The sequence below is a fragment of the Numenius arquata genome, chromosome 23 (genome assembly GCF_964106895.1).
Source record: "Numenius arquata chromosome 23, bNumArq3.hap1.1, whole genome shotgun sequence".
Classification (NCBI taxonomy): domain Eukaryota; kingdom Metazoa; phylum Chordata; class Aves; order Charadriiformes; family Scolopacidae; genus Numenius; species Numenius arquata.
Window position 1 is genome coordinate 126,959 of NC_133598.1, and position 72,089 is coordinate 199,047.

A 72,089-nucleotide genomic window follows, 5' to 3' on the forward strand; every position below is an offset into this window, starting at 1 on the left:
ACCACACACACACAACCCACCACACACAACCCCCACACACACCACCACACCACCCAACACTAATCCGTATCCCTGAGCACCATGTCAACTCCTCTCTTGAATACCTCCAGGGATGGTGCCTCAACCATCTCCCTGGGCAGCCCATTCCAATGCCTGATAACCCTTTCAGTAAAGAAATATTTCCTAATATCTAACCTGAACTTCCCCTGGCGTAACTTGAGGCCATTACCCCTTGTCCTATCATCTGTGACTTGGGAGAAGAGACTGACCCCCGCCTCTCTACAGCCTCCTTTCAGGTAGTTGTAGAGAGCGATAAGGTCTCCCCTCAGTCTCCTCTTCCCCAGACTGAACAACCCCAGCTCCCTCAGCCTCTCCTCGTAAGACTTGTGCTCCAGACCTCTCACCAGCTTCGTTGCCCTTCTCTGGACCTGCTCCAGCACCTTAATGTCTTTCCTGTGGTAGGGGGCCCAAAACTGGACACAGTACTCGAGGTGGGGTCTCACCAGTGCCGAGTACAGGGGGACGATCACCTCTCAGGTCCTACTCACCACACTGTTCTTGATACAGGCCAGGATGCTGTTGGCCTTTTTGGCCACCTGGGCACACTGCTGGCTCATGTTCAGCCCACAGTCGACCAACACCCCCAGGTCCTTTTCTGCCAGGCAGCTCCAGCCACTCTGCCCCAAGCCTGTAGCGCTGCCTGGGGTTGTTGTGACCCAAGTGCAGGACCCGGCACTTGGCCTTATTGAACCTCATCCAGTTGGTCTCAGCCCATCCAGCCAGCCTATCTAGATCCCTCTGCAAAGCCTCTCTACCCTCCAGCAGATCAACACTCCCACCCAACTTGGTGTCATCTGCAAATTTGCTGAGGGTGCATTCGATCCCCTCGTCCAGATCATTGATAAAGATGTTGAAGAGAACTGGCCCCAGTACTGAGCCCTGTGGGACACCACTCGTGACCAGTCGCCAACTGGACTTCACTCCATTCACCACCACTCTCTGGGCCCGGCCCTCCAGCCAGTTTTTAACCCAGCGGAGGATATACCCATCTAAGCCATGAGCATCCAGTTTCTCCAGGAGAATACTGTGGGAGACTGTATCAAAGGCCTTGCTAAAGTCTAGGTAAATAACATTCACAGCCTTTCCTTCATCCACCAAGCGGGTCACTTTGTCATAGAAGGAGATCAGGTTTGTCAAGCAGGACCTGCCCCTCATGAACCCATGCTGGCTGGGCCTGATCACCTGGGCATCCTTCATGTGTTGCATAATGGCACTCAGGATGACCTGTTCCATCACCTTCCCAGGCACCGAGGTCAGACTGACAGGCCTGTAGTTCCCTGGATCATCCTTCCGACCCTTCTTGTGGATGGGCGTCACATTTGCTAGGCGCCAGTCGGCTGGGACCTCCCCAGTTTGCCACGACTGTTGGTAGATGATGGAAAGTGGCTCTGCAAGCACTTCTGCCAGCTCCCTCAGAACCCTCGAGTGAATCCCATCTGGGCCCATAGACTTGTTTATGTCGAGGTTATGGAACAAGTCCCTCACCATCTCCTTTAGAATTACGGGGGCTTCATCCTGCTCCCCGCCCCTAACTGCTAGCTCAGAGGTCTGGGTACTCGTGGGACACCCTACTCCACTGCTAAAGACTGAGGCAAAGAAGGCATTCAGTACCTCAGCCGTCTCCTCATCCTTTGTCACTATGTTACCTCCCATATCCAGGAGAGAGTGGAGGTTCTCCCGAGTCCTCCTCTTGCTATTAATATATTTATAGAAATTCTTTTTATTGTTTTTAACATCCAGGGCCAGGTTAAGTTCTAGCTGAGCTTTGGCCTTTCTAATCTTTTCCCTGCATAACTTTACTACACCTTTGTAATCTTCCCAAGTAGGCTGTCCTTTTTTCCAAAGGACATAAACTTTCCTTTTTTCCCTGAGCTGTGACCTTATCTCTTTGTTCATCCAGGCCGGTCTCTTCCCTCGACAGCTCGCTTTCCTGCGCACAGGGACGGCCTGCTCCTGCGCTTTTAAGACTTCCTCCTTGAAAAATGTCCAGCCTTCCTGGACTCCTTTGCCCTTCAGGGCTGCCTCCCAAGGGACTCTGTCAAGCAGGTTCTTGAAAAGACCAAAGTCTGCCCTCCAGAAGTCCATAATGGCAGTCCTGCTGGCTCCCCTTCTCGCTTCCCTGAGAATCAGAAACTCTATCATTTCATGATCACTGTACCCCAGACAGCCTCCAACCATTACATCCCCCACAAGTTCCTCTCTGTTTACAAACAGCAGATCTAGTAGTGCTCCTTCCCTAGTTGGCTCACTAACCAGCTGTGTCAGGAAGTTATCCCCGACACACTCCAGGAATCTCCTAGACTGTTCCCTCTCAGCTGTATGGAGTGCCCAGCTGATATCTGGTAGGTTGAAGTCACCCACCAGGACAAGTGCAAGTGATCTCGAGACCCCTGCTAGCTGCTTATAGAACATTTCATCAACCTCTGCATCCTGGTTGGGTGGTCTGTAATAGACTCCCACCACAATATCAGCCTTGCTGGTCCTCCCCTTGATTCGTACCCACAGGCACTCAACTCTACTATTGCCTTCATTTATCTCCACACATTCATATTCCTCCTTAACATACAGGGCCACTCCTCCTCCTCTCCTTCCTTGCCTGTCCCTTCCGAAGAGCTTGTAGCAATCCATTGCAGCACTCCAGTCATTCGATTCATCCCACCACATTTCCGTGATGGCAAATACATCATGGCTTTCATGCCGCACAATGGCTTCCAGCTCCTCCTGTTTGTTGCCCATACTACGTGCATTTGTGTAAATGCACTTTAGCTGGGCTAGTTTTCTTGCCACTTTTATGGGGGGGTGAGACCCAACACCTCCCTGACCATGCTCAGACCCTTCTGTGGTTGCCAGCCTATCACTGTCCCTCGTGTCATCACCACATGGGTTACGATCCTCCACCTCTACTGAGGCAACAGGCCACAAGACCTTGCTAGCACTTTTACCCACCGGCACTGGTAATCTGCTCCCAGGCTCCTCTTTAGTAATCCTGCTTTCATCCCCATCCCCCTTCAACCCTAGTTTAAAGCCCTTTCAATGAACCCTGCTAATTCTTGTCCCAGTATTCCTCTTCCCCTTTGGGTAAGGCTTGCCCTACCAGTTGCCACCAGGTCTGATGTCCTATAGATCATCCCATGATGAAAGAAACCAAAGTTCTGACGGTGACACCAGCTTTGGAGCCAGGAGTTAATCTGCTGGCTCTTCCTGTTTATACCCTCATCAATTCCTGCAAGTAGTGGGATGGAGGAGAACACAATTTGTGCTCCTGATCCCTTAACCAGCTGTCCAAGGGCCCTAAAGTCTTTCTTCAGGGCCCTTGGACTACTGTTAGCTACCTGATTGCTGCCTACTTGAAATACCAGTAATGGATAGTAATCCGAGGGGCAGACCAGGGTAGGGAGATTTTTCTTTATATCCTTAATCCTGGCCCCAGGGAGGCAGCAGACTTCTCTGTGGGAAGGATCTGGTCTGCAAATGGGGCCTTCTGTTCCCCGCAAAAGAGAGTCACCCACCACAATTACCTTCTTCTTTTTTTTTATTGCTGAAGTCCTAAGACATGGGGGTGGCTGGCTAGCTCTGGGTAGCTCACTGTCTAGATCTTTGTCTTTATCCTCATATGCCTGGCCCTCGATTTCCAAAGCACCGTACCTATTTTGTAAGTGCAACTGGGAAGGTGAGGAGTGGCAGGAGTTTTGCTTGCCCCTCCGAGGAGGGACCTGCCTCCATTCCTCATTGTCCCTTAGGTTCCTTTCTTCTGCCTGGTGACAAGCAGAAGGGAGATCATCCACATCCTGCAGAGCCTCTGCCCCACTCCTATCCCTCAGTGTACGGCTCCACCAATCTATTTCGCTTTCACTGTCTCTAATACTTCTAAGCCTATCCACCTCTTCCTTCAGTTCAACCACCTGCCTGAGCAGGTGGTTTATTTGATCACACCGCACACATGCGGTGTCTCTGACTCCATTAGGAACACATGCCAGGCTGAGGCATTCACTGCAGCCGGAGACCTGCACAGACACGTGTTTTTGTGGGAGCTCCGTCTGAGTTTCCACATTCTTCCTTGTGGGGCATTTTGCACGTGTTGGGGCCATGTTCTTGTCTAGAGCCAGGAGGGGATCGACAACTGATCGACAACTGATGGCTGCTCCCACCCGCTGTGCACACGTGCGCCTGTGCGCTAATATACCCGCCCTTGCTCTCACGCGCACCCGGCACGCGCTCTGACCCTGCTGCGGCTAGCTGCCGCTGTCGCTGTCCGGGTGGTCTGGGCGAAGCTCGCGCTATGGCCGCTTTTAAATTTGCCGCGGCTCACCCGGCCCGCCCCCAGGCACGTCAGCCTCTTGCTCCCTCTCGTGATTCCCGAGTCCTTTCGGGCCTCTCCGCCTTCCCTCAGCCTCTCCGTCTCCGGGAGGCCCCCTCTAGCTCGAGTTTAAAGCTGCAGCACTCACCGCTGCCGCTGTCGCTGTCCGCGTGGTCTCTGTATATCAGTACATATCTCAGACACAAGCCAAGTGAACAAAATAATTGTTCAGTTCCCATGCTCCCACTTACAGTTTTTCTTTCCCTTCCAATCTTTGCTTGTTTTCTCTTCTGTTGCTCAGCATCTGATTTCTCAACACTGTCAGGTTACTGGATTGTTTCTTTTTGTGCATTGGTTTGCTTGCTTAGTGAAAGGAGCACTTCCACTTAAAGAAATAAACCAAAACAGATAACATAGAAAGAGTGTTTCAAGAAATGTTTCCCAGGGATACTATTTTCAGGAATGCCTTGGAGAAACCTGTCTCTGCTTTTAATTGGAAAGGACTCCCTCAAGTGCCCAGATTTTAAACACCCTACTAATACAGTATAATAATGAAAAATAAAAGTAATTAATAGTAAGCAGAGATAGTTCGCCATTACTCCCACGTACACCAGAGAAAGTTAAAATTGCAGAATCCATGGAAAATGCCTTAAGCAGTTGACTCCAGAGACTTGTCATCCATCCCTTCCCTGGCGTACCTATGTGAGAGGAAGAAAAAGGTAAGATCTTGACACTGGGAGACTCGGGGAAGACAGGATTCTTGCTGAGCAGATGGTGGAAGAAAGAGAGGTTTTGCTTAACAGACCTCTTTCTTTGGAAATATTCTGTCCACAAAATTATCATTGCTGGCCTGCTTGAAACGCTCTAGTGCCTACACCTTTCATCCTATAGCAAGAAGTATTATTTCCACTGCCTCTGCCTGCAACTGAGAGGCAAGAATTCCTTGGAGAAATCAACAAGTCGCCTCTGGGGGAACAAACAGACTTGTTCCTTAAAGATGTTCTTTCAGGGAGGTATCTTCACAGGGACCATGTGATCATGGTGCATGGAAATGCAGCAAACTGAGGATGAGATCAGACTGAAGGACTGAGACCATATCAAAGTTTAAGTCCTTCCTGAAGCAGCATTGGGTCTGCCTAGCACATCTTACCTTGACTGGGGTGGAAGCCATGAGCAGGCTCATGTGACATCCAGAAGGTTATAATGGTTAAATCCTTCACAAGGACATAGTTATATCCTGAGTGCTGCAGCTGCACAGACATCCCAGCTGTGGACTGTGAATTAGGGGTGGGTGGGTTGGGAAAGGGAATTAAATTGACCTAATCAACTTACAGAGACATTTGACAATAAGGCACCTAACAACAAATCTGAGGATGGGACTTACTCCAGTTACCTAGATATAGTTTCTCCATGATCTTTCAAGTACCTTGGACAGTCATTGCAGAATGTTACACAACTCCTATCAGTCCACATCCAGCAATGCCATCTTGGTGTCCCACATTCCCTAAGGCACGCCAAGGTGAACATGGCATCTAAGTGTGGAAACTGTTCTGAGCATCTAACCTGTCAGATCTAGTCCGTACCGTCACTGTAATTCTGCCAGAAATTTACCAGCCTATAAGCTTTTCCTTCAAGGTGAGCTTAATATTTACTTTATTTCATTGAAATAAATTGGTTCTCTATTATTTGAAATGGCTGTCTTGATGTTTATATAGCATGTAGATAACTACATTTCTTTTTCTTAAATTTTACAGCAATTTACTCTCCATCTTTTTAAATGTCAGTTTTCTAGTCCAAGCTTGTAATTGAGCTTCTTTTAATAGGCAAGGAAAAGCGCAATGATCAAAGGGCTGGAGAACCTGTCCCTTGAGGAAAGACTGAAGTCTTTTCTCCCTGGAGGAGAGAAGGCTCAGGGAGGACCTCATCACAGTATCTAAAAGGCAACAAAGAGGACGGAGGCTCTCTCTTTACAAGAAGTCACATGGAGAAGACAGGGGGCAATGGACACAAGTCGCACTGGGAGAGGCTTTAACTTGACATAAGAAAAAAATTTTTTAAAGTAAGAACAATCATTCACTGAAACAACCTCCCCAGGGACAGGATACAGTCCTCATTGTTGGAGGTTTTCAAGATGCAGTTGGGCAGGGTGCTGGATGATCTCATCCTATGAAAGGGTGGACCAGAGGTTTTGAGGTCCCTTCCAACTTGGGCTATTCTGACTCTAAAAGTACCTTTCACAGGAAAATTCAGCCCATCAGAAGGCAAATATTAAGCTATTGGTATAAACTGAACAGTGTTTAACAGTATCTAATCTAATCTAATCTAATCTAATAAAGGATTAGTTTCATTAATAGTTAAAAGAAAAACATATACATGGCCAGTATCTTAGTATTTGGCTGAGGATCAACTAAAAAATGAGATTTCGGAAAATACCAACCTCATACTTTTGACTGAAGCAGCATTTAGAGTTTGTGTGTACAGGCTCTATCTGTATTATTAAACAATGTCAGGAACAATTCTGGTGCCTAAGTCAAATGGCATAAAATGTGCATACCATTTAATGTTTTTTAACTACCAAATATAGTGGCAACTAGAAAGGACCCCTGGCTGAGGCTTGTCTATAGTGGAATGAGCTGAATAGCTTGCTAGAAAATACTAAATTTCAGGTGCAGAGACGTCCATTGTACCTGAACATAAATGTCTGAAAGTGGAGCTGCATTCCATTCAAATGTCTTTAAATACACAGTTTACCGATGTTTTCTACTAGTTTAGATCATTTGGAAGACTAATGAGCACTAAAGTTACAATAGTGGCTGGTAGAAAACAAATGTTTATAGAAATGCCTATGGTACAACATCTACACAGAGAGATATTCCTTCATAGTTCTGCAAGCATGGGAATACAGGCATCTGCATTTGAGTTTATGGTATAGATTCTTACATTATAGATTTCTCTTAAAGAGAGTAAGAAGTAACTATGGATAGTAATTAATTTATTTTAAAGTGATACCAATTCTTTTGAGTAGGAAGTGAACAAATAATTAATTTATAGAATTTATCTGAAAGGTAATTTCTGATTTCTAGCCCTGGCATTTATTTTCTGTTGCAATATAATGAGAACTGAGCAGTCTTCTGGTAGGATAGTGCTTACATGATAACTCAAGAGGTCATGCTTCAGACACTTGATGCAAAGTTTCAAACTGGCATTTTTTGAAATGTGCATTTTTTAACCAGAATTTCAAACCACTGCAAGGAGCTGTATTGAACTTAAACATATTATCTTGATACTATGTCAGATTGTGTTGTTACAAGCTTATCTGTCACAGAAAAGTAGCTCCTGTCCTGTTACAAACACTCATGCAAGCATGCATGCAAAACCAAGGAACCAGAATTCAGCTATATATCACTTTTCCTTTTTCTTTCTTTTTTCTTTTTTTTTCTTTTTTTTTCTTTTTTCTTTTTTCTTTTTTTTTATTAGACTACTTCAGACACAAGATTTCAGTTGCCCATCAATGCTTGACGGTTGGAAGCTGAATTTCAGTGGTTCCCCTATTTTTAAACAATCATAGAATCATAGAATTGTCTAAGTTGGAAGGGACCTTTAAGAACATCTAGTCCAACCATCAACTTTCTAAGAGAAGTGATTAAAAGCAAAATTGAGGGAAAAAATTTTAAAAATAAGAAGTCTCAGACAAATAAATCATTCATTTCACTCTTGATTGACCTAATTTATCTTTGAATGTTTACAGTGAGAATGTCTCCATCTGAACTGGCTGTGTTCCAATGCATAGAAATAAGGTACTGCTGGAATCCAAGTTTTATGTCCTATTTTAGATGTCTAATATACAGTTGAATTAATAATGGCTCTAAAATGCTTGTCACTCTTGAATCATTATAAAAGGACTCTATTACAGCTCAAATGGATTGTAAATGCCTAAATCTGGTTATATGAATCAACACCTTCATCTGATCTAATTCTCCTAGATTTCTTCTATACCTCCTACTCTCATCCATGACACTGATATCTATAATCACAAAAGACTCTTGAAAGCAAGCCCTGATGTCCCTTAATGTCCCTTGTTTTACATTCTAAACAACTGTCATTAGTGAATTGGACACTGTGGTCATTCTCATCCTTAGTGTAGGTACTAATAAAAGCCTTTCCTTTTTAACTGTTTTTTCAGAGAGCCTTTTACCTCCTTGTTTCGGAGTGTATAGATGAAAGGGTTTAGCATGGGAATAACAACAGTATAGAGGATAGAGATGATGTTGCTTTTGTCAGGTGAAGATGTGGCCCCAGGCTGAGCATACATGAAGAAAACAGTTCCAAAGAACAAGCTGACAGCCAACATGTGAGAAGAGCAAGTGGAGAAGGCTTTGTACCTGCTCTCAGCTGAAGGCATTTGGACAATAGTAACGATTATATAACCATAGGAGATAAAAACCACGAAGGCAGTGCCCACAATAATTGATCCACATACAGCCAGCATTACTGTTTCATTGACAAGTGTGTCTGAGCAGGAGGCATGCATCACTGTGGGAACATCACAGAAGAAGTAGTTTATTTCTTTGGGCCCACAAAAGGACAAACTGAATGTAAAGCCTGTCTGGATGGTGCAATTGATGCAGCCTGACAGATAAGAGCCCACTACCATGAAAACACAGAGTCTTTTATTCATAATGATTTGGTACAGCAGTGGATTGCAGATGGCAGCGAAGCGATCGTAAGCCATCACAGCAAGGAAGAAGGCTTCCGTTGTACCAAAGAGAGAGAAGAAGAACATTTGAGATGCACAGCCATTGTAGGAAATGATTCTTTTGCCTAGTGAGAATGTCAGTGCTGCTTTAGGAGTGATGACAGAGGAATAGCAGATGTCCAAGATGGACAAGTTCTCCAGGAAAAAGTACATGGGAGTGTGCAGCCTGGAGTCCATTCTAATGATGAGGATCATGCAGGCATTTCCTACCACAGTGAGAATATACATTGTGGAGAAGAAAACAGAGAGGAGGAGTTGTGATCCTGGATGAGATCTGAACCCAGTCAAAATGAACTCAGTTACTTTGGTCTGGTTTTCCATGTTTCCTGTCAGATAATGTTCAAATAAGAGATTAGAAAGTAGTCGACACTCCCATTTTAGAAGATTGACCGCTTTGTCTGTAGAAGCAATTAGAGGAATAAGATAAACAATGAGGTATATGAAACATAAGAAATATGGAAAATAGAGAGACAGAGGGAAAACAATAGAAAATGGATTAATCATATCTGAAGATTTTTCATAGATATTAATTTACACATGAAGCATTTACCCTGTTATATTCTCTGCAGCATAAAGAAATACTCTGTATGCAGTTCATCCAAACTATTTTAGAGGTCTACTTTACAATCAGTCAAGAAACAGGCATTTCATTCTAAAGTTAGTCTAAGCTATTTCAGATATAACTGGGCAGAAAAATCTTACCCTAGCATTGCAGCTAACCCACAAAAGGCTGCTCTCTCCTCAACAAAAAAACCAAATGAATATGCTTCTTCAGCTGATAGAAAACAGTTTAAAAATATGAGCCAAGAAATGAATGGAAAAAAGTGTGGATAATTGTAAAAAAAACAACCACAACAACAAAACCAAATGAACAAACAAAAACAAAACCCCCAAATGGGCCAAAATGCCTACTATTAAAAAAAAAAACAAACCAGCCCTTCTTTATGTGAGAAACTGAGTTCATTTGGTTTTGGTTTTTTGGTTTTTTTTAAGTACTTGGAACAAAACTCTCAAAACTTTATATTTCTTAAATAAATTTTCTCTATTAAAATACTTCACAGATGATGTTCAAAATAATATTAACTGACAGAATATTTGAAGTTACTCCTTTTCAATTATGTTTAGTCATTTTATTTTCATTAATTAGGTGTCATCTCACCTAGTCTTGAGTATATGCAGTGGGTTGATGCCTACATTAGAACTAATAATTTAGATTACGTTTAAATTCAGTGGATAGAAATAAACACTCCCACTCTAGAGTATTTACCATGGAAGGTATGAATCATTGTCCTGGGCTGAGAGACACAGGACTAACTTTTCTTCTAATGCTGGGGAAAATTGCACTTTTAGAAGACTCTAGTGTCTGAATTTGTGAAAATATTTACTTTATAGCCAGCCAGGCTCTGTGGGATTCAAGGTTTTAGTGTTTTCGAGCCTTGCCAGGTGCAGGGACAAGGAGGAGCAAGGCCTGGGCATTTGACCCAGGCTGGCCAACAGGAGTATTTCATACCACGAACATCACATTCAATATAAATTAGAAAAGTTTGCTGTGTAGCTCTCTCTCTCCCTTGATGGCAGCTGTCCAGACAACTCCTTGCCCCGGTGCCGGAGCCCTGAGGCCTTCCCTTCCTCCTGAAGCCATTGCGCTCGCAGTGTCCAACATTTGCTGTCCACTGCTGCGGGTGCACAGCTTCCTACCGATAGAATTGCCTGAGTATAATTCCTGTATATCTTATATCAGTATTGGGATTACTATTGGTTCTTTAGTATTATTGTTAATTATTTAGTCTTAGTCTATTAAGTCTATTTATATTTCAACTCTTGTGTTTCTTTGTGTTCCCCGATTCCCCTTTCTGGGTGGGGAGGGGTCATCGGGTGATAGAATAATTGTCTAATGACAATAGCTTGTTATGGGTTCTCTCAAACCATATCATGTTCTAGGATTTTCTCTTTCTCTCCTTTGACCTAAAGGGAAGTCCAGCTCAGTCATAGCTAACTATTTTCCACGTATAAAGATGTACATAGATGTATAAAGCTGAGTGATATCAATCCCCATCTGGTTACTGGTATTTTGTTTGCTCTGTTGTCATTTCCATTAGATACACTATCAAAACACTCATGTACCTATTTTTTTTTAAAAAACACTGAATTAATTTTTAACACATTACTTCAGCCATCTCTATAATCCTTGAAAAACACCTTCAGCTCTGAGTACCTTCAGAAGCCCAATTTACTTCTTCTTTGTTCTTTTTTTTTTTTCATTCATGTATCTTAGACAAGGAAATAACTTTGGAGAAAGAACTTCTCTTTGCATATCCCTGTTTATCAAATATTTTGGCTTGTTCCCCTCGGGATTTTTCTGTATAGAGAACTTAAGTTTAGATGGTTAAGCATCCAGTCTAAACGTATTGTCTATAGATTCTTCTATGGTCAAAGCTTCCTCTATTGTCAAAAGAGAGAAATAAACACATCCATGGTGTGATTCTTCTGAAGAAGATCTGAAGAAGTCTCTGGAATTGTCTGTCTTTGTTGATCAAATAAAAAGTCTAGGATAACTAATGTAGACCCATTAAATACTGGCTTCTTGTTAATTGACTTACTTTCCAGAAGAGATAACTGTATTCATAAGCCCTCTAATTCCTATGGAATCAAAATAAAGACACAAAGAATTTTAATCCACTTGTATCACTAAACTTAGCAAAGCAAAGCCTAGACTTCACAAGCCACAAAACACATACCTTGTAATATTGTGATTAAAGCCAGGTGTGGTTTTGGAATTTGGGTTTCAGGAATACATTGCCAAAAACATTGAGCATTTTTTCTACTCAACTGATTTCTCAGTAGTCTCTTGGTAATCAACAGATCACTGACCTTTCATCTCGATGGTTGTGAGAGTACTCTCCTTAGCGTGTTGCTCATATATACTTTAAAAGGTGTGCATGAAACCACTAGGGCTTCAGCTTCTAGATCTTAACAGCAGTCATCTAAACCTCAAATGAGATATTTTTTCCCTTGTGCCATTTGTCTTTGCATGCAAAAGAAGACAACCCAAGAAGAAAACACGAAAAATAAAGTATAATTCTGCTTCTGTGTGTCTTTTACCCCTACTTTTTTCACCATTACTTAAGTGCCCCTTAAAGATTTTTTTTCCGATAAGCAAAACAGTGTGGATCTAATCAAAATCCTATTGGCCATTAGAATCTTCTTCCCTCCAGAATACCAAAATAGAGCAGACACCATTGCCTTTTTCCCAATCAATGTGGTTCCTTTCCTAAAGGAACTCAAATTTTCACTAAAAGTGCTCTCTTCTCTGACTGGCAGGGAGAGACTACTCACCTCCTAAATAACATCTGTGATGCAGATGGCTAAAAAAGGCCTTTTCTATAGAAAAACTGGCCTGGATTCCAGCAGCCACTCCAGAAAGAAAAAAGCATCTCACAACTCTTGTGTGGGTATCTTGGGCACTCTAGGACATCCTGTTATTTTTCAAAAAGCAAACTGACATTCTTTTCAGCATCACATTTAGGTACAGTAAACTATATTAAATTATCTTTGGTTCAGATGGCATTTTTAAGTAGATTTACATGAAATAGTTGTTTCTCTTCTTGATATAAAAGCTTCCCAAATTTTGTGACTCATGATAGATCAAAACCTTCTACAACTAGACTATTTTACTTTTGCCTACACCCTCACCAGCTCCCTGAGGCAGACGATAAGATTAAGAGAGATGGTAAGGTTCTAAAGAGATAAGATTGGACTGCTAGTCTTATCTATGTTACTTGTGGGAGGGGATTTATTTACAATACTCTAAAGGCACCTAACCTTGAATTTACAAAAGTGTTTATTAGGAAATCTTCCAAAAATAAACTGTTAGATATAAGAGAGAACTTGCATTCTCAGAAGGTTTGTGTTTGTATAATACTTGTCTGTGTTCTCTCCTTCCAAGAACACTTAGGAATCCCTGTTGGATAGGTAATTGATTATTTGTTTCAGGTTATCTAACTACATCACTACTACAGTCAATGTGTGAAGTCAAATCACTATGTTAGAGGAGCTACACATCTTGCAATATCTAATATTTCAGTGGAAAGCTCATTAAGGGGTACTGAAATGCTATGGGTTTCACTTTATATATGAGAAACTGAAATAAAGGGAGAAATAGATTAGGTGATCATTGGTGTATAAATGCTTTCCTTTTATATATTGTAATAAGAATAAAGTAGGCTTGACAATGTACTGATTTTGTCTGGGATAGAGTATTTTCTTCATAGTATCTTGTATGGGGATGTTTTGGATTTGTGATCAAAACAATGTTGATAACACAGCAATGTTTTAGTTATTGCTGAGCAGTGCTTACACAGTGTCTACGCCTTTTCTGCTTCTCATGCTGTACCCACCACCAGCGAGTAGGCTGGGGTGGGCCAAAAGTTGGGAGGAGACAGAGCTGGTACAGTTGACCTCAGCTGACCAAAGGGATATTCCATGCCATATTTCATATTCAGCAATAAAAGCTGGGAGAAAGAAGGAGGAAGGGGAGGATGTTTGGAGTGGAATTTTGTCTTCCCAAGTAACTGTTATGCATGATGGAGCCCAGCTTTCCTGGAGATGGCTGAACACCTGCCTGCCCATGGGAAGTAGTGAATTAATTCCTTGTTTTGCTTTGCTTGTGCACACAACTTTTGCTTTACCTATTAAACTGTCTTTAATCCTTCTGATTCTCTCTTCCATTCCACTGAGGAAAGAGTGAGCAAGTGGGTGTTTGGGGCTTAGCTGGAGTTAATCCACAAGTAACACAAGCCTGATCTAGGCATTACAGGCTATGTTTAAAATCTACGAAACAAACAGGCATTTTTGGAGACTGACTCATAATATCTGTTTGTTAAAAATAAATAAAATAAATATCCTCTGGGTGTGATAATCCGTGTTCATGTAGTATAAATAGTAAAGGACCTTGGGGTAGTTTGCTTTGACCTCTAATTAGACATCAGACTTAGATATCTAGTTTTTAGGTATTTTTTGAGGAATCCATGCTTATATATCTATCTCTGTGGCTCTTGATCGCATATGCAAAACCAAAAAACTACTGGGTATTTTTTTTTGTCTTCTTTCCCATGCTATGGTTCATATTGTATTGTATATTCATATTGTGCCAATTACTTATTTTCTCATAGCCTATTTTCTGCTAATACCTGGAATACAGCCAGCATCTTACATTTCTGGCAATAGATTCCCAGTATGATTAACTTCAAGTTGTTCTTGACACCTCTCCTTAAAATCGTGCTCAAGTCCTCAGAAAGTCTTGTTTGGATCAGTTGTATCCATAGCAACCATATGGACAGAACAACTTCTTTCAGCAAGTGTCTTAAGGTTTCCTCACTGGAAAACTAAATGTTTCATTAACTACAAAAAAGTAAAAAAGCAGTCTGCTATTACAGAGTATAGAATATCAGAAAATATGGTCTCAATTATAAACTCAAACCCACATTTAACGTGGCCATATAGATATACAGTCATCTGACAGATTTTTATCTTTTTTTAAAATTATTTAATTATTACAGACATTAAACATTTTGAATCACTGTGATATTCTGAGCATGGAGTAGATTTCTTAGAGGCAACTTTTTACCTAGTGTCATGGTATCAGCCAAATTTAACAAAACCAGACTGACAGATGGCCCTTCCCACACCCCTCCCACTCCCCAAAAGAGAGCAGAGGGAGAGATAAGGAGATATGCGAGTTTAGAATGAACTAAATTACTTTAATGAAGAATTAATATTAAAATCAAAAAGAAGAAAATAATGAAATAGATAAAATACATACAAAACCGTATCAAACTCCCGGGATGACAATCACGTCACCAGCACGCACTGGCGCAGTCCCAGACTGGACTCAGTGACGGATGGGAACTGGATTCCAGCCCTGGAGTCAGCAATGCACAGATTGGGATCAAAGGCAGATGAACAAACAGAGACCTCTTCGGACGTTGGCCATTGAAGAAAGAGCGATGACCATTTGATCCCTCAGCTTTTATACTGAGCATGGGGCAGATGAGATGGAAACGGTTGGTCAGGTTTGGGTCACCTGTCTTGTCCACTCCTCCCACAGATGTGACCCCTCTATGTTTTTCTGTTTCTGACCCTCTAATCGGGCAAATAATGAAATTGTCTGACCTTGGTTGTTATAGCAATAAGTATAAGCAAGAGCCTCTTTGCATACCATGCCTTGGCATGTAGCACAAACATTGGTCTTATCACTCTGAGAACGAGCAGTTTTCTCCACAATATGCCGTTAATTTCAGAGAGTTAGAAGAGGCCTAGCTAAGAGGTAAAATTACAGAACAGAAAATTGGTTCTGTTTTACTTCAAACCGGGACACCCAGAGAGACTTCTAACTGATAATCAGATTTTCTCACAGATAGTCAGTATTTAACTCAGACACATTAGCTGTGTCTCTAGACTCCTTCTTGGGAAGGAATGGGAAGACTTGGACTGTAGGCTATGAGTCAAAGTTTAAGGTCATAACTCTTGCTGTAATATGGCTGGATCCAAGGTTCAGCCTGAAGCGATTGAAGCATTGAAGTGATCTATATCACTTGACAGTGATCTGTCAGTTGTGTCTGAGTTTCATCTTGAAATGAATTGTTTGGTGTGCCCTGGTTATGATATCATTACTCAGGGCCCTGGTGTGAGCCAGAGACTGAGTCCAAGTGACACTGTAGTTATACCACAGCATGAACTACTCACTTTATACTCTACCTATTGCTATATTAGAAAAGTTGTTTCCTTCAGAGGATGTTTCATTTTATCCTAAATCAGGTATCTAAAAAAATTAAGATTACTCATCCATTCGCACTGCCTATTTCTTTCCAGGGACAATAACGGAATCAGAAAGTAAATAAATCAGATGTAGATATATGCATTTTATCTGTGTTTTACAATCCCACCTAATGTTTTCTGGACCTAGTAATCTACTTAGGACAAACAAAATCCAGGCTTCAGTTTCATGCATTTTTAAACTTTCTCTTTAAAACTGGAGCACTCATTCAGATGAAAACTTTTAAGAAACGTAGGCAGCGTAGAAATGTAGGGGGAAAACAAATAAGCCAAAAACCCCTCCCAACCAAAACCCCAGTATATACATAGATCAAACTTTGATTTCTCAATGTGTAGTACAATAAATACGGTTACTGGTTCCATGAATAGGAGAGTTTCACTTTGGTGTGGATTAGGGTCTGGACCTCCTGACTGCCAATTGATCTTCGTGACCAAAGCCCCTTTTGCAGAAGTCTTTAGTTGATTTCTTAGGTGTGGCTTGTGCAACTAAACGTCTTCCTCAGGGCAAACCTGACTTCTTTGTTTCTAAGACAATATATGAGAGGATTCAAGAGTGGCACAATGTCCGTGTACAAGACTGATACCAACTTGTTAGCACTGTAGGTATACATGACCTTGGGGTGGGCATAAGTGAAAAGAGTGGTGGAGTAGAACAATATCACTACAGTCAAGTGGGAGCTGCAAGTGGAAAAGGCTTTTTTGCCTCCCCTGAGAAGAAGGGATTTCAACATGGTGAACAAGATGCAAATATAGGAGGTGACTACAGCACACAGAGGCACCATGATGACCATCAGTGCCAAGATGAAGTCCACTAGCTCAGCCAAAGAGGAATCGCCGCAGGAGATATTCCGTAGGGGTGAAATATCACAGAAATAGTGATTGATTTTGTCTACATCACAGAACGAGAGCTGGGCTATAAAGCTCAACTTGATGGAAGAAGTGATCAAGCCACATATCCAAGAGCCAGCTGTCAGCTGAGCACAGAACTGATGATTCATGATGAGTGAATATCGGAGAGGTTCGCATATGGCCAAGAAGCGGTCATAGGCCATAACAGCTAACAAAATATACTCAGTACAAACAAAAGTCACGAAGAAATACAACTGTGTCATGCACCCCTGGAATGAGATATGTTTGTCTTGAGAAAGCCAAACTATGAGCATCCGTGGCTCAATGACAGAAACATACCAGATCTCTAAGAAAGACAGATTTCCTAGGAAGAAATACATGGGTTTTTGCAGACTGTGGTTAGTTCAAAAGATGAAAATGATAAGGAAATTTTCCAACACGGTGAATAAATAAGCCAGAAGTAAAGCAGAGAACAGGAGCAGCTGCAGTTCAGCAGTAGTGGGAAAAACCAGGAGGATGAAATACATGACACTGGTTCCATTCCTCCCACCCATTCTGTAGAGGAAAGGTGAACCTTATCCACCTGCAATAAATGAATACAATGAAACCTGACCAGACAGGCTTAAATTCATAGTAATATATTACACCACCACCTAAGACACTAAAAGTTCAGATGTTTTGTTGCTGTGTTTCTAGAAATTAATTGTTTGAAATTCATCTACTTAATTCAGAATTTTTAATTGTAAAAATGCAAGCATGCTTTTTACTTTATAATTAATGGAGATAAATAGGCACTACTACTCCTAACTCATCTAAGACACAGCTCTAAAACAAGCCAGATGAATCATGCTGTCCTATTGTACACCCACCTTAAAGAAGTGTTAGGTTATGAGCTTATGGACAGACATTTACGTTGCCAATGTTTTAGTTTCTACATCTATACATTTCTAAAGTTATACCATGTATATGCTATGAAGCATGAGGGAAATGTGAAGTACTATAAGGATATATACAATTTGATATAAAAAAACCTCCAAACACAGCTGAAGGACCCCATTAGAGATTTCTATGGTTAGCTCTGAAGAGGCTTATATCTACATAAATCTTATTGAGATACGAAGGTACACATAGCATCCCAGATACAGCGTAATTGCAAGCTAATTATAGCTCTGGGTCTGGTTTTTTGTAGCTAACTCAGATTCTTCCTTCAAAAATAAGAATGCCTCAACTCGTACTATTGAAAAAAAACCTGTTATCAACCTTCTGTAGTGGAAATTCAGAGTGGAATCCACTGCCTTAGTTGATCCTGGAGAATATGATCAATAGGGAACAGGAGAAGTGTAGACTGTTGTGTCAGTTGAATGATTTATACGAACACAGATAAATTGACTACTTTATTTATCTTCAGTGTCTCATGAGATTTGACCTAGAAATTATAGATAGCCTCCCAATGGAAGCAATCACAGAAAAAAGAAGGATGCTATTGTTTCCTCTGTGATTCCATACCGAGTAGAAGGAATAAACTCTGAAAATGTCTAAGATTTTGTCTGAGGCACTGAACAATGAAATAACACCAACTAATGTCTACTGATTTTTATAGGGCAGAGGAAAAAAAAAGCAACCGAAAAAACTCACCAAAAAACCCAAACCAAAAAGGCCTGAAGCAGAGGTAATGACAGTCATTTACCAATGGCTAAATTAGGAAAAAGTTTCAGTGCCCTAAATCTAAATCCAGAGCCTTAACTGGTAGTCAGTTTTGGAGTAAGTCGTTTATCCTATACTGGAGTTACTTGTACAACCTTCAGGTCTATGGATAGACATGCTATGTATTTTCTGAATAGCACAGTGCAAATATTATGTTGAAATGATTCCTCCAACAGTCTGAAATACCTTATCAGATAGACTGAATCAGTTTCTCAAGTTGTCTGATCTGTCTCATTTGATGACACTGACATATGGAAATTCTGTTTAGTACCCGCATGCCTGATTTAAGTACTCACAGTCATGCACAATAATTAATAACTAAAACCTCAGCTTCAAAGTGGAGTTTTATACATATATTTATACTTAGGTTTATGTTAGAAATGGGATTACTTTCTCCCAATTTAAACATCTAATATGTAAATATTTAAGACTCAGTTCAGCTGCCTAAATGCAGCAGACTAGTGCCACTTGTGATGTTCTCAGTTCTTACTGACTTCCACTTAAAGGATTCCCAAACAGTAGAAACAAAGGAATCCAGAAAGCAGCTTTGGTAGGCACTTCATTTATTTGCTCAGCTGGATAACTACTCGGACTCCATTCATTGTACTGACTTGGACTGTACTCGCACAACCACAACCCTCAGCACACATGTAAATACGCACATTACATGTATTTGCATCTACTGTAGGTACCTCAAATTAGGTTAGGCTAATCCTGCTCCTATCATCTAAGGTACAGTGAAAGTCCTGGAAAGTATATGTTGCTATTCAGTAGCATTCTGGATGCCCTATTATATTCAAATCATCTCTAATGGGCCAGCAAATACTCTGCAAGACTTACAGAAGACTGATACATTTTTGGAGCAGCAACTGGACACTGAAAAGGATGCTATAAGGCATATAGTGTATATGCAGGACTGTGGCAAAGGAAACCTTATATAGAAATATAGAATATTCAGAATGGAAAAGATCTGGAAGTTCTGTACCTAAGCCGAAATAACCACATACTTCAGTTAGGCTGAGAATCCATTGTGGTAGCCTTGATAAAAAAGACCTGAGAGTTATGATGGATGCCAAACCAAATAACAAGCATCAGTCACTCTACACTCTACCCACAATACTGGGTCCAGTCTTGTTCAGCATATTCATCAACGACATGGATGAGGGGCCAGAGTGTACCCTCAGCAAGTTTGTAGTTAAACTGTGTAGGTTACCATATGTCTCCTGCTGAATGCATCTAGGATACTAAAAATAAAGAAGAGAGATGCATACAGCAAATTAAAGCAATAATCACAGTACACAGGAAGAGCAGACAATAACTATCTTTACATGACAAACTTCCAGTAGTATAACAGGATTTCTTCTTTCTACCTATCTCTTCATGTAAGATTAATCTCCCCGGAGCCTTCTCTTCTCCAGGCTGAACAACCTCAACTCTCTCAGCCTGTCCTTATAGCAGAGGTGCTCCACCCCTCTGATAGCTTTGTGACCCTCCTCTAGACACGCTCCAACAGGTCCATGTCTTTCCTGTGCTGAGGACTCCAAAGCTTGACACCATACTCCAGGTGAGGCCTCACCAGAGTGTAGAGAGGCAAAATCACCATGCTTTTTGATGTAGCCCAGGATACAGTTGGCTTTCTGGGCTGCAAGTGCACGTTGTTGGCTCATGTCCAGCTTTTCACCTACCAGTACCCTCAAGCCCTTCTCAGCAGGGCTGCTGTCAGTCCCTTCACACCCTGGCCTGCATTGATACTGGGATTTGCCACATCCCAGGTGCAGGATCTTAAATTTGGCCTCATTGAACCTCATGAGATTCACACAGGCCCATTTCTTGAGCCTGTCCAGGTCCCTCTGAATGACATCCTGTCCTTCAGGTGTGTCAACCACACCACACAAGAAAGATGAAATAACCTAACATTAGCACCATGACTTGTCTGGTGACTTCAGTATTCTGATGTAATAAATGACATTTATTTATATTTTCTTTGCTTACTTTTTACTAGTTATGTTATGTTTATTTAAGTAAGAAATGTCTTATTTAGGAGAAGCTCTCTGACAGCCAGTACGTTGGGGAGGATTCCTCTTGATATGGAACTCAGGTGAGGGCAGTAAAGAAAAAGTTTCCACACAACTAAATGACCCATAGAAAAGACAGGAAAATAAGAGGACATGAAACAAAAACCAAAGGGTTGCAGTATAAGAAAGATTGTGAAAATGCAGAGAAGAGCAGGAATAAACACATACTCTGGTGCTGGGGACAGAAGGACTTTCTATGAACAAAGACAGGACAGTGGCCTGAAACGAACACCAGAAGAAAGATCCTCCTGCAAAGGTACTGTCTGCTACCATGAAAGAACCTGTTTAGAAATACATTGAACTTCTATTCTATTGAATGCAAATTATTTCGAGACTTTTTCTATTAAGAAAAGCTCATAGATGTTACATATTTTACAAAAAGATCTGTTATTTAAGTTTAAAAAGCCTGTTGTTCTTTTGGAGTGTTTAGTATGTCCAGACAACAAAACAATGATGGGGGAAGGTACCTGATTCTAAAGCAATGAAAGGGGTATGTTGGGAACTTCCCTAGGATAAAAGATATTAAAAGATACTGAGAGAGGGCTGCTGGCTTACAAGGTGTCACGTACTAAAGATGTAGTTACCATATAAGGTTGCAAAATGAGCAAAACCAAAGCAAATGTGAAAAAAAATACAATAAGAATGAGCTGTTTATTTGGAGGAAGGAAAGGGAGGAAAGGGGATTATGAGAAGTAGAAAATATCATTAGGGCTATTCTTGGAGGTATGCTGAGCAGCCCTGTACAGTACAGCTTGGTGCAGGTCGATAAACCCGTTATTCTAATCTTAACGTCTGTTTGACTTGCTTTCACTGTCAGCGATCTGGGGTGATTTCTCTAGTGCTGGTGAGGGAACTCCCAAAAGGAACAGACAACAAACTAAGCTTTCTAACAGATTGTCTCCACCTCAGGTGGGCCATGTGAGGTTACAATTAGAGGCACAAGCCTTGTACATATCGTGTTCTATGACCTTCTGTCATAGAAGGTCATAGAACACATAGCCCCAGGATAGGGAGAAGATGAGGATTTTAAGAACAGGAACCTCTGTACGGAGCAGCTTCATCCTCTGTGGCTGGAGTACACTATGAAGATGCCACCTGGCTTTTAAAAAGCAGAATATGTTCACAGTGAACACTTATATGGTCAAATTACAAGTGTGGAGCAGACAAGTGATATGCATGCATACAGCTGTCTTCTTGGGACATATATTGGTGAGTAGTTAAAAGTTTATGGAATTAATTATCCTGAGTCTGTAACTCCTGTAATGCAACACAGACAGAGCCTGACCATTCTAAAAAGGATGAGTGATGAACAGTATGAAATCCAGGCATTTCCTAGCAAGGAGAACAGAATTACCATATACAATATTTAAGAGTCAAATGTTGTCAAGTAGGCAAAAAAAAAAAAAAGAACTTTTTATTAAAAGAATTTTAAAATAAATTTTGACTTAACTTAAAGAGAGGAGCATATCTGAGGATGCAGAACCATAGCATCACAGCATTGTTGAGGTTGGAAGGCCTGGGCAAGCTTGGCAATTTTATGTGGTCTACATGGCAAGGTTTACGTAGCAGGGGCCCTGCAAGGAGGCCTCTGTGAGAAGAGACCAGAGAATGCTCTCATGTCAAACAGAGCCAGTTTCAGCCAGGTGCCAGACCCTTCACTGCCCAGAACTGAGCCGATCAGTGAAGCTGGTGGTACCTCTGAGATAACACATTTAAGAAAGAGTAAAAACACTGTGTGGCAGATTTGAGAGAAAGGAGTGAGTAAAATCTGAGAGAAAGAGCCCTGCAGACACCAAGGTCAGTGAAGAAGGAAGGGGAAGAGGTGCTTCAGGCACTGGAGCAGAGATTCCCCTGATACTTCTGGAGAAGACCATATTGAAGCGTGTTGTCTCCCTGCAGCCCACAGACAACCACACGTGAGCAGATATCCACCTGCAGCCTGTGGAGGACCTTAGGCTGCAGCAGGTGGAGGTGCCCTGAAGGAAGCTGCAGCCCATGGAGAGCCCATGCTGAAGCCAACTCCTGGCAGGAATTGCAGCCAGAGGGGGATCCATGTTGGAGCAGTCTGTTCCTGATGGACTATACACTGTGCAGAAGACCCATGCTGGAGCAGTTTGTGAACAACAGTATCCAGTGGGAGGGACTCTATGCCAGAGACGGGGAAAAGTATGAGGAAGGATTTGCAGTCAGTATTATGGAATGACTGTAACCCCATTCTCTAGCCTGATGCACCATTTAGAAGACAGCAGGTAGAAGAGTCAGAAGTTAAGAAGTGACGTTGAGCCTGGGAAGAAGGGTAGAGAGAAGGTGGGCTTAGTTGTGTCTTTGTTTCTCACTATCCAATTCTATTTTTAATTGGTAATAAATTAAATTAATTTTTCCTAAGTTGAGTCTGATTTGCTCATGAGGGTAATTGATAAATGATCTCCTTGTTCTTTACCTCAACCCATGAGCATTTTCATCTTATTTTCTCTCCCTGTCTTGCTGATGAGGGGAGTGAGAGAGTGGTTGGGTGGGTGTTTGGTAGCCAGCCAAGATTAAGCCACCACAGCAGTCTCTCCAAATCATTCTCTGAACTGAGTCACTGGCAAGAAGCAAATCTTTCTAGATAGCCATGCAGGTTGAGAGGTGAGGCCTCTATGCCTCACAGAGGGGCCTCCCACTATTACCATGACTTGCCATATCCTTCTGATACTGTTGTGTGGTTCAGGCTCAGATGGCACTGATTCTTCTTTGGATAGAGCATTCATCCACCTATCTACTTTGAGGGCATTAAAACCATTCTGTAGTTGTAAATCTGCAGGGAGAAGAAGAGCCTTCTTCCTCTTGCCAAAAGTCACAGGCTTCCAGCCTTTACTGTCACGCTGTTTCCATTACCCTAGCTTCCATTACCCAACCTGATATGGACTCACTATGGCTCTCCCTCCTTCTGTACAGTTGGAGGTTCATGCTCTTGGATCTGCAGGGTCTCACAAGATCCTATCAGTCAATTTTATCATCATCCCTGATGTAAAGTCTGCTGACCTCCTCCCATAGATCCTTAATTTATTGACAAAGATCCTCAACCAACATACACCTCTGACAGGCACAAACATAATCTTCCAGCTTCAGCAAGAGACACTAGGAATTCCCTGAGACCTGAAGGGTTGTATCCTGCCTTTGAATCTCAAATCTGCATGGAGACCACTTTCTCCAGAGGTAGTTGCTTCAGTTTGGGCTAGAGAGATATCATTTCAACAGCAAATTCACATAATTTATAGCTATCTGGCCTTGCTCCTTTTGTCTTCACATAGATAGCTCTATTCTTAAAGTTAGGATAGCTCTCATCCTAGGCTAGGCAAAATGGGAATGGTCTCCTCATGTATTCAGTGAAGGAATGGAAGATCATCCAGAGAAAAATTCAGATAAATTTTCGTAACTTTGTCTTTCTGTACAAACTTATCTATTGATTTTATAGGATGTCTGACTGCTAAAGCAAAGCTAAGGACATCTCCCCTGCCCTTAAAACAACATTTAACTTTGTCTTTCCATAAAACAAGTCACTCTTGGGGCTTAAAATGCCAGGAGATCAGACATAAGGCTGTTTCACTCATGTCAATCCGTTCCCTCTAGTTTCCAGATTTCGAGAAAAAATATGTTTGGACCATCTTGCTTCAATTTCTGAAGTATAAACCAAACCTTTTCATGAAGTGATTTAATCATAAAATCTGATTATTTCTATATGGTTTTCTTACCTATACAATCTTACAGTCTCTTTTTTTTTCTTTTCTTTTTTTTTTTTTTTTTTTTTTTTTTTTTGCCATTAGACCTCCTAATTTTTCTACAAGGAAACATCTTTTCTGAACAAGATCTTTTGGACAGCATCTTTGATTTCCTGGTTCCTCAGGCAGTAAATGATGGGATTGAAGAGAGGAACAACAACAGCGTAGATAGCAGATACGATTTTGTTTGTGTCATGAACTGGAAGTGTTTTGGGCCTCACATAGATGAAAATGCTTGTCACATAGAAGACAACGACCACTATAAGGTGGGAGGCACAGGTGTAGAAGGCTTTTTGGCAACTTTGTACAGATGAAATGTGAAGGACAGTGAAGATAATATAGGTATAGGATAGTACTACTACAGAGAGAGGCATCAGGAGAATAAATAAGGCAGCCACAAAATCCATAAGAGCAGCTCTTTCCATATCTGTGCAGGCTAAGTTCAAGAGGGGAGAAACATCACAGAAGAAATGGTTGATTATATTGGGTCCACAGTATGTTAGCTGAGAGATAAAAAATACTTTGCATCCAGAAATTAAGAAACCAGTCAACCAAGATCCCACAGACAGGTAGATGCAGACAGCATGTCTCATGATAGTAGAGTAATGGAAAGGCTTGCAAATGGCAACATAGCGATCATATGCCATGACAGCCAGGAGGAGGCACTCAGTGTTGCCCAGGCTGAGGAAGAAGTACAGCTGTGTCATGCATCCCATGAAGGAGATTTGCTTTGTCTCTGACACAAAGCTCAGCATTGTCTTGGGGAGTGTGACTGTCACATACCAGATCTCCAGGAAGGACAAATTACTCAGAAAGAAATACATGGGGGAGTGGAGGTTATAGTTTGTCCAGACAGTCAGGATGATAATAGTATTTTCTGCTAAAACTAAGAGATATGCAATAAGAAATATTGCAAAACAGAGAATCTGCAAATGAGGAGCAATGGGAAATCCAAGAAGAACAAATTCTTTGACCATGCTGTGATTGCTCACCTCCATGTCTCCCATCTACATCTGTAAAGACATCAATGACTTATTATTAGTGATTATAATACATTAGAATATCTATCACATTTTACAGTTGTTTTACATTTTTTTCACACTGCAGTCAAATTGATATTAGTATGGATACGCTATAAAATACTAGTTTTATTAATTGTTAAAGTATTCAAAGACATGGTATTTAGAATGAAACAACAATAATTCTCAATTCTCTCAGTGACATAATGTCTAACTTCTTGAACTTCTAGAGGGAATTATCTGTTATTATGTCTAGTAATTTTCAAAATTGTACAGTGAACTTATTTGTGAATTTGTGAACAGATGCCTGAAAACCAGCCACCAGAGATACATTAAAGATAGCAAAATATTATTAACTTTAATAGGAGTATTTACATAATCATCACCAATGCATTGTTATTTTGTAGAGTTTGAACTTTAATATTGGTCAGAATTCAAGCTGTAACTTTAACATAATTAAAGTAATAAGCATAAAATAAATAAGCATAATAAATAAATAAAGCTTTTCTGCTCTGTAGCCCATGTGTCTTAATGTGGTTTTAAGCCAAAATCCAATTTGAAAACTCTCTACATTGCCCCACATTTTCAAAAAATTTTGAGAAATTTGCCAGCTTGTTCCCATTTTGTATAACACATTCCAGTTCTTGTATAAGCAGGGTTCAAGCCCTAATAACTAATGAGTGTTGGAGTCCTCTTTCTTACTATAAGGGCAAGATTCAGTTGGATACACGTAGATATGTAGTACCACTTAAGGAACCCCAGGATACCTGAGCTGTCCAAATGGGTATGAGGGATATGACACAAGCCCTCTGCACTTTTAGAATATCAGCTGGAAGGGAGGTGAGATAGCTAAGATCTAAGTCTTGTTTCAGGTAGTTGAATTGTGTGTTGAGGAGTTGACTCACCTATAGATGCCTACTACAAGTTGAGATACCATGTGGTACTGGAATTATCAATTGATTTCAGATAAAGACATAAAAACATAAAACATAACACATAACATAACACATAGACAAGACATAACACAGGATTTATAGCAGACCTCTGCCCTTCTTGAATGGCATCTGGAGGCTGGGAAGGATATTTCTGGGCATCTCAAAAGTAGACAACTTATTCAAGTCTCTTCAAATCACATCACTGCTATTTAGTCACAGTGGGAAAAAGAGACACCAGCGAAGTGACATTCAGATGACATATTATGTATCTAGCTGAACAATCCTGAGGTTCGTTTGTGTTTTTCTCTTTAACTATAAGACAGCCAGAATTGGATTTCCCAGACTTTGATGTTTAATTTCTAAAGCTTTGAAGCACAATTTTTTGGTAAATGAAATTAAAGCATACAAGTAATACCAAGAATAATTTCTTGAAAAAGGTTTCAACACTCCCTATTCTTGTAGTCTACTATATTAACATTAACAATGCATTTAGTTCTTAAGTGCTTAACTCTAGGGGCCTGCAATAGTGTCTTTTCTAACTGTAGGTCCTTTTACTCAAAGTTATTTTAGTGAATCGGGAAGGGAAGGGAAGGGAAGGGAAGGGAAGGGAAGGGAAGGGAAGGGAAGGGAACTGACACTGGCAGAAAGTATCTTTAGTTGAAAAATACTGCTTCAATTTTTTTTTTCTTTGTACAAAAATTCACAGACGTTCTATGAGAAATAAAATCTACTGTGTGGCTTCTCCCTAAAATGATTTAATTCAAACCCCATCTTTTCTGTCATATTTTTTTACTAGTTTCAGTAGCCAATATACTACTCAGCAAACTTAAAGAAAGTATTATTAATATTTATGATAAGAAATACTAGATTAGTAAACACATCTGTTTCACTTACAATTTTGAGTCCTTCTATCAGTGTTGAAGGGACTGGTCGAATTTCAGAGAGACTGTGCTGCGACATCCGTTTATTGTTTCTTCACTTTTCTGAAGACCATCGGTGCATTTGGTTTGTTACTCCAACGGGACCAATCAAAAAATGAAATTATTTCTTCCCTCTTCGATAGGCTGGAAATAATATTTGTCATTAAACTTCATGGAAAAAAAAAACAAAAACAAAAACAAAAAAACAAAACCACAAAAACCCAAAACCTCAACCATGAAAACAGAAGGTCTGATAATCTTCCAGTAGCCAGAAGCAGATTAAGGAAATAAGCAGCATTCCTGACTTTGCTGAACTATTTTTTCAAAGGTTTGTGACTAAAACTGTTCATGATATTGCTGAACAAAGTGTACAGTTGCTTATCAAACAGATCTTCCCAAAGGCTTCTCTTCTAATCAATGTGAGGCATATAACAGAAAGGTCTATCTTACACAGCAGAGAAAACAGGATTTGGGTCTTCACATTATTGGTAGGATTTGTCTTTCTTGACACTGCAGATGTGACAAGGGAAATATTCTTTATCCCTCATTTAAAGACCTGTCATGATATTGTACCTGTATAAGCTAGTTGTCTTAACTTAAACAGTGGAGATAAATAAGTACTGGGTGGGATTTATCTTATCCCAAAGAAACCATTTAATACACAAATTGCTCGAATTGTGCTCTAGAAAGGATTGACCAATTACAAACCAATCTTGAACAATTAGCTCAAATGCAGATGTTATGTACTGCTAGTGCTGGATGAGATGAATCACCACCCTGATTACAGATGTTACTAAATTCAGAAGCTTAGCTGAGCTGCCTAGTTACGAATTTAGTCACTGATCTTCTTATGTGTCAGCAATGAGATATTGACGTGTACAGGTCATTCATTCTACTAATTATTTGCTTCTTCTCCACTGCTGAAGGGCTAGATTCCAAAAAACAGGCCAAGGGGTGCAGAGGGATTTACAGTAATTTTGCTCAAGACTAAAGCCCCTAAGAATGAAAGGTCCAAAACAATTCTGCCTAGAGTAGCTATGCATAGCTTCAAAGGTGAATTAATCTAGATAATCTTAAATACCTGTTGAAGTATGGTTTAAATAACACAAGGGAGCTCTCTATATTATTTCATTAATGTTTTAGTGTCTAGATGATTACCATAGACTTGGGTAATTTTTAGATGTCTGAAGCAAGATAAGATAAATCCCATCTCTAGGCTGATTTATCATAACTGAAACTGTACAGTACAGGTGTCTATTTGAAATCAAGTAGTCTAGCCTCCTTTAACATTCAATAGAGAGAAAATAACATTTCCACAACAGGTTCTGTCTGGTATTATTTTCAAATCTGTAGCCCTGGAGGGGTGGGGTGGTGGTGGTGGTGTCTCATTTGCTGTCAATAACTTCAAAGACAGTCTAGACCCGTATATTAGCTATAGACATTTCAATTCTGGATGCATAAATTTGGCAAAAATAAACTGCCCTCTTCTAGTCCAAAAGAGAGTGGCTCCAGGTTATTCCATTTCATATAAGCTCATAACTGGGGAAGGAATTAGGAGTGTAAGCATCCTAGCATCCCAATATAGGCAATGAACAGACATAAACAGCTCCAGGGAATGACTGTGTAAAATAGCTAAAACAGTGTCTCATAGAGGAAGTGGGGAGAAGATTTTCATCCAGTGACTCATTTTATCTGAGGTGATAAACATTAGGGGAGGTATTCAGCTAGCTAACCACTGATATTCTCTTCCATTTCAGATACTTCAAGTTATCTAAAATACCTGCACAGGGCTTAGCAAGGATCTACCAGAGACCCACATTCTTTTAAAGTGGCAGACAGAAGCCAGGCAGTATACTTTATAGTACCTAAAAATAGCACCAATGTTTATGATTAGGTACCTAAGTTATTCTAAGTCCTCTGTATCGGTAAATGTGGTGAAAAATATATTTCTGAGGAGAATTTACCCCATCTACTCTATACATTTGTCTTTCAAGACCATGAAATAACCATGAAGATTTGATTAGAGAAGGAGCCTCAATAATTACCTTAAACTTTATCTGCTAGGCATCCAATATTATGGTAACCTAAAAGCCTGTTATGAAGGCTACTGAGAGTGTCATTAACATTCTGTTTATGTTATCCTTTCTTTTAAGGACACAGAATTCCTATATGTTAAGTGCGTTTCTGCCATTTATTATTTTTCCTACTACTTCTTTGACATCTTGGTTCCTTGGGCAGTAAATGACAGGGTTGCAGAAAAGTACTACAACTGTGTATAGAACTGACACTTGTTGAAGTCAAAGGCACCCATGGCCTTCGGCCAGGCATACGTAAAAAGAACACTAGAGCAGAAGATGACAACTACCAGGTGAGAAGAACAGGTTGAAAGAGCTTTCCACCTCCCCAGAGCAGTGGGGATCCATATTATAGTAGCTGCTATGCAGAAGTAAGAGGCCACCAGCCCTAGCAACGCTACGAGAATTATAATCAATGCCAAAATGAAATCCACTGTTTCTGCCATTGGCATATCCTTGAGTGCATGGTTAAGCAGGGGTGATATCTCACAGAAGAAATGATTGGTGACTGAGTCACAGAAATCCAAGCATGAGACAAAGGCTACCTTGAGCATGGATTTGGTAAAACCTCCCATCCAAGAGCTATCAACGAAGATAAAGCAGAGCTCATAGGTCATGATGGTTGGATAGAGCAAGAGGCTGCAAATAGCTGCAAGGCAGTCATAAGCCATGACAACCAGAAGCAGGCACTCAGTACAGACCAATGCAATGAAAATGTAGATCCAGGACATGCACTTTGCAAAAGAGCTGATCTTGCATCCTGTCTATAAGCTGCTAAGCATTTTAGGCACATAAGCTGTAATTATACCATACCTCCAGAAAGAGAGATTGCTCAGGAAGAAATTCATAAGAGTATGGAGGCAATAGCTAATACGGATCATATAATGATGACCATATTCTCTGCTTGTGTCAATATGTAGACAGTGATGAAAGTGATGGCAAGTAGGACTTACAGTTTTCTGAGAATAATGGACAATCCTGGAGGACATATTCTTGAGCACTTGCAATTTATTTTTTCATTTCTATTGTTGAAAATAATTATTATAAGTATATTATCATATTAAAATTACATTATCACAGAATCAGAGAATGATTTGGGTTGGAAGGGACCTTAGAGATCATCAAGTTCCAACCCCCTGCCATGGGCAGGGACACCTCCACGAGGGCAGGTTGCTCAAAGACCCATCCAGCCTGGCCTTAAACACTTCCGGGGTGGGGCAGCCACAACTTCTCTGGGCAACCTGTTCCAGTGCCTCACCACACTCACAGTAAAGAATTTCTTCTTATTAGAAGAATCTAAATCTCCCCTCTTCCAATTTGAAACCATTACCCCTTGTCCTGTCACTACACTTCCTGACAAAGAGTCCCTCTCTGGCTTTCCTATAGGCTCCTTTCAGATATTGGAAGGCTGCTATGAGGTCTCCCCGGAGCCTTCTCCTCTCCAGGCTGAACAACCCCAGCTCTCTCAACCTGTCTTCATAGGGGAGGTGCTCCATCCCTCTGATCATCTTCGTGGCACTCCGCTGGACCCGTTCCAACAGGTCCATGTCCTTCCTGTGTTGAGGATTCCAGAGCTGGACACAGGATTCCAGGTGGGGTCTCACGAGTGCAGAGTAGAGGGGTAGAATCACCTCCCTTGCCCTGCTGGCCACACTTTTGATGCAGCCCAGGATGCGGTTGGCTTTTTGGGCTGCCAGTGCACATTGCCGGCTCATGTCCAGCTTCTCATCCATCAACACCCCCAAGTCCCTTTCCTCAGGGCTCCTTTCTAATACATCATCCCCCAGTCTGTATTTACACTGAGGATTGTTCCGGCCCAGGTGCAGAATCCTGCACTTGCTCTTGTTGAACCTCATGAGGTTTACCTGGGCCTACCTCTCCAGCCTGTCCAGGTCCCTCTGGATGAAGTCCCGTCCCCCTCGTGTATCGACAAGACCACACAACTTGGTGTCATCGGCAAACTTACTGATGGTGGACTCAATCCCTCTGTCTATATCGTTGATGAAAATGTTAAACAGTACCAGTACCGGCACAGACCCTTGAGGGACACCACTTGTCACTGCTCTCCATCTGGACTTCAAGCCATTGAGTACCATCCTCTGGATGTGACCGTCCAGCCAAATCCTTATCCACTGAACAGTCCACCCATCAAATCCGTACCCCTCCAATTTGGCGAGCAGGATGTTGCGGGGGACCATGTCAAAGGCCTTGCAGAAGTCCAAATAGATCACATCCATAAGTCGTCCCTTATCTACTGACACAGTCACTCTATCATAGAAGGCCACTAGGTTAGTCAGGCTGAACCTGCCCCTAGTAAAGCCATGTTGGCTATCTTGAATCATCTCCGTGTTCTCCATGTGCCCAAGCATGGCATCTAGAAGGATCTGTTCCATGATCTTCCCAGGCACAGAGGTGAGGCTGACAGGTCGGTAGTTCCCAGGGTTCTCCTTTCTATCCTTTTTAAAAATGGGTGTGATGTTTCCAGTCCGCAGGGACTTCACCTGACCACCACGACTTTTCAAATATCATGGAAAGTGGCTTGGCAACTACATCAGCTAGTTCCCTCAGGACTCTGGGATGTATTTCATCAGGTCCCATGGACTTGTATATCTTCAGATTCCTCAGATGATCACGTACCTTGTCCTCACAGTGGGAGGGACTTTTTCACCTTGGTCTCCAACTTGTGGGCCATCAACATGAGAGCTAGGAGGAAAGGGGTTGCCAGTGAAGACTGAGGCAAAAAAGTTGTTGAGAACTTCCGCCTTCTCCTTGTCCGTTGATACAAGTTCCCCACTGTTGCTCATCAGGGTGGGTATGTTTTCTTTAACCTTCCTTTTCTGGTTAATGTACCTGTAGAAACCTTTCTTGTTTTTCTTTACATCTGTCCCGGTTTGAAGTAAAACCGAACCAATCTTCCGTTCTGTACTTTTACATGTTAGCTAGGCCTCTTCTAACTGTCTGAAATTAATGACATATTGTGGAGAAAACTGCTCGTTCTCAGAATGATAAGACCAATGTTTGTGCTACGTGCCAAGGAATGGTATGCAGAGAGACCCTTGCTTATACTTATTGCTATAACAACCAAGGTCAGACCATTTTCATTATTTGCCCCTTAGAGGGTTAGAAACGGAAAAATGTAGAGGGGTCACATCAGTGGGGAGGAATGGACAGGACAGGTGACCCAAACCTGATCAACTGGGGTATTCCATCCCATCTGCCCCATGCTCAGTATAAAAGCTGAGGGATCAAAGGGTCAACTCTTCTTCCTGCGATGGCTGACGTCCAGAGAGGACTCTGTCTGTTCATCTGCCTTTGATGCCGATCCGTGTGTTCCTGACTCCAGAGCTGGAATTCAGTTCCCATTCGTCGCTGAGTCCAGTCTACGACTTCCCCAGTGCTTGCCAGTGACGTGACTGTCATCCTGGGGGCTTGATACAGTTTTGTATGTATTTTATCTATTTCATTATTTTCTTCTTTATTTTTATTTTAATATTAAACTTCATTGAAGTTTAGTTCATTCTAAACTTCTAAATCTCCTTATCTCTTTCTCTCCTCTCTCCTCTTTTGGGTGGGAGGGGGGGGGAGAGAGAGGGGGAAGGGCCATCTGTCAGTCTGGTTTTGGTAAATTCGGCTGAAACCATGACAACATCCCTTGCCAAGTTCAGTTCTAGCCGTGCCTTGGCCTTTCTGACCTCATCCCTACACAGCTGGGCAACGTCCCTATACTCTTCCCAGGATGCCTGTCCCTTCTTCCATTTCCTGTGTAGCCCAATCTTGCCCCTTAGTCTGACCAGCAGGACACGGCTCAACCATGGTGGTCTCTTGTCCTATTTCCTACATGTGGGGATTGAGATCTTTTGTGCTCTATAGAGAACATCCTTAAAGATCTGCCAGCTTTGTTCCGCTCCCTTGTCCCTGAGGGCCATTTCCCACGGGGTCCTATTTACTAACTCCTTGAAGAACTGGAAGTTTGCTTTCTTAAAATTTAGAGCCCTAACTGTGCTTCTTGTGGGTTTCAAATTTCTTAAAACAGTCAATTGCACTAGGACATGATCACTGCAGCCCAGGCTGCCTTCGACTTTGATATCCCTGATGATTTCGCTTGCATTTGTGACCAACAGATCCAGCAATGCATGTCCTCGAGTAGGGCTTTTAATTTCTTGTCTCAAGAAGTTGTCATCTAGGCACTCAAGGAGCTTTCTGGAGTGCCTGCAGCCAGCCATGTTGCTTTTCCAACAGATGTCAGGGTGGTTGAAATCCCCCAGCAGGATGAGAGCCTGTGATCGCGATGCCTCCTCAAGCTGAAGTAAGAAGGCATCATTGACAGGCTCCACCTGGTCAGGTGGCCTGTAGTAGACTCCTACCACGAGGCTCCCTTTGTTGTCCCGATCCCTAATTCATAGAATCATAGAATCATAGAATCATCCAGGTTGGAAGAGAGCTTTGGGATCATCGAGTCCAACCATCTACCCTACACTACAAAGTTCTTCCCTATATCATATCCCCCAACACCATTAAACACATCCAGGGATGGTGACTCAACCACCTCCCCGGGCAGCCTATTCCAGTGCCCTACCATTCTTTCTGTGAAAAATTCTTTCCTAATGTTCAGTCTAAATTCCTACCCATAAGCTTTCTACCTGCTCATGGCTATTCTTTAGCAACAACTCTTCACACTCTAGCCACTTCTTTACAAAGAGGGCAACACCTCCACCCCTTCTTTCTCTCCTGTCCCTTCTGAACAGCTTGTAGCCATTGATGGCCACACTCCAGTCGTAGGACTCGTCCCACCAAGTTTCCGTAATTGCTACTATGTTGTAGCTTTCCTGTAGCAGGATAGCTTCCAGCTCCTCCTGTTTGTTTCCCATGCTGCGTGCATTGGTGTAGAGACACATCAGCCGGTCTGCCGGCCATGTCTCCTTCTTAGAGGGGCACTCCACTGATTCCCCCAAGGTGCTTTGTGGCAGCTGCCCTCCTGTCTCCTATTACCTCAGGGGCTCTTGGTCCAGCTCTTGCCTTTGTTGCAGTGTTCACAGCATGCGTCAGTGCAACAGGTTGGAGGCCATTGCTATCGCCCCCATCCTTTCAACCCTGATGTGTCATCCTGCCACTTGCCACAGACCCTTCTGATACTATCGTCATCTCCGCCTCAAGTGAAATGGCAGGCTGAAGGCTGTCCTTAGGCTCATCTCTAGTGCACCTGTGTTTAACCCCATCCCCCTTTGAGCCTAGTTTAAAGCCCTTTCAACAAGCCCTGCCAACTCATGTGCCAGGATCTTTCTCCCCCTCTGAGACAGGTGTACTCCATCTGTTGCTAGCAGACCTGGTGCCATATAAAGTTCCCCGAGATAAAAAAACCCAAAATTCTGTTGGTGGCACCAGCCTCTGAGCCACTTGTTAATCATGCCTGACCTCCTATTCCTTTCAGTATTCCCACCTGCAACTAAGGGTATTGATGAAAGAATTACATGTGCCCCTGATCCCTCAACCAGTTTCCCCAGTGCCTTGAAGTCCCTTTTGATTGCTTTTAAACTTCTGGTATCGACCTCGTTGCTTCCCACCTGCATAACTAGTAAGGGATAATAATCAGAGGGCTGTACCAGACTCAGCAGCCTTCTGGTAACATCTCTGACCCAGGCCCTAGGGAGGCAGCAGACTTCCCTGTGGGAAGGATCCGGCCGACATATGCGGCCCTCTGTTCCCTTCAGAAGGGAATCACCAATAACAATTACCCTCCTCTTTTTTTTTTAGGGTACAAGTTCTGATGCGAGGGGGGGACTGATTTGCTCTAGGCGACCCCCCAGAGGGTGTTTCTTCTACCTTCTCATTCGCCTCATCCTCAAGCTTCAGCGCCCCATACTTGTTGTGCAAGGGCAACTGGAAAGGTGAGGGGGGTTGTGAGGGGTTTCCCTTGCCTCTTCTAACAGGTACCTGTATCCATTCCCCCCTGTTCCTTGGGACATCTCCCTCTGCTAAGGGGGTCTGAAGAGCCTGGTACCACAAATCTAACTCCCTTTCACATTCCCCTATAGACCTTAGTCTTTTCACCTCTTCCTTCAGTTCAGCCACCAGGTTAAGCAGATCATTGATCTGCTCACACCTAACACAGGCGTTGTCTCTGCCATCCTCCATTGCAAGTGCCAGGCTCCAGCACTCACTGCAGCCTGTTGCCTGTATGCCTGCGTGTTTGTGTGTGGCCTCTGTTTGGGTACCCACAGTTTTTTAACAGCCTTCGGCCAAATTGTAACCATGGTTTGATCTCTTCGGGCAACCGACTCGCTAGTGAGAAGGCCTCTCCAAGCTGCTGCCTCCTGCCAGTTTGTTTCTCTCTAGTCATATCATCGTGCCTGATTGGCTGCTGCGGACTTCCTGGTTCCAGCTGGAGCTCGGGCTGTGAGTGGGGGGTCACAGAGCTCAGAAACCCCTCTGTGCAGTGCAGTCCAACTCTCACCTCGAGCTTACCTCAGTTCTCATCGCCGCTTCTGCCATCGCCTCGCCGACCCAAATAATTATATCCTTATTTATTATCAGTAATGGTATTAGAGTAGATATGCAAAACTGACACAAGAATTTTAAACTTGTTCTCACAAAAGGAATCAAGCAAATGTTAGAGCACTTTGCATGATGTACCAAAAGGATAATTTTATTTTTAACAATATCCTGAATATTGAGGGCACCTGGCTTTGGATTCAGTTCTTCTAACTTTAGGCATCCACAATGTAGATGTCTACATCTCAGAAAATCATTCAGATTCCCTTTGCAATCAAGTAGACAGGGAGAGGCACTGAAAAAATGTAATTCATCTATTCTGTTCTGTGTTGTCTACAATATATAACTACTTTAGGATGAGGTGGAATGTGTCCCGGAAATAACTATGTCTCTTCACCAGCCACAACGTGAACCTAGAATCAGTAGTTCAGACTGACAGTGAGAATTTTTCATGTTTAGTTTGAGTAGTTAAATATTTAAAATTAAATGCCGGAGCCCAAGGCACACAAGTTTATATGAGACATCTATGTGAGGCTCCTGTATAATACTAGACCTTTAGAAGACACCTATCTTCCAACTTGACAGCTGTAGGCCAATAAGTTACCCAAGATCATGCAATGCTGCACTAGTCACTTGAGTCCCATTCTAGGTATCTACAGTACAGGTGGATATGGTCTCAGTGCCTGTTATAGTCAGCTGAAGCCTGGTCAGTGCCATCAACGGAGTCTATAGAGCCATTCATCTCATCAAAAATAGATGTCTATCTTAGACTTATTTCAGTTTCCCAAACTGATACTGTTTGGGATTCCTGACAATATCTGGGACTTCCATATGAATCTGGAAGATTTGATACACAACCTAGAGGATGCCTATACCCTTGTGGAGTGCATCTGGATGATCTACAGCATTTCAAATGACACAAAATTCCTATTTGCAAGTGTGTGAGCTGATGCAGGCAGGACGCAGGAACAACCACAAAAGCACGGATTAAGGGCAAAGAACAAATTTAATCTCAATACCTCATGGATCAGGGATCCTCTGAAGCAGCACCTGGGCAGAGGCAGGCAAGCAGGAGACACAGGCACCACGGAGCTAGAGTCCTTATTAGCAAGAGAGTCCTTGTTAGCAAGGGAGTGAGAGAGTGAGAGAGCTCCCACTTGCTGTTTGGGCCTGTGTTTCAAGGATTCTGGCAGGCAGAGTTCTCCACTGTGCGTTGATCTCTTCAACAGCAGGGCAGGAATCTCAGGCGTGTTCGATAAGGTGCCCCCGAGTCCATCCCAGGCCTGTGTTATCTAAGTGCAGATGTCCTACTTGTTGAGCACACAAAACTAAGCAACAATTAGTGTGATATATGTTTTCCAGTACCCCACATGCGAGTCACTTCAGCGTATTTACAGTCCTCCTCTCCAATCTTCCGCTACTTTCCCACTGCATCCCTTCCCTGCAGCATGTCGACCGGGCCACACAGCTTGGTGTTGTCAGCAAACTTGCTGAGGGTGCACTCTATCTCACTATCCATGTCTCCAACAAAGATGTTGAACAGCACTGGTCCCAGTAACAGCCCCTGAGGAACACCACTCATCACTGGCCGCCACTTGGAGTTTGAGCCGTTGACCACAACCCTTTGACTGTGGCCATTCAGCCAGGTCCTTATCCACTGAGTGGTCCATCCATCAAACCCATGACTTTCCGATTTTGAGACCAGGATGTTGTGCGGGATGGTGTCAAATGCTTTGCATAAGTCCAGGTAGATGATGTCTGTTACTCTGCCCTTGTTTACGAAAGCTGTAGCAATATTGTAAAAGGCCACCAAATTTGTCAATCATGATTTGCCCTTGGTGAAGCCATGTTGGCTGCCACCAATCATCTCCTTATTTTCCATGTCCCTTAACAGAGATTCCAGGAGGATCTGCTCCATCGTGTTGCTGGGCACAGAGGTGAGACTGACTGGCCTATAGTTCCCTGGGTCTTCCTGTTTTCCCTTTTTGAATATCGGGGTTATGTTTCCCCTTTTCCAGTCAGGAAAATATTTGTGGTGTAAATAACTTGCATGCGAATTAGTAAAAGCAGGATATCCTTATAAAAGTGAGAATCAAGCACTTATAAAACATGATTAATCTTATATATTTTATTTATGTTATGTTATTTATTATGTTATGTTGTATGTTAAGATGAATCATATGAAACATATGAATGTTAAGATTCTGGAAGTGTCATGGTTTGGGCTGAACTGTCCACTCTCCATTGAGTGTGATGGAAACTTTCAGTGACATATAGATGTCTGAAGATAGAAGAAATCCCCCTCCTAGACTCATGTGCTCTACAGCAGATTTCGGTGGAATAAATATATATTAGAGAAACAATATGATACAAGATATCTATTATTCTGTACTATATATGAAATGTATTACACATATGTATATATATAATAAATCTATAACCAATATTGATTATATATCCCTCAAGTAATCTTGATCAGTGTACACAACTAAAGAAATGAGGTAAGGCACAAGATTTTTCATGCAGCTGGAAAACTACCCTAGCATTGGCAGTTAGCATAGACATTTCTGTTATTTAAGGCTGAGATAGCCACCCTGCGTTCCTATACTGAACAGAGAGACATTCACTAACAGACATTTATAAAAGAAAAAATTCATACTGGATCTCAACATGATCAGCTCAGATTTATATATACTTCACATGTCTGAGACAGATGAAACCTGTATAAAGGGACAGGAATCCAAGATCTAAGGTAACTTCCCTTTTAGTGACCAAATTCCTAACTCATACTGGCTCAGAAAAAATGCACCGTTTATATTTCCAACAACCTGAGACAGCATGACCCCAGTGAAAAGCTAGGGGTAGTCTAACTCTCATCACTTCCTTCTGAGGATAGCAAGCAAACGTCTGTTCTTTTAAGGTGATATTTTGTTCTCATAATGGGGATTTAGAAATCTTGTAGCTTCTTTGTCATTCTCTTTCTCATATTATTTCTTTGCAGTGGAAACATCTGAGTGTGATTCTTCCAAGGAAGTTACGGAAATGAAATACCCAATGTCTGTTGATTTCAAACACAATTTAGTGCCTTAGAGTTCTCTTGAAAATCCCTGTCCAGTATACACATTAAGAAGGCATCCTGGAACTTGAACAACTTGATGTTACCTTCAGACTCTTTGATTCCATCTGGTGAAAAGTAAAGACACTAGGTAAAAAGTTTCATTAATAAACAATAATGGTAGTACTGAGAAGATAGTGCTTTTTGAAAAACTCATGAGAGTTTTGTATAAATGTGCTGCATGTGACTCCACAACAATCTTCCGGAAGGAATGAGACCAGATCACAGTGTTTGCATTTTTAATTTAAAATCTCACCAGGAAGTATCTGCAGTTTTAAAGATTTCAATCAGAAATTTGACATATGTTCCAGAGACTAAAAGAAGACATGAAGCAGACAATCTCAAATTCTAATCACCACTCCATTGTGGGTTCCACTGACAGATTTCTGTGTACATTACAGCCTTCATATATTCTCACCTCAGACAGACTGATCTGGTGGCTAGTGTATAGAGTTTTTTGATCTTAAAAAATAGGATGAATTATAATTAAGAAATTACTTCCATGTGAAGAACTAATAAAAATCTGTGTTTTGCAGTTGGGTCTTGGGGTGAGCGATTCTAACACTTATAGAATCATAGACTCATAGAATGGTCTAGGTTGGAAGGGACCTTTCAGATCATTGAGTCCAACCATTAACATAACACTGCCAAAACCGCCACTAAACCATGTTCCTCAGCACCACATCTACCAGTCTTTTAAATACCTCCACAGATGGTGACTCCACCACTTCCCTGGGAAGCCTGTTCTAGTGCTTGAAAACCCTTTTGGTGAAGAAATTTTTCCTAATATCCATTCTAAACCTCCTCTGGCACAACTTGAGGCCATTTCTTCTTGTCCTGTCTCTTGTTACTTGGGACAAGAGACTGACCCTCACCTCTCTACAACCTCCTTTCAGGTAGTTGTAGACAGCAATAAGGTCGCTCCTCAGCCTCCCTTTCTCTAGGCTGAATAACGATCATCTCCTGCATCCTACTCACCACGCTGTTCCAAATACAGGCCAGGATGCTGTTGACCTTCTTGGCCACATGGGCACACTGCTGGCTCATGTTCAGCCAACAGTTGACCAACACCTCCAGATCCTGTTCTGCCAGGCAGCTCTCCAGCCACTCTTCCTGCGGCCTGTAGCACTGCATGGGGTTGGTGTGACCCAAGTGCAGGACCCGGCACTTGGCCTTATTGAACCTCATCCCATTGGCCTTGGCCCATCGATCCAGCCTGTCCAGATCCCTCTGCAAAGCCTTTCTACACTCCAGCAGGTCAACACTCCCACCCAACTCGGTGTTTTCTGCAAACTTACTGAGGGTGCACTCGACCCCCATGTCCAGATCATTGATGAAGATGTTAAAGAGAACCGGCCCCAGTACCGAGCCCTGGAGGACACCACTCATGACTAGATGCCAACTGGATTTAACTCCATTCACCACCACTCTCTGCGCCCGGCCCTCCAGCCAGTTTTTAACCCAATGGAGAGTACTCCCATCCAAGCCATGGGCAGCCAGTTTCTCCAGGAGGATACTGTGGAAGACTGTATCAAAGGTGTTACTGAAGTCCAGGTAAACAACATCCACAGCCTTTCCCTCATCCACCAAGTGGGTCACTTTGTCATAGAAGGAAACCAGGATCAAAGGGTCAACTCTCTTTCTTCAGTGGCCGGCGTCTGAGGAGAACCCTGTCTGTTTGTCTGCCTTTGATCCTGATCCGAGCATTCCTGACTCCAGATCCAGAATCCAGCTCCTGTCCATCACTGAGTCCAGTCTGGGACTTTTCCCTATGCCTGCTGGTGATGTGATCATCATCCTGGGAGCTGCATAAGGTTTTGTATATACTGTATACTTTTTTTTTTACTACTTCTTATTATTTATTATTTCATTATTTATTAATATTTTCATTAAAGTAGTTTATTTTTTTTCCTAAACTCATGAATCTCTTACAAATGCCTGCAAATGAATTTACATTCTTAAGGTATATGAGATACAGGAACAAGCCCAAGTTATTTGATGCAATAAGCTTTATAAGCATTATAAAACATTCATATATGAGCATTATAGTGCTTATAATGCTTTTCAAGCACTTTGCGACCTGTCTTGGGGATTAATCTCTATTCCCCTAAACAAATGGACTAGAATGGTATATATCTACATGGCTTGTAGTGGATCTCTCCTTTAGAGTAAATTCCCATCCTGAGTACCCAAGAGGTGATTATAGTCAATGAAGGTCTGGGCAATACAGGCTCTGTAAACTGTGGCCAAGGTGAGGCACACCAATTCTACTGAAATCGCTTCAGATGGCTATATTTAGGAAACTGAATCCTGCCTTTATACTTAATCATCTCAACAGATCTTTAGACACTGTTTATATATTTCTAGAGACCTAGCCAGTGTCCAGGATAGATGTCTATTATTATTTTGAGCAGCCCAGAGTATCCAGGGTACATTATAGCACTGGTAGATATGACACAGGTTCTGTGTAAGGCCAATGTCCTTCTGGAATAACAACTAGAGGACAGCCAGGGTATATATAAGGTCATTTCAAGAGGCATTAAGCACCCATGACTATGTAACTAATTCAAGTCTTAGAACTTCCTTGATAATGCTGAAAGCTGAGGCATCTTCTGCTCCCACTTACATGTTTAAAACTGGAGTTAAATCCCATTCTTAAAGTTAGGTAAGATGAATATCGGCCAACTGTGCAGCCTTATAATTTATCTGCATATTTAAATGTAAGCATGAAGTTGAACTTGTCCTCCAAGGTCCTTAAACACAGCTTGTCAATCAGGAATAAGATAATGGTTCTACTGAACTGAGCCTGTACTGGGTTGAGTCTATGTTTCTATGATTATCTATTTTACTCTGAGGGTGGTGAGACCCTGGCCCAGGTTGCCCAGAAAAGCTGTGGCTGCTGCATCCCTGAAGGGGTTCAAGGCCAGGTTGGATGGGACTTCGAGCAACCTGGTCTGGTGGATGGTGTCCCTGCCCAGGGCAGGGGGGGGGTTGGAACCAGATGATCTTTAAGGTCCCTTTCAACTCTAACCATTCTGTGTTTCTATGATTCTATATTGTTATTATAGACCTCTCTATGTTTCACTGTGAAGTGCTATTTGTCTAGCTGTTTCTGTATAAAGTCCATATTGACTATTTAGTAAATGCAGGTTAGGACTCCTCTGCAATGGAAAATTGGTTCTTTCCTCAAACAAAACATAGGAGTGGTACTATGGTTCCAATCAGTTTAGAGCCCATTTGACTTGGATGCAAAGATGAAACATCTCCTCCCTTTTGCTCTGTCCACATGGCCCTACACTTCAAAACTATTGCACCAGTCTTGGCATCTTTACTCACCTTATTTTGTCTGCTCTCCATCACTTTACATGTAGCATAGATACTCAGTACCATATAGAAGCATAAACATCACAGGCTGTAAGATATTTCTTGGCTGTGAACTTTTAGATTAACTTTTGAAACTATTACAGTATTTCCAAACTAGAGAAGGGCCACAGGAAGGCAATAGCATCCCAGGACCTTGTGTTTGGAAGTGCAGGAATCTTGCTTATAACTGAAGGGGACACCGACGTAGTTGCATCTGAAGTGTTTTATCCACAGTGACATTCTAAAATAACAGCAGCGGAAACTGGAAAGATGACATTGCTGTTGTGGAACAGAGAAGTGACAGTGAACAGCACACACAACACACTGGCAGAAGGCCTGGGTGAACAGTTGCAAAAGCCTATGGAGTAGGTCACAATCAAGGGATTGCTCACTGGCTTGGTCAGCCTGGTCAAAAGAGGCCTAGCCATGTACGTTATCAACATCTGACACTGTGATGTGTTTAGCAAAATGGCTACAGATCACTCCCTAGAGTAAATTAAATTAGTGGTACAAAGGCAGCAGAGAGCAGCAACTGACTCCTAAAACACACAAAATCCCCCAAGACCTGTATGTTCATTCATACACAAACTAATACACAGTGACTTCAGAAGTTATATGAACAGAAATTAATGAAAATATCCTACAAACCAGACGAAAAGTTATTTTATTTACAGTGACCAGGATTTTAAGTCTTCAGTTTATTTAGAGTATTTATTTCAAACTTCCTTAAGAGGTTGGGCTTCCCCCATTCCACTGTGAACATTTTCTTTCCTTCTGCTGTTACTCTCTTCCAGGAGGATTGATTCAGGTTCTTAAGTACATACTTCATGTAGAAGATGAAATACTGTGGAGTGCCTGAGACCTCCCATTTTGGATAGGCAGTTATGATACAGGAACTGCAGAAGAGACTCTTCCTTTGAGCATTACATTTGTAGATCAAGCAGAATACCCACGGTCTTTAAAATATTAGGCATGTGCCTGTAGTTAGGAACATGCATCTCACCTCAGCTGTTACAACGAATATTGTCTGGAATTAGATCATATGCTATTAAGAGAATTATTCAGTTCTGTTCTCAAACCCATTGATGTATGATATCCTTATCCAAAAAGACATATCTTTTTGTTCCCTAAGGTGCCTGTGAGTCAAATCAATGACTTAATTGTGCATAATCCTTCATCAGAGGAGAAAGAAGTTAATAGGTAGAAAGGTGACTTCCTGTTGAGGATATGTGGCCATATGTATGCCTCAGTCTCTTGAGTTACCAGCAATATGATGATTGCAGTTCTAAGTACAATCCAAATCTTAAAACCTTTCCTTCTAACACACTTACACTCTGTCTGTAAGGAGCTACCTTAAAGGTGGACAGCAATGGATTGAGAGACCTTGGGGGCAGTCTGTCTAACGCTGAAGATTTTTTTCAAAGCCCCTTTAACCTCCTGGTTCCTCAGACAGTAAATGAAGGGATTGATCATAGGAGTTACAGTAGTGTACACAACTGACACCAGCTTGTTTAAGTCAAAAGGGTGGATTCTCTTGGGCCGAGCATACATGAACAGAGTGGCTGAAAAGAAAATAATGACTACAGTGAGGTGAGAAACACAGGTGGAGAAGGCTTTCTTCCTGCCTTGGGTTGTGGGGATATGCAGGATAGTGCTGATGATGCATATATAGGAGATAATCGTGACAGAGAGGGGAACCAGCAAGATAAGCAAGGCCAGGATAAAATCCACTATTTCAGCCATTGTCATGTCAGCACACGACATGTTCAGCAAGGGGCTGATGTCACAGAAGAAGTGGTTGATGACATTGGAGCCACAAAAAGACAGCTGAGAAATGAAAAATACTTTCAGCATGGAGGCCAAGAAGCCAATGAGCCAGGAACATGTGGCTAGTTGAATGCAGAGCCAATGGTTCATGATGACTGGATAGCGCAGGGGATTGCAGATGGCTACATAACGATCATAAGCCATGACTGCAAGGAGGACACACTCAGTAGAAATAAGGGAACTGAAGAAGTAAAGCTGGGTCATACAGCCTCCAAAAGATATATTCTTGCTTTCAACAAGAAAATTCACTAGCAGTCTGGGGACAGTGACTGAGATATACCAAGCCTCCAGGAAGGAGAGGTTGCTGAGAAAGAAATACATGGGCTTGTGAAGCTGATGGTTGATCTTTATCAAGATAATTATGAGTGTATTTTCCAAGATGGTCAGCATGTAGGCCACCAGGAATACCACAAAGAGCAACATCTGAAGTTCCATGACAGTTGGAAATCCCAAGAGGATAAATTCCTGGAATTTTGTGCTGTTTTTCTGCTTCATGGCAAAGGGCATAGTATCAAGCTTCAGAGAAAAAGGTAAGACAATAACAAAAAAAGGATTATTTTTAAAATCAAAGGAATAGTGGTGAGAACTGCAGAGAAAGAAATGAAAAAATGGCAAGTTGATAAGAAGAAAGGATAATAATGATTAAAAAAAGAAAAAACATAAGGAGAGGGAGAAAAGGAACAATATTATTCATTCAGATCATATACCATTTTAAAAGATATAAGAGCAAATTCAATATATATTTTGTTATCCGGTTCATAATTAGTGGCCTAGGTTATTACTGAAATCCATGGGTGTTGAATGTCCAGATGGATGTTCAGTTCTCTCTAACTTGCAGGGGATACTGGTTATCCGGGATGCACCTTCATGACTTAGGCAATTGGGCTTAGTTCTGCAAAACCAAATCATTCCTGCGCTGTCTGTGGAGTAGAGCTTTTTCTTGGCTACATTTTCCTAGCATAGAAAGCCTCAAGATACTCACTAAATGAAACAGGTTCTTCCAGAGAGCAATATGTGTTATTCTAAATAAATCTCTCAAGGAAGATGAATTACATTTTGGAGGAATGTATTTCTTTGTCTGTGTTTTTTCCCCTTCCATCCACTGCTTTTCCATTTCTCTATCTGTCTACCTTTTTTAAAAAGTTGACAAGCTTATTTTCATATATAATTCTCAATTTCCATGGGTCAAAATTGAAAAGAAAAAACCCTCAAACAGGAAAATGCACATTTCTCTCCTTTAACCTTATCATACTCTAATCTAAGATAAGAAATGCTTTTTCCATCTTGTTTTAAAGTTCTACTAGTCTAGTATATCATTTCATATTAAAAGCAAAGAAACAACCCACCTCTTCCCCCCTCCCCAGAATTATTAGTGAAAAGCATATAATAAACTAGGTTTTCAGTGATGGAAGAACATTCATCTTCATGAAATAATTCGTGGACACTGAAACACCAGTCCAGATACAGTTAATTTAAAACCTTTTATAGTTTCAGAAGTGGTAATATAAACTATGATTGAAGATTAGTAATATGAAAACTCATTTAACCTTGTAACGATATTACTGTTAGCTTTTACTACCATGAGAAATTCCACAGGTCTAAAGAGAAGCTGCAAAATTTTGTCTTTTTTTCTTAGCACAAAATACATTATTAACCAATTTGTCTCCATAGTACATGCATTCAGTACTTTCTTACCTGGCCACTATTAGTTCTATAAAACTGGGGATATCTGAGGGTTTCAAATTTAAATTGTTCATCTCACACATCAGTCAAAACTCTAAATAAGCAATTACAAGAGAGTGATAGTGATTCTCCTCAGTAAAATACAATTCTTACATTTCTCTGTCACTTGAACTGAAGTAAATACATGAGCTGTCTTAGCATCAGAAGACTATACTGGGAAGCTGGGATTCATCTACTGAAATTTAGATAGCTACCAGCTTAGTTATCTAATGTACAATATACTCAGCTTGTCTTCTTTCTAGGAAATATAGATATACAGGCATTTCCAGGTAACACTGCTCTGAGAGGAAGAGGTCTAAAATAGGTCAGAAAGATCATTCCATACCCATGTCTAATTCTCTCTTCCTTGTCTCTAAGTGCATGTCAACAAGCAGCTCAAATGCCTAGATGTGTTGCTCAGTGTAGTTCCTACATATGCTGTAGATGTTGAAATGCCAGTGGATTAATTTCTACTTAGAAGAACATGATTACACTGCAAAAATTCCCGAAGAAGACTAACAGAAGGAAAAATCTTTCTTCTCTTACCTTCATACCACTTCAGCAGTGCTTGTGGTCCCATTCATGAATTAATTAGGGAAGACAACGCTTCTCCATGATTTCATTGAAAAAAAAAACTATCCCAAGTGCTGGGAGTTCTGCAAAACATACTGACGTGATTGCTTCTTACCTGTTCTTAAGAAAACAGTTCAGTGTAAGATTGTGTAAGTAATCACTCATGGGATTTCACTGTTTACTTTGCCTCTGTATAACTGAGGTACCCAAGAAGGAAAACCATGAATACTAATTATAGCTTTCTGAGGCTCTCTCTGCAGCACTTGCAGTTCATGAAACAAAACAATAATATAACTTAGCTGCTGTGAAACATTTTCTGGAGGTCAGTATTCCTCAGTCATCTACTAGTGATTCTTCTTATGAGCAAGCTACTGACAGAGGTTCTTCAAGAAACTACCCAAAACTATATATAGTATGAATCTATACCTGAGGAATTATCTGTTGTTGTGCCTACGTGATCAACTAACCATATTTACAAAGCATATCACTCTGCAAGTGGAACTAATTTGTCTACATCTCCATGTTTTGTGGCCATTTCAGAAACATGTATGCATGTGGCAGACCTCACTCAAGACTTAAACCATTCTGGAGAGAAGGAAGGCTACCCTACCACGCCCAAAACATGAATAGGCATCTCTACCCATATAAGGGAATGTCTTTGTGCAAGAGTCTCCTTCTTTGTTAGTTCATAACCTCTTTGTCTTTTAGCTGTAGCAGAGCCAACTAACATTCCTTTAGACCAGGTCAAAACTTACCTCCATGGTTAATTTCCGCTAGTTACTGTTTGCTATAGATAGCACAGGCAAGATTTCTCTGGGCTGCAAATTGCTCATGCACTGTATCATCAGTCTTTTTTCCTTCATACCACTTCACAGGATACACATCTAACATCACGCTGAAAAACATAACTAAGTTCAGTACAAGTGTGTCATTATATGGGTTTTTCAAACTGAACACCAAGGAAAATAAATGCCTCAGAATCATAAGGAGTCCATGTAGCCTGAGGTACCATGTAATGGGAATGTAACCTGTCATCAGGCTAAAACCATGCAGGACAGATGGATCCCAGGAAACAACAGACTTAGAGCAGTCTGGATAAAATATAATAATCAGTGGAGACAGCTGGAGGCATCCAGTAGTTGATATTTTACCTATACTAGAGTCAGTAGACAGCCCAGAACTCTCTCAGAACTAAAATCTCAATTCCTGAGCTTCACTTACACTCCATAATTTTTTATGTTTAAGCATAATGTGTTATGTTTAACACATTTAAGTGTTTCTTAAATTCCATAAACATTTATCAGATATACTATTTGTATTTCAGATGAAGATCTATTTTGCTTACGGAGCGAATAAGATTCATACAGTTCTTATAAAAATATGGGGGTTTGTGTGTTGTGTGTATTTCTGACTGCAAATATCACCAGAATTAATCTAGACCATTACCTCTTATTAGTTACACACTTCCCTGATGCCTACATTAGGTGATTTGACTCCTGTGCTTATCAGAAGTTTAATAAATCTTAGTTTGTTGCTGCTCCAGCTCTGTTGGTTGCAAGGAAATTTGAGTCATATCAAAGATCTGATTCAAAAACTAAATTATGCTACTAAGGTAGGTCAAAGTCACTTGAGAGCTCACCTCGCTCCTATCTGTAAGCCCTATCGCTCACACTGTCCTAATGGAAGACAACACCAAATTTAAACTTTGTGGGTGGGCACTAGAAGTGTCTTTTGCATCCGTGTTCCTCATGGTTAATGAGTGGATTTAGCATTGGAGTGAATACAGTATAAATTATGGAAACCCGTTTGTTGAGATCCTGAGTCAGACATACATGAAGAGCGTTCTTAAAAAGATGATGACCACAATCAGGTGAGAAACACAGGTGGAGAAGGCTTTCTGTCTTTACTTAGGAGTTTAGAGAGCTACACATATCACCCTACCACGTATATCTACATTTACTCAGCTTAATAGATCTCTGGAGTCTACTCTCTGCCCTGACTAGTTTCTCATTTCAGCTGTGTACTGTTGTGCTTCCAATGCCATATAACGGCCTCAGATACATGAAACGTTGAAAGAATACTAACAGGTACGACACAAGAATTACAGCAGTTCTGTTCCCATCTGGAGTAGCAGCTGGAACTCATGAGGAACACCACTGAATGACCAGTTTGAATGACATTCTGGATCCAGCTTTTTTACCTGAATCAAAAACTAGAGCTAAGTGTTATGACCCTAATGAAAATGTAGGTACTTAGGAGGGGATTCTGTTATCTAAAGAGAGATGTTTAATTTCTGTGGTATTTTATGTAGTTTTCAGTAGGGTTTCCAGGAGTCATATGTTTCCAGTAAGTTCTGTGTCAAATCTGTGAACTTATGAAGGTATGTTTATTACTTTAGTGACCTCAGATTATTCTTACTGCCAATGCTGAGGTAGCTGATCTCTTGAGTAGATATTTACAGTTTATGTGTAATAGCTAAAGCCAAGCCTAGACCTAAATGAAATTATTCCTTTTCATTATAGAGATTCTAAAATAACTTCCAATTATTTTCCTCATATAAATGCCTGTCAGGCAATTTTTCAGTTCTATATATCCCTCCAAAATATGGGGACTGGACTGCAGGTCATCTCAGTTTATTTTTACCGAATAGCCAGAAAGTTAAATGTTAGATGTTCAGGGGCATGGCAGAATGAGGATCAAAGACCCACTGAGGTACTGCTGTAAGATTTTATAACACAAAGAGTACAAAACCTGATCTGGTATCCTCCATACTGCTAAGTGGAAGGAGTCTCTGGAGTGAGGTATTTCTAAAACCCCTTTGGAGTTGGTCTTCTATCAGTCAGATATCTTACTTAAGCCAAAAGCATAAGATTAAAATTATATTTGTACAGTGAGGTTAAGTGGAAGATTAATAACTAGGAGAGTTGAAATTATGGAAGTTATTTGGCTGGTAGGACATACAGTTTGATTTAATTTGCCAATATATTAGAATTTAGTGACATTTGACATGTGTTAAGGTATATTGGTTGACCTCTAACTGCTGGCCAAAGTCTCATGTGCATGCTTAGGCATCTAAGACCACCTCATGAAGAAGTTATCTTTAGAGTAATGTAAGTGCATGAAGAATGAAGAGTAGTGTTTCCAGGAGAAAAAAAATATTTCTCATCTCTTTTCTGTTGGGCTGGTGAGGCTCCACTTGGATTGCAGTGTCCAGTTTTGGGATTCCCTGAAGAAACTAGAGACGTTCTTACTCAGGCCTTCTAAGATGTTAAAATGTGTCCTAGAGTACATGTACTGTGAAAAAAAAAAAAAAGTTGAGATAGCTAGGTTTGTTTAATGTGGTGAACAGGAGGCTACGGTGTGGTCTAACAGAAACCTACAGTTACAAAGACAACAGGAGAAACAATTCTTGGTCTCAGTCTTCACTGGCAACCTATCTTCTCACACCTGTGGATGGTCTGCAAGGCACGGACTGGGGGAGCAAAGTCCCTCCAACTGTAAGAGAAGATCAGAGTTGTGACCACCTGAGAAACCTGAACATACAAAAGTCTGTGGGACCTGAAAAGATGCATCCCACACTCCTGACAGGATTGCTGATGCAGTTGCCAAGCCACTCTTCATGATCTTTCAAAAGTCATGGCTGTCAGTTGAAGTCCCTGGTAAAAACATTGCACCCATTTTTAAAAAGGGTAGAAAGAAGGACCCTGGGAACTACCAACCTGTCAGCCTCATCTCTGTGCCTGGGAAGATCATGGAACAGATCCTTCTAGAAGCTATGCACATGGAAGATGGGTAGGTGATTCAAGACAGCCAGCATGGTTTCACCAAAGGAAAGTCCTGCCTGACCAGCCTACTGGCCTTCTATGATGGAGTGACTACATCAGAGGATAAGGGAAGAACTACAGATATCATCTATCTGGACTTCTGTAATGCCTTTGACATAGTCCCCCACAACATCCTTCTCTCTAAATTGGAAAGATATGTATTTGATGGGTGGACTGTTCAGTGGGTGTGGAATTGGTTGGATGGTCACATCCAGAGGGTGGTGATGAATGGCTATATGTCCAGATGGAGACTGGTGACAAGTGGCATCCCTCACAGGTCCGTATTGGGACCTGTACTGTTTAATATCTTCATCAATGACAGACAGTGGGATCAAGTGCACCCTCAGCAATTTTGCAGATCACACCAAGCTGGGTAGCACTGAACCCCTGCTAGGTTCTAGAAATTAGTCACAGGCCACTCCAAGCTTTCTTTTGGTCATGAGCTAAGAATGCTTGAAGGTGGGCCTGAATCTTGAAGCCATGAGTAACAGTGAACACTGAGGTCATCTTTATGGACAACACTAAGCTGAGTGGTGTGGTGACACGCCTGAGGGACAGGATGCCATCCAGAGGGACCTGGACAGGCTCGAGAAGTGGGCCCATGTAAACCTCATGAGGATTAACAAGGCCAAATTCAGGGTCCTGCACCTGGGTTGCAGCAACTCCTGGTATCAATACAGGCTAGGACACTGAGAGGCATTGAGAGCAGCCCTGCTGAGAAGAGTTTGGAGTACTGGTGGGTGAAAAGCTGGGCATGAGCTGACAATACGCGCTTGCAGCCCAGAAAGCCAACTGTATCCTGGACTGCATCAAAAGAAGTGTGACCAGCGGGTCAAGGGAGGTGATTCTGCCCCTCGACTCCACTCTGCTGAGATCCCACCTGGAATTATGCATCCAGCTCACCAGTTGGTGATTTCTTCTGATTAAAGTGATGATGGCTGTTTTCAAGGACAGTCAACAAACACACAATGAGGAAAATTACCAGCAATAATGTCTGCAGCTTTGTGATGGCAGGGAATCCCAAGAGGATGAACTCGTGGATGTGGATATCATTTTCCTGTATCAATGTGAGCTTGAATATCTGGAATGTGTAAGGAGGAAGAAGCAAGGAAATGAAGAACTTCTTGTATCACGTGCCCCAAGCATCCTCTTCAAACTGGACTTGCAAATGCCCAATTTAATTAGACTTCCCGCACTGGTCATTTAATTGATATTATTTATTATTTAATCACTCCTGAAAATTTTTGTCTCCAAGAAAATTTTTAGGTTTCACTGGTTTCCTCACAGGCCTTCTTACCCCATCCTCACTTAAAAGACAGTCAAAGGGAAGATAAAATATTATTAAATGTGCTTTTCATCTCAGTTCCATGCTACCCCCTAGATGGCCACTAATGCCGAAAGATATCTAAATAAAAGCACAGTGTTGCTAAATGGCTGAGCTCATGAAAAACAAATTTGTTATTTCTCTCTCCCTTTCTCTTGACTATAGGCAGAAGAAAATAACTTTTTCTCTCAAATATAGCACTTTAATTAAGTTTTCTAGATTTATGACATATATGCATTTATTTTTGTCTTTCAGAATTGGGAAGGACCTGTGCACCTGAAAATTTCTCTCATTTCTAATATATTGATTGATTGACTAAAACAGGTCACTTCTCACAAATAACAATTTTCACATAGTCTTAGATTGCAGTAATTACAGTACCCATCCACCACTTTTCCTCACCATTACCTGATAGAATTAATTTTGATTTATCACAATATACCTGAAGTTTGATGTTTATTGTTCTTCTTTTCTGCTTCTTAGTGAGTTTTCAAACAAGATTTTTTGACCTATTCCTGCATATTGATATCAAATAATCAACTGCTCTTCTAGAATGATGTTCAGGCTTTGTCCTTCACAAAATATTTTTCATATAAAACATTAAGAAAAAAATCCATTAATGTTATGAAATGTTTCAAAACTTCACAGTAAAAGAAATAGGCATTTTTTATTTGTCTTTGAGTTTCAAAATATCTATTTCGATTTAGATTTTTTTTGGTATGAATTCTCTATGTAGAATTAGTCTAATTGCATAACTTATGTTTGATTACAATTATATAACTGCTGCCAAATAATAAATTAACAGAATATGACACAATTTTATCTCTAGGTGTGCTTTTCACATTTCCTAGCTTGTACTGTATGTGGGACTCCTCAACCCTATATTATCAACTTGGTGTAGGCACCTTTCATGAGACTTGGGGCATTTAATTTAAGCTGTGGTAAACGCTGACAGGTAAGGCAGGTAACCTGGTTTCCAGTATAATCGGTGATCTAAACAGTACAAGAAAAAATCTAACTTGTGTGATCTTAGCATGCTATGGAACACAAACCATAATTGAAAAGTCCATGAACGAAAAGCATGTCAAAAAGAGAATGATGTTTACACATTCAAATATAGGCTTTAAAAATCCCCAAGCTACCTTTTAGTACCCTAGAATATTGACTGAAAATAATTTAATAAGAAAGGGTGATTAGACTATTTCAGGTATCTGCCTTCAAATAATGGATCACTATCAGGTGACATATAAAGGTAACTTCCATGCTTAATTCTGGGAATAGCTAATGGCATATGACGGCTCTCAGGGTAAAAATTATGCTGAATGTTTTTTATATTCTAGTCCACTGAAAGTGGAATACAAGTGCCAGTTTTTACCATGTAAATATATTCACTATCTTCAGAAGAACTACTATTTCATATAACACAGAGAAAGGGTGAGACAGGGGTTATATTTAATTCACAGTAGAATACAGCTTAAATTTAAGGGGAAAAACAATGAAAAAATGTAATATTCATATCAAAATATATTGAAATATTGCTGCAGCTATTGTCACCCTTATCTCTCAATGGAGGTCATAGAGCACATTTTGAAAGCACATAAAGTACAACAAGAAAGCTCCATCTTTCTAATCTATTATATATACTTCAAGTTACTGACTGACCCTGAGTTACTAGTCTGAACCTACCTGCAAATACTGAGAAGCAGAAGGTAACTCACAGTTATCTTTCTCAGTCCAAGCTTCCCTGCATTATTTGTGGTTCACTCAAAAAAACCCCAGTTTTTTCCATCCAAATGCTGTAACGCTATTCATGTCAGCAGCATACTTTCTATACAGTCACTGGAACTGAACAGACTGGCACCAACAGAACAGATTCGTCTTATGTAGGACTTGAATCATTCTTTGTAGGCAACTCTCTTTTCTTCCAGCAAATGAAGAGAAAAACTCAGACAACGGACCTACTGTCTTAGGTATACATTAGCTCTGGTGAACCCAAGCTACTGACTCTAAAGGACACCCTTAAGATTAAATAAAGTATGTCTTGAAAAGGTCACTCACCGAGACGAACAGCTCTGGTGCTGGCACTTCCGCAGCAGAGCCAGGCGATTGCAGCAAAAAGGGCCCTTTGCTGAGCTTTTCTGAGGTGGGGAAAGGCCGGGGCTGTGCAGGGACCCACAGGAGCCAGCAGCTAGCATGAGGACAGCTGGCAAGGCGGGGATGTGACCTGCAGCAATGGCAGCCACCCCACTCCCCTGAACAGTGGCCCAAGGAAGCATGGCCACCAGGACCTGCAAACAGCCAGGGCATGGCACAGCAGTTTGTGTGGAAGGGCACACGAGAAGCGTGTGGAAAGTTCTGCCAGCTCAAGAAGGCAGTTCAGCTGGTGAGATAGAGCTCAGCCATGGTCTTCATCTGGCAGAAAGCTGTGTCCTCTGCACTTGCCAGAGCAAATATAGCCCCACAGACAAAACTCCTGTGAAATCAACAGTTATCCAGATCTCAGGCTGCAGGGAGTGCTTCAACCTCTCACAGTTAATGGATGGTAGAAGGGATGACAGCTGTGTAAGCTGCGACCAGGTGGATGATCTGCTCATCCTGGTAGCAGAGCTGAAAAAGGAAGTAGAAAGGCTACAGAGCATCAGGGAGTGCAAGAAAGAAAGAGACTGGTGGAATTATACTCTGATCTCTCTGAGAGAGAAACAGAGACAGATACCAGAAAAAAAAACAAGCTCAAGGGGATACCGTATCCTCCCCCTACCAGGCTGAAGGCGGTGGTGGCCAAAAGGAGAGCTGTGAATGGATGTAAGTACACTCTAGGCGTATCAAGAGAACCCCCTCCTTACCTACCTCACCTACCCAGGTGCCCCTATACAATAGGTATGAGGTAGGCCAGCCAATGGATGACATCAGAAGACGGTCTGACTAGACCAGAGGAGTTGACAGGACCAGAAAGGCCTACCCTCTGTTTAACGACCATCTCTACGAGGAAGAAGAGGCAGGTTGTAGTTGTTGATGACTCCCTTCTGAGGGGAACAGAGAGTCCAGTATGCCGGGCAGACCCTCCTCTCAGGAAAGTCTGCTGTCTCCATGGGGTCTCCATGGGGCCTGGGTCAGAGACATCACTAGGAAACTTCCCAGCCTGTTTTGACCCTTGGACTATTACCATCTGCTCCTCTTCCATGTGGATAGCGATGAGGTGGGAACACGTAGCCCAAGGATGATTAAAAGAGACTTCAGGGCCTTGGGATGTTTAGTAAGGGGCACAGCAGAAAACCCAAGGAATCCAGGTCAGAAAGCAGAGCTAGACAGGAAGAAAAGATGAATGAGAGATTGGAACAGAGAAGAATAGCAGCAGAGTAGGCACTGGCCATACAAAGAAGGAAACCTGATCCAGAGAAAATCTGAACTGAGAATTCTGTACATTAATTTTGTACAGTGCACCATACTACCATTTAAAAATGAGAGCTCAATCTGTGGAACTGTAAATACCTAGTATCTATTATAAATACCTAGATGTAAAATGCTCCCTCTAGAAGGAATAATTTTTCTCTGTATTACGTCCAGACTTGCTGTCCAAAACAGGAGGCTTATTCAATATTTTTAACTTCAATATTTTCTGTGTGAGGTTTTCACTTTACTGTCATTCCAGGGTTCACAATCTTTTTTGCAACACCAACATCATGGCAATCACAAAATTACATGGACTGGCTATTCTAGTGACAGCAGGAATCACTGGAGCAATTTGGTGGGTGTTTAACCTTTGATAATCATTCTCGACTAGGACATCATTCTCTTGCCCAGCTTGAGTGTTGTTTCTTCTAGCTATACTTAGGCAGATACAATGTAAGCATTTGCACAAAGCTAAATTCCTAATCCTCTTTTATATTCAAAAGATAAAAATAAGCAAGTGTGGACACTTTCATCTCTTCTGTGAAACTGGCCTATGTATATTCCTATGAACGCAAGTGTGTATTTTCATGTTTACATTCCACTGGACTCCAGAACAACAAAAGGACCCTGGCATAGAGCTAGTACTCTGTGGAGTAGACTTAGCCATATTTATCCTGCATAATGGTTAGCCTGGTCTCCCTTGGTTTGTGTGCCCCTGTAGTAGCCTACTACAGTGATGCTTTCATAGTATGTGCTCAGTGCCCTGGAGCCTGGCATGAGATCAAATGTGGATATTTGGGAATGCAGAGTTTGCTGGAATAATATTTGGCCTCATGACATGCAAATTAAATCATCCACAGATCTTCAGAGTTACTAGATCTGCAGGTAACACCAGGCTAGACAGCTCTCTTGAAATAACTTAGCTTTGCACATCCTGGTTTGGTCCCACAAATACATATTGTTAGATTTATTTTACAGTTTCAATTGTAAAGAGGGTGGAGGAGGGGTTGATTTATTGTTTTTATCATTGACTCATTGCTTTCTTATTCTGTCCAAGGTACCATCACCCTTTCTCCCCAGGCAGTAACCAGGAACCCACAGCCTCCTCTGAAGAGGGTATATTGCTGTAAGGGACTGAGTTTCATTCTGCATGCCTTACAAGATCCAGCATGTGTGTCATTATAGGTCACTAGGATAAGACTCATCTGATAAAACTATTTCTTAAGCAAAAGAGCAATCACCTAGAAGTGCTTATTTCCATTTTGGGATAAGTCATCTGCAGTGACCAGCTAAGATGCAGACATTTCTACTGTTAGTGCCTTGAGCTGCGTGAACAGACTAAGATTCCAGAGATTTAACATTGGGACTCTGAAGAGGGAAATACAAACAAATTGATCTAGCTCCCCTAAAATCATGTCATGAAAAGACAGTTTAATCCTGTCTGGTTTAGACATCTAAAAGTCATCTATATATTTCTAAATAAGTCATCTAGGCATCCTCTGCAATCATTAGAAAGAAGTGGGCCCTGCCAAAGTCTGTTAATTCCATACTTAGTTAGGGAAGTAGAGATAGTTAATCTGTGTCATGTTCTTACCCAAACACTCCGGAAAACTAATTATATTTCTAGATCTGAGGTTGCTGTTGTAAGATAATATAAACACAAAGACAGGACCACTAGGACCTCTTATTTTCCTGTAAGCCACAACTAAATCCTTTGAAATCAGTACAGCTGCTTTTTTAATTAAGTTACACATGCATGTGTTAGGAGTAACTTAAGTTAAAGGAATTATACAATTAAAATAGGTTTGATTTGTAGCTGGTTATAGGGAAAAAAACTACTTTTATTTGTTCCGATGTATGTCTTCAATGACCTTAATTCCAAACCATGGCCTTGAGAAGTGAAACCTGGGATGTACACCATAAATAGTAAAGTACATGTAAAGTTGGACCTGCCTTATGTCCCTGATATTCTTTTCATTAATATGAAGTTCTGTTCTGTGTTTTGTTTTTAGTATGACCAACACGAATCAGACCTTCTGCCAGCTTTCACGGTCAGGACCTCTTACCTCTGCTCTCCCACAGCTCTGACCTACGAATATGTATGGAGATCTTGCTAAACTTCAGTCCTCTTCCTTTTTACATTTTGAATAACACATAATGCCAAAGCTGGGTCTTCTGTCCTGTAAGAACAACTAGCTTATCAAGTAATTTCGTTTAATAATTAATTAATAATTTTATTCTTAATGATAATTTCTGATTGTCCACCATAAGAATATGTCCTTTAATGGGAGGCAAAAACATGGGTTCAGTATAGTGGACAGTTCCCTGCATTAACGCTTTCCGCTAGAAAATATAGTGCAGACCACATTAGGATTATCTATATTCACTTTTTCAGGGTTTCTTTGAAGATATTGAGAATACCTACATATATTCTTGCCAGAAGAGGGCAAGATTCATCCACAAGGAGGGAATGCAACTGACACCCTTCTTGTGAAACAATGAAAATAACACTCATATTGTCTGTGAAACAGATCCCATTTTTCTCATCCCATTAGTCTCAAAAGTCAAATTTATGTCTTGGTAACAAAGGGACATGTCAGAGTCAGTAGAGACCTAGGTTACATACCGTTCACACTAGACAAACTTGATAAAGCAAAAAGGGATAAGAACATAGCAGATATATGTGAGGAAGTGGTGGGTAGTTGGGATTTTAGTCCTGAAATACAAGTGGGCACAGTGATACCAGAATGCTTAGTCCACCTGTGCTGGTTGTTCCCCTCTTAGACATGGGAGGTACCTCTCTCCCGCAGTGCAAGTGTACTCACCGTGGAAACAGATCTGGCTCCTGTTGTATCGTAAGAAAAACAGGTTTGATTTATTGTCCGGATGTATGTTGCTGTGATGAAACTCAGGTTTACCCAAAGGTTCCCTTAGACAGCCCTGATTACATGATTTGCATTATTACCACCTTCCCATTTCTTGACTCTCCTGTTTGCCAACTGTGCACCTCCATTTCTGCACCCCAGTCTCTTCCAAATAAACAATTCACCTCTATGTACATTTTATCCAGTGCTCACAGTTCTGCTATATCCAGACCTAAATTTTATATTTCTGATATTGTTATCTGGCAATCCTGCTTCAACAGGGGAGTTGGACTAGATGATCTCTATGGTCCCTTCCAACTTTAAAAATTCAGTGAAATTCAGTGAAATCTGATCTCAGACTTATATGGTTATCTAGGAGCTGTTGGCTTGCAAGAATCAAGTCCCCAACACACTTTCTATTACCTGTCAATGTTGGTCATTTCACAAAAACTTCCCCTTAACCAGCTATGAAATCCAGCCATCCTGCACAGCACTATCTGCAGGTTCTGTCAGATTCCTACACTTTTGTTTGCAATATCCAGCAATTTCTTATGTCTTGTACAGTAGTTTTCCACATCTTATTCAGTTAGATTAACCTCAGGGTAAGGTGTAGCCAGGAGCCTAGTCATTTGCCTGGAGCCCTGCCAATATGGGTCACTCTACACATTTGCACAATTTGTCCTAGAGTGTCTTAAGCAGAAAGATGTACCCATTGACATGAATTCTGCCCTGAAAATTGTCATAGTTGAAAGATCAGAATGTTCTATTAAAGAAAATGCAAAGCAAGGAGAAGAAACCCTTTCGCAGAATCACAGAATAATTTAGTTTGAAAGAGGCCTCAAGTTCATCTAGTCCAAGACCCTGCTCAAAGCAGGGTCAACTAGAGCAGGTTGCTGAAGGACTTGATTAGTCAAGTCTTAAAAACCTCCAAAGATGGAGCTTCCACAATCTCTCTGGGCAACCCATTCCATTATTTGATGACTCTCATCACTAAAAAAAAATAAATTTAAAATTCCTCATATATAATTGGAATTTCCCAAGTTCCAACTTCTGTTTATTCCATCTCATCCTATTGCTGTGCACATCAGAGAAGAACCTTGCTCCATCTTCTTTGTATCCTGCTCCCGTCATGTAGTTCTAGACAGCAACAAGGTCTCCCCTTGGCCTTTTTGGCTTAAAGCTGAACAGGCCTCATTATGTCAGCCTCTCTTCCTGTTCCATGTGCTCCAGCTCCCACTAGCTTGGTGGCCTCTGCTGGACTCCCATCTGTATGTCAATTTCTTTCTTGCCCAGGGGAGCCCCAGACAGGACACTGTACTGAAGATGTATCTCCCAAGTGTCAAAGAGAGGGGAAGAATCTCTCCCATTTACTAATGGCTGCACTCATTAATATAGCCCATGATGCAGTTACTTTTGTTTGCTACAGGTGCACACTACTGATTCCGGTCAGTCCACCAGAACTCCTTTTTAGTCAGTCAGCCCCCAGCTTGTCCTGTTGCATAGGGTTACTCTGGACCAGGTTGCACTTGCCTTTGTTGAACTTCATGTTGCTACTGTCAGCCCATTTCTCCAGCATTTCCAAGTCCTCTGAATAGTGGCCTTGCCTAGTTCTCTGAATGGCAGCCTTGCCCTTTGGCATATTGACCCACTCCCTCTAATATGGTGTTGTCCACAAACTCAATGGGAAGTAACAGATTCTAAAAATGGAAGCAAGAAATAGTTTAATCTGGCAGTTTACCATAATGAAATACTTCCATATTTTTAAGCAAAAAAACTTCATTTCATTTAACTGAGCTGTATTTCATCAGCTTCTTTTATTGCCTGATGAATTATGCATTTCTAATCCTCATTGGTTTTTTGACTTAGACTTCCCCTCTTCATCACCTCTTTTATAACACACACAGTCATGTCAATCTCTAGAAATGCTGCTCTTAATACATTCATAGTGTCACATGCTATTCTTTAAGGAGTCTAGCATGTGCGACTGAAGGAGAAACAAACTTTAACTCCAATAAAACAATATTACAAAGAGAATGTATTATTCTTGTAACTGATTTGAAATGAAAAAGTATCCGATATGAGACAATATTTTCAACACCACCACCCTCTCAAAAAATGTTAATACAAATTGTATTGAAGATTGGAACAGACACTCACCATGTAAAATTGAAATCAAATTTCCTGAAGATGATAAAATGTTAAATATGTTAAAATAGATTATTTTGAATTCAAGCCTTGTTAGACCAGCTGAGTAGTATGTCTGAGCAACATTACTTAAATGTAATTAACATTGTATATGGAGGTGGAGTAACTATCATATCCAGCTAACTGACTGGATACCCATTGACATTGGATCAGTGATGAAACACATAAGGATCTATTGTGACCCTCATCCCTTCTAGCATGAAAAAGAAAATCTGAAACTGCTGCGCTATAAGGTATTTATGTGTTTTATATTTCTCTCTTATTTACAGTCAAACAGACTTAAATGAAACATCTCCAGTGCTTCCATGGTAAGGATAAGTTCTCTGGCTTCATTAATGGGATATTACATTGTTTTCATGACTGTGTTTCTGGCCCATACAAGTCAGGACAGCTGAGGACAAGGCTGAATGAATAGGAAAGCATGCCTGTAACTGTGGGACGAGGCCTGAAGAGCAGAACCCCGAGTACTGCTCAGTTAACAAGCGGGGACATGTTGGAACTTGTAGGCCATAAACCATGGGAAACTGAGGGTGGTCCTGACTATAAAAGGGTTAGACAAGGACCTGAAAACAGGTACTTGACAAATGTTGCAACACTTGAGATAAGCAACACTGAGATAAGCAAGTTCCTGGCGCCCTGCCTAAAAAGGCCTTAAGAACTGTGTCTTCAAGATAAGATAACTGTGTCTTCAAGATAAGATAACTGTGTCCTCAAGATAAGGTATGGTTGATGGTGTGATAGTATATCACTGACCAATCAGATGCAGCCGTGCGAGCAATGTATGTTCAAAAGGACCAATCAATTTAAAACACGCAGCCAATGTAAGCATATATAAAGGAATGATGGTATACAATAAATGAACATTCTGCTTGAATCAAGCTGTGTCCCATCTCTCAATCGCTGCATGTAACTCTTTCAGAAATCATTAAAAAATGCATAGACGCACAATCTTTCATCTGTTTGTTTTCAGAAAGGAAACTGGGAAATTATGGTGAATGCTGAAATGTTTTCGGGTTACTTAGAGCTTAATTCATTTTTCCCTCCCTTGTCACCACTCATCTCAGAAGCTGAAAAAGAAGAGATCTTGGCTGATGCTATTTTTAGTGATAACAGTCAGAAGTCCAGATTATTTGTAAATGTCTATGAAAGAGAGATTTTTATGTCAGTGGGATGAATTGTTTTCTGGAACTGCCTAGTCTACAGCCATTAGCTCTAGAAAAGCAGTAGAAGAGAGATGGAGATACTGGAGAGTCAAACAACGGGCCACAAGGATGATGAAGGGACTGGAGCATCTCTCCTCTGAGGTAAGGCTGAGAGAGCTGGGACTGTTCAACATGGAGAAGAGAAGACTTGGGGGTTAACTTATCATTGTATATAAATACCTGAAGGGAGGGTGCAAAGAAGACAGAGCCAGGCTCTTTTCAGTCATGCCAAGTGCCAGGACAAGAGGCAATAGGCACAAACCGAAACACAGGAGGCTCCCTCTGCGCAACAGGAAACACTTTTTTACTGTGAGGGTGACTTAGCAGGGAAGGAGTCTCCTTCTTTGGAGATATTCACAAACGGTCTGGACATGCTCCTGGGCATCTGGACTGCAAGGACTGCTTCCAAATAGTGTCTTCATAACATAATTCAGAAACACATTCCTGTAACTGGAAGGACTCTGGTTATACGTGTCGGTGTATTGAGACACAAGCCTAAGAATATCCTGGAAGGGATTAACCTGAAGGATTTCTCCCTTGCCTTCTTACGCCATCTTATGGTCTTCGTGAAGAATAGCTTCTTCACTTCAAATACGGTGTAACACAGCTGACCTTTTCCAAAGCTTACAGGGAACTGTCATAGCGTCTTTAGTGTAGAACATAGGCCTGTGTAATCATTATTCTTATTAAAGCAAGCTGAATCTCGTCATCTTTAAGACTCGAGGATTTCTCCTTCTTAGTCTGCATTTCCAGCCTACGGTGAAACAGAACACAAATATGAAATATGCAACCATACATAGAATAAAGGCACAGGGGCCACCAAGATTGACCCAGACAGAGCAGAGAGCAGTGTTTTTACATAAGCAAGGCTCACGTAAACAACTCAGACTGCCTGATCCTATTCCTCTTTGTTGCTCATCAGAGCTATAGTTCACAAGTGGACAAACACCCACTCTCCCCACCCCCCATTCTGTTCCACAGGGAGGCACGTGCCTGTGAGTTCCTCGAAGGCCAGACCAGACAGTAGCTGTCGAGACTCAATGCCCAGACCTTGGGTCTCACTTACTCATTCTCCAGCTCCAATCTCAAGTCTTTCCAGATTCTGATCTTCTCCTGCTCACAGGCTTGATCAGTTTGACATTTGCTGACATATCCACCTGAATGCACAGACTAGAGAGCAAGGTCACATGAAAAATAAATAAGCATACAGTCCAAAAAGAAGATAGGACAGACTGCCGTGATCAGACTCAGGGCTTAGCCAAACTTGCTGAGTGACCAACATCCTGTTTATGTGAGACTGGACCCTTTTGTCCACCAACTTCTCTCATATATGTTCTCCCCAGTCTATCTCTATTTCTTTCTCTGCTTTGGCTTTTCCACTAAACATAAATATTGCACATTTCCACAATTCTCCTCAGCCCATCATTCACTGACTTAAAAGTTCCTTTCTTTGTTATTCTTTTAATGATTTGTTGCTCATTAAGGTTTGTGTGTCTGAGCTTTAGTCGATTACGTCCTTTCTTTCTTGTCTTTACCTTTAATGCTGAATAGTCATTAACCAGATATCGTCTTAAACCAAAAATCTTTACTTTCCACATATCCTTACAATCCCTGATATTCTTGTTATTACTATTATTGGATTATCGTGATAATGAATGACCATGTACATTATTCCAATATATTTTTTTCTTTTCTACAGCGTATTATATCCTCAGTTACTTCTGACAAAACCACAGTATGTTTGATTTTTTAAATTTGTAAGCACTGAAAACAAAAAGCAGATGTATCAAGGATGATTCCTCTCAGATAACTTCAGAGATTTGTCATATAGGTTCTTTTTAGGTTATGTGATAAAAGATTAATCTCCACACAACACAAAGGAGCACAGAGGGACAATGGGAGACAGGGAACCCCAGTAGCCTAGTAAGAGAGACAATCACAGTGTAAAGGTGCCTACCAGGGCTGTAACAGGAGAGTAATCAGTCCACGGATGAAATCTGTTAAGATAAGTCAAAGGGAGAGGCTCTCTAGAGCAACTTTCAGACTGAGAGAAGTTACTGCCTACATGGGATGGCAGGGAAGAGCATTTTGGGATTATGCAAAACTGATTATGGTATATTGAGAGGAGGAACCACTAGTGGAGAAAGGGAGGGATCAAGGTGGTTTGAGAAGGAAAAAGCATAGAAAATAAAGGGATAAGCTTATATAAGGATGGTTGCATGTAAGGACATGCTGGTCAGTATGCTTGTGTGACAATGCCCTGTACCTGGTCAGCACAGTCTGCTGTCTTCTCACTAAGCTCTATTTCTACCTATCTTCCTAGGTAAGAGGTTCTTTTGTGTGCATGTATTTTTATGGAGGCCTACATACCAGCAACTGTAGTCAGACCATGGATTGGGAACCTGTGTGTCTGCAGTGCCTGCACTTGGAGAGACCAGAGCAAGTGAAAATTTAAGTGCTAGCGACTATAGTTGGACCATAGGTCATAGGGGCCTGTACGTCTGTGGTTCCAACAACTGGAGTGAGTGAGGATGAAAGTGCTAGCATCTGGACTCGGGACCACAGGTCATGGAAGCCTGCACATCTGCAATGCCAGCAACTGGAGAGACTGGAGTGCATGCATACTGTGTGGGTGTATATGTCAGGATGTAACAGCTAGCAAATGCCAAGCTGTACTTGCTGGCAAGTAGAATAAGTGATTTGGGCGGTAGGTATCAAAGTGGCCATAAGCTTCAGATACTGGAGAGACCAGATGGCCTGAGACTGGCTATTGGAGGGACCAAGAGGTCCAAGCCAACTACTGGAGAGACTGTAAGGCATGGGGGTTGCCTGAGAGACCCATTTGCATGTGTGTGTCTGTGTATGAGCCAACTGGAGATGAGAAGATCCACAGGCCAGCTACTGAGTAGACTCAATGTCTAAGGCCAGTTAATAAAGGGATCCACTGGAATATGTCTGGGTATGTGTGAGCATGAGGGATCAGTACTGCCTATGTGTCAGTGCAGGTGAGCACATGGGCTTGCAAGGTAACTGGGAGGCTAGGAGTCTGGGGCCAATTACTGGACAAATTCTGCAAGGCCAGCTGCTGGAGGGATCCATATTGTATACATGTACACATATATCTGTGTGTAATATATGTGCATATATATTTTTTTTACTAAAGGGCTTTCATCCTCAGTAGTTGAAAAGCCGACAGGGTGACACTGCTGGTGCTGTTTGTGTTTGTGTGAGTGTTGTGTTTATATGTCTATACATATAGTGTATATGTGTGCCTGTGTGCATGTTTATTGGGAATATATTCTCATCCTCACTACTAGTTGGATCAGGGGACATTCAATTGCAGCAGATTTGCCTCTACTGGACTACCAGATTCAGCAACTCCGCTAACAATATCTACCTTTAACTAATGATGCTAGATTTCCCCTTTATACTCAGTAAGTATAAACAGGCAATTCTTAGGTGTAGTTCATCCAAATATTTAAAATAATTTTGAGGAGTTTGTGGCATAAACATGTTCTATATACTTGTATTATGAGAAGATTGATTATACCATGGAAGTGCTTGTTTCTCTTCACTTACAATAATGGATCCCTGACAACTTGTTCAGATGTACATAGCTACAATATAGACACCTACATTTGGGCAGAAAAATGCCTTTAAAACTGTATTGGTTCAATTTTATGAAATCTGAATCATACAGACAAATTTAAGCAGTGTAGGGGTTAAGGGGCTTAATAGTCAGTGGCAACTCCGAAAGGTGATCCAAACTGTCTCAGCAATAAATGATATTCTGCCAATTTTTATTTTCTCTGTACTTTCAAATTAGTCAGGGCTCAAGCCCATACTTGTATCTAAAGGCCCTGATTATGTGTGTTGTTTACATGGTTGCTTGCTCTCTGGATATATGTTGGACTGAGCAAGAACACTCTCTGGATGTTAAAATCAGATAAAAGAATGAAATGCTGCGTGGAAACAAATGTTCACAGAGTTCACCTGACTCTGTGAAGCTGAGCTAGTAGTCATGTATGGCTATATACAGTCAGGTGTAGCTTATCACTTTCCTGTCACCAAAGACTGAATTGGGAACACAGGTTTTAAACTTACTCCAATTCTTTTGCAGTTAGATACTTTGAAGAGAAGCAAATATTTTAGAGACATCAGACTTATTTAAGGTGTCTACTCCAGGATAAGATGACTGATATCTCAGATTTCACTGATATTACTTTCTTGACTCTTAGGGATTTCAAAGGCAGTATGGGGTGATTAACTCAATGGTAGATGTCTGTGCTGAAGAAGTTTGTAGTTTTCTTCATTAATTCTATAGGACATCTAAAGACTACCTTCATTCTCAAACTCCTTGCAGGAGGCGGGATGTACTAGTGTTGACACCCTGGTTGGCTGCAATTGTCTGGGAAGGCACATTCAATAGAGACATCCTGAATGCCCAATATATGCAGAAGAACCTCATCACTGGAGTGGTCACTTTTGCTGTTAAAAAGTATTGGTTTGTCATTTACTTCTTGTAAAATACTTAAACGTCTCTCTGCCTGCTATGCTGCAATACTGCTGGTGGATCAGGAATGAGAAAGGTTCCAAAAACAGAATATGAGCAGCTGTAGACTAGGAGAAATGTGACGTGAGTGTCAACTTCCCAAGTAAGGCAACTGGCTGTGAAAAAGCAGGAGACATTGCCTTTCAAAGGGCAAAAAAATATCCTTGGAAATATAACTGGCATTTTGATCCTTTGAGAAGAAAATTCCAGCTCCTCCTATGTTTCTAACAACAAGTTTTAGGGGTTTTTTTTAGGGTTTTTTAGGGTAAAAAAATACAAAAATTTTGCAAAGTTCAAATTTTTAATGGGTTCCTATTAGATTTTAGAGTGAAAATATTAGCTCCAGCACCATTTTAGCTTGTAAGTTCTGGGGAAGGCTCCTCTTCGACTTTCTGAGTTAGTAAAGTCCCTCTATCTCCACTAAGCATCCCAGATTTAGAGACTTCAGACATCTCACGGCAATCAAAATTATTTCATTGATAATTTTGATCCTCCTCAGAACAGCAAGTTAAAAAGTTAAACTGCAGAGTGTCAGGGAGCCAGGGAGCATGTAAGAGTGAAGGATGAGGAGAAGTATTTGTACTATGCAGTTATATTAGGGAGCAGCATGGGTTATAAGGCACGTATTCTGTACAATGAGCATGAAAGAGCAATGGAGTAGAGAACAGTGAAAAATGAAAAATGGTATAATGTGCAGCAGTATGGGGAAGGGTTGAAAGGGTAGCAGCTATGTTAAATAAAGAGCACTAACGTAAGAAGGGAGCAATTGATAGAAAAGGAGAAACAAACCAAACTTGAAAAGACACCATTCTTCAGCAGGAGGAATCCCTCTCCATTCTTTTCCATTCCTTGTCTCTCAGATATGTCCAGTTCATAGGAGGGTTCATGAGCTCTGCCAACAAGTATTTCCTTGCTGGGCATCAGGTGAACTTCTACTTGTTCACAGACAATCCTGAGCAGATCTCTCACCCTCAGATGGCCCCTGAGAAAAAACTCTTCGTCATCCCTGTCCAGAATCACTCACAGTGGCAGGATATCCATATGGACATCATCAGCAGATATATCCACAGCCAGTTCCAGTATGAGGTCAACTACCTCTACTCCATAGACATTGATGTCCAGCTATTTGGACACATTGGTGTGGAGATCATTGATACACTGATACACATCAGCTCCTGGCAGTACACTGCGCATCATGACAAAATCATGAGACATGCACTGAGTCACAAGCTGCTATCCCTAAGGGAGAAGAGGACTTCTATTATATGGCAAGCTTCTACAGGGGAAGCGTACTTGAGGTCTACAAACTAACCAGAGCCTGTTTTAAAGGGGTCACGAAGGAGAGAGAAAATGGCATTGAGGCTAGGTGGCATGATGAGAGCCACCTCGACAAGTATCTCCTGTATCACAAGTCCACGCCCCTGCTCTCCCCAGAGTACTACTGGGATGAAGAACTCAGCCGGCCCCACATCATCCAGGTGAAGAGGATGTGCTCTGTGCACAAGGACAGCAATAACTAAGCTTCTAAAACAAATAAAGCAAGAAAGAAAACAGGTCATCAGTGTCAAGGCAGTAAAACAAATACGGAGGTTATAAAGTCATTAATTTACCTGTCTGTCATTCTGCATTTACAATGCTAATAGGAAAGGACAAATTATGCTGTTTATTGAGATATTTCTCTATTAACCTGATTTTCATTGAGGAGTACAGGCAATAAGAAAGCAATGAACTGTATGCCTATTTCTCTTTTCACTCATCTTTGCTTTGTAGTCACGATACTACTGTCTTCAGTGCTCATGACTCCTGAAAAACCAGGATCAATCTCAATGTGGGCCATGCTGTCCCATCATGTGTTCTTGCCTCTAGATTTTATAATCATTTAGAGTTATTAGTTCAAGCACTTCTTTCTTTTCTTCTTCCTTACCCTCTAATATATTCAACCCTATTGCTCTAGCCTTTGCTTGAGTTGTGCCTTTTCCAGCCTCTCACAGACCAATTTGCCGTAACACAGTCAACTGTACCCACTCATTCACAACCAGCAAAGTTAATAATCCCAACAAAACATATTTCAATGCTGTCTTAATCATCTTATCTTAAGAGCTCTTGATGTATTTGAGGTGCCAGGAAAAAAATAAATCCTAATGCATAAGTGCCAGTCCAATTAATGGGTAGATATGGACCTTTAAGATAAATACCCCTCACAATCATAGAATGGTTAGAGTTTGAAGGCACCTTAAAGATCATCTAGTTCCAACTCCCTTGCTCTGAGCAGGGACACCTTCCACTGGATCAGGTTGCTCAAAGCCCCATGCAACCTGGCCTTGAACACTTCCAGGGATGGGTCATCAACAACTTCTCTGTTCCAGTGTCTTACCACTCTCAGATAAAATAATTTCTTCCTAATATTTAATATAAATCTACCCTCTTTAAGTTTAAAAACATTACCCCTTGTCTTATCACTACACTCCCTGGTAACAAGTCCCTCATCATCTTTCCTGTAGGCCTCCTTTAAGTACTTAAAGTCTGCAATAATGTTTCCCCAGAGCCTTCTCTTGTCCAGGCTGAACACCGCCAGCTCACTCAGCATGTCTTCATAGGAGAGGTGCTCCAGTCCTCTGATCATCTTTGTGGCCCTCCTCCAGACTCACTCAAACAGGTCCATGTCCTTCTTACATGGGGGGTCCCAGAGCTGCACACAGCACTGCAGGCGGGGTCTCAGCCGAGCGGATTAGAGATACAGAATCACCTCCCTCAACCTGCTGGCCACACTTCTTTTGATGCAGCCCAGGATACAGTTGGCTTTCTGGCCTGCAAGCACACATTGTCAGCTCATGTCCAGCTTTTCACCTACCAGTACTCTCAAGCCCTCCTTAGCAGGGCTGCTCTCAATCCCTTCACCCCACAGCCTGCATTGATACTGGGATTTGCCACATCCCAGGTGCAGGACCTTACATTTGGCCTTGTTGAACCTCATGAGGTTCACATGGGCCCACTTCTTGAACCTGTCCAGGTCCCTCTGGATGGCATCCCATCCCTCAACTGCACCACTCAGCTTGATGTCATCCGCAAACTTGCTGAGGTTGCCCTTGGTCCCACTGTCTATGTCATTGATGAAGATATTAAACATAATACCTTAAACATAAATATCTTAAACATATTCAATATATTAAACATAACATCCTGCCCTGCGGGATACCACTCATCACCAAACTCCATCTGGACATTGAGCCATTTATAATAAAATTATAATTAAAAATACATTCATTAGAAGTCAGACAATTTGCTCTAAAAAACCACACATAGCCTCTGGCTAGTCATAAATATAAGATCATTAAGTATTTCTACTATTGCAACTGGGACAACTCTGATCCAAAAACAAGTTGCAGGTACAGCCAGCTTCTTAAATTACTTCACTTATAAAACTGAAAGTGAATAAAAATAAGTTCAGATCCAAGCAAGACCTGACAAATTCTGAGGCATAATACATATTATTCTCATATGCCTGGGGCCTATTACTGGCACTGACAGCTCCAAATAGTCTGGACTGCAGCAGAAGGGGTGAGTAGTTTTGTTTGAGTGTCTCTACCCAAGGCGATCTGTAAAGATTCTGTGGATGCTGAGTGAAATTAATGTGTGAGGATAACTGAAGCATATCTAAGTTAAGATTGCTGGGCCAGGACTGGACATAAACAGACGGACAAGGGGAAGTCAGTGTGTTAATATGTATCTTGAATTTTCTGCATCTTTCAGGGCTCAGTCTGTTCACTTGAGGATTAATTCCTAACCATGACAGAGGATGAACATAGGGCTATTAAGATAAGAAGAAACTGGAGCAATGTGTTACAATGAATCCATTATTTTGGCACTGTTGTTAAATTTCCCAATTAAAACATCGTATGGAACATCATGACAGAAATAGATCAGGGAAAAGCCTGAAGACTAAGGCCAGCTTAGGATAGTGATCTAATTTATTCTAGGCAGGTTAGACTTGAAGGATCAAATTGAAATTAAGATTTAACACTGAGATATGAAAGTGGTACAGCATAGTGTCAAAAATGGACTTGTCAAGGGAAGTAATTTAACAAAGGTGGATCAAGGCAGGACATGGAATTAGGAAGAATTTGGTTGTCCTTTTCTATGGAAGTATTCAGTCTTTACCTGCTTATTGGATCACTTTAAAACCCAACCATTTTCATGATCATTTTCAAACCCATCTGAGGGTTTGATTTCTCAAAACAGAGGGGTCACAATTCCCTAGGTCATTCTAAGAGTTATGGGAAGCTTTGCTGCAGACAAAGAAAACTGTCTCTGATCATTCTCTGTAGGCTGTTGGTCTTGAGGATAGTCCATCAACCCTCATCACAGTGTCGCACTTTATTTTTTCTAGGATGTCAGTAGTACAATGAGCTGTGAGGTGTGGAATGAGGGAAATGGATCTGTGAAAACTGTCCCATATGCTCTGCCCCAGGAATAAGCCTCTTGCTGAATGACAATCCAACCTCTGCAATCAGCTGAACAGCACAAGTCAGAACATGACTAGGTCTAGCACAGCTAGACCTGACCTGTATACTTATAACATAAGAATAGGCCAGGCTATGCAGAAGGTTGAGGTGGCTGGGACAGTCTCTCTCAAAGGTTCGTTTATCTGGGTTTTCATGATATCTGTTACAAATGTGTTGCTCTTTGCTCTGTAAATCTGGCTTGGTAATCACAGCCTTCTGATGCTGTTATCCATTTTATTGCAAATGTATTAATTAAGAGTGATTTCCAGTGTTTGAAAATAGAGCAAGAAAAGTAACACCATACTCGAGCCTGGTTTGTCTGAGAGGTGGGCAGTAAAACTTTCATGAAGATGGCCCAGAAGCGAGGAATCTGTGTGATACTGACAGATGTCTGATAAAGATTAATGGACAAGTGAAGCTGACACTTTCTGGTGAATTGAGTTATTTTAGTTAGGCCAAAGTAATCAAATCACTTAAGGTGAACAGAACAGGCCACGGATTGAGTTATAAGAGTTAGTCAGTCTCAGTATGAATTGACCCATTTGTATCACTTTAGAAAGCATAGACTGGAATGGTGCAATCAAATAATAGTGTTAAACTAGATGAGGGGAGCGATGCAAGATTCTTTTTGCAGCTTTTCCCCTGTGCAAGATTTAATCCTCTGTTGCTGATTTCTCAGGCATACTCTGTGCCGCTGCCAAACCGGTTTTACACGTGAAACTCAACCCCTTGGGAAGCTGACACTGCAAGTGTCTCACTCCCACTTTTCAGTGAAGAACAAAGACCCCCAAAGGTTCTACAGTCCCAGTCTCTTGCAACATCCTGTCTGAGGGCTGGAAAAATCTCTTATCCATGCCTGCTCACTCCATCTAACTTCCTTGCTCAGTGCCTCTGGAGAGTGGAGACAGGTTTTCCACCACCCTGAGAGGCAGGATTGAACACATAATGCACAGAGAAAAGCTGAGTTGGTGACTCTGACTAAGGACTACCAAACATGCTGCCTTAGCAGCTGGCACCATATTAAGGTAAGAAAACTGGCTGATCTTTAAAAATGAGAGCTCCATTCAAATTACTTGAATGTTGTCCTAAATGTCCTAATGTCCTAATGTCCTAAAGTTAAACCTGTCCACAACAGAAGGTAAATGGGGGGTGGGGGGGTGGGAGGTGTCATGGCAAGATGGTCTGTGTCTGTATGAACAGAATATACTTCATCATTATTGCAGTGCCACTGAAGCAGTTTTAGGCATCAGATCAGCATGAATGAAAAATACTGGGGTACGGTATAAACTCAGACAGAGCAGGCAGAATTAGTAAATTACAGAGGATTGAACAGGTTGGAATACTAGGATAGCTTGAATGGAACAGAGCAGGCAACAGAGAAAGCATGATGGGATAGGTCAGGTACTGACCCAGTGTGGATGTCACATAGGCTTGATGCTGGTCATCATGATGCATGTTAGATTAGACTTAACTTGGCAACACAGGAAGGGGTTTAATATGGGTGGACCAGACCACGGCAGTGGGTTAAAAGAATCATAACATCATAGAACTGTTTAGGTTGTAAGAGACCTTTAAGATCATTAAGTGAAACCATAAACCAGCAAAAAGGTCTCTCCTCAGCCCCCTTTTTTTTCAGGCTGAACAAACCCAGCTCCCTCAGCCACTTCTCAAATGACTTGTGCTCCAGACCCCTCACCAGCTCTGTTGCCCTTCTCTGCACACGCTCCAGCACCTCAGTGACCTTCTTGTAGAGAGGGGCCTAAAACTGGACACAGCACTCAAGGTAGAGCCTCACCAGTGCCGAGTAAAGGGGGACGATCACTGCCTCAGTCCTGCTGACCACACTATTTCT

General features: G+C 41.4%; 5 protein-coding genes and 1 pseudogene across 5 annotated transcripts; 1 reads left to right on the forward strand and 5 right to left on the reverse strand.

Moving 5' to 3' along the window:
- Window positions 1-8,504: 8,504 nt before the first annotated feature.
- On the reverse strand, window positions 8,505-9,440 carry LOC141474598 (olfactory receptor OR9H1-like). Its single transcript, XM_074162562.1, has one exon. The coding sequence runs from the start codon at window positions 9,432-9,434 to the stop codon at window positions 8,505-8,507; it is 930 nt and encodes a 309-aa protein (XP_074018663.1). The 5' UTR covers window positions 9,435-9,440.
- Window positions 9,441-16,414: 6,974 nt separating this feature from the next.
- LOC141474924 (olfactory receptor 6Y1-like) lies at window positions 16,415-17,350 on the reverse strand. The gene is given in 1 exon segment (XM_074163034.1): window positions 16,415-17,350. A coding segment is annotated over 1 exon segment (936 nt).
- A 5,983-nt stretch (window positions 17,351-23,333) lies between these two features.
- Window positions 23,334-25,349, reverse strand: LOC141474925 (olfactory receptor 6B9-like). The gene is made up of 2 exons (XM_074163036.1): window positions 24,421-25,349; window positions 23,334-23,400 (listed from the first exon to the last, which is right to left on the reverse strand). Exons 1-2 carry the CDS (start codon window positions 25,341-25,343, stop codon window positions 23,334-23,336), a joined length of 990 nt encoding a protein of 329 aa, XP_074019137.1. The 5' UTR covers window positions 25,344-25,349.
- Window positions 25,350-29,375: 4,026 nt separating this feature from the next.
- Window positions 29,376-35,774, reverse strand: LOC141474926 (olfactory receptor 6P1-like; annotated as a pseudogene).
- A 7,831-nt stretch (window positions 35,775-43,605) lies between these two features.
- On the reverse strand, window positions 43,606-44,574 carry LOC141474595 (olfactory receptor 6B1-like). The gene has a single exon (XM_074162556.1). It carries the CDS (start codon window positions 44,572-44,574, stop codon window positions 43,606-43,608), a length of 969 nt encoding a protein of 322 aa, XP_074018657.1.
- A 10,628-nt stretch (window positions 44,575-55,202) lies between these two features.
- Window positions 55,203-67,255, forward strand: LOC141474927 (histo-blood group ABO system transferase 1-like). Its single transcript, XM_074163037.1, is given in 6 exon segments — window positions 55,203-55,267; window positions 55,970-56,038; window positions 60,251-60,289; window positions 65,547-65,681; window positions 66,596-66,936; window positions 66,939-67,255. Coding segments are annotated over 6 exon segments (966 nt in total).
- The last annotated feature ends 4,834 nt before the right edge of the window (window positions 67,256-72,089 follow it).

What these genes read in the sequence shown, in the direction of transcription:
- LOC141474925 (XM_074163036.1), bottom strand. Translation starts at nt 25,343, where the DNA reads ATGGGAGACATGGAGGTGAGCAATCACAGCATGGTCAAAGAATTTGTT. An exon ending in GATGCTGTCCAAAAGATCTT is followed by an intron (nt 23,401 to 24,420) that starts GTTCAGAAAAGA and finishes ACTTTTGGCAAG; the next exon opens with AGGAAGAAGGCTCTTCTTCT.
- LOC141474595 (XM_074162556.1), bottom strand. Translation starts at nt 44,574, where the DNA reads ATGAAGCAGAAAAACAGCACAAAATTCCAGGAATTTATCCTCTTGGGA.
- LOC141474598 (XM_074162562.1), bottom strand. Translation starts at nt 9,434, where the DNA reads ATGGAAAACCAGACCAAAGTAACTGAGTTCATTTTGACTGGGTTCAGA.